The sequence below is a fragment of the Dermacentor silvarum genome, chromosome 10 (assembly GCF_013339745.2).
Source record: "Dermacentor silvarum isolate Dsil-2018 chromosome 10, BIME_Dsil_1.4, whole genome shotgun sequence".
Lineage (NCBI taxonomy): Eukaryota > Metazoa > Arthropoda > Arachnida > Ixodida > Ixodidae > Dermacentor > Dermacentor silvarum.
In genome coordinates, this window is record NC_051163.1 from 89,127,475 (window position 1) to 89,199,563 (window position 72,089).

At 47.5% G+C, this 72,089-nt stretch overlaps 1 protein-coding gene across 1 annotated transcript; it reads right to left on the reverse strand.

Moving 5' to 3' along the window:
- Positions 1-6,486: 6,486 nt before the first annotated feature.
- Positions 6,487-35,388, reverse strand: LOC119431685 (aminopeptidase Q). Its single transcript, XM_049657988.1, has 10 exons — positions 35,225-35,388; positions 33,732-33,924; positions 30,172-30,332; positions 29,707-29,826; positions 28,109-28,392; positions 25,590-25,837; positions 24,865-24,971; positions 23,036-23,168; positions 15,057-15,200; positions 6,487-6,555 (listed from the first exon to the last, which is right to left on the reverse strand). The coding sequence occupies exons 1-10, from the start codon at positions 35,386-35,388 to the stop codon at positions 6,487-6,489; spliced, it is 1,623 nt and encodes a 540-aa protein (XP_049513945.1).
- Positions 35,389-72,089: the final 36,701 nt, after the last annotated feature.

Below are 72,089 nucleotides of genomic sequence, written 5' to 3' on the forward strand. Positions count from 1 at the left end.
CGGGTGCCGGGAGAAGGAGGGGTCCATAGAGATGTCCAAGAGATCAGAAAAGGGTTTTTATACATATGTACATGATATTTAACACGACGGGCTCCAAGGTCTTTCAATGTCCGGGCGTTTACATCTCCGAGCTTCCACACAACACTAAAGCGCCGCTTTTTATCAGTTCATTTACCCCTTTCACTCGTCGAAGGAATTTACTGTGGTTCTTCTCGGCCAATCACAGTCGTCGACCGTTCGAAAAATCCTGCCCATGATGTGGCACTGTTCCGCCGGGCTCCGCCTCTGGTGTCCAAGGTTCAACCCGCCTTCGATGCAATAGTGATGCAATTTCATGTGGAACTGGGGTCGAAGCTGTTCTTCCCACGCAGTCGGTCGGCGTAGGCTCTTTGCAGAAATTAGGAGCCTGCGCCTGGCCGATGACTAGTTTACAGATTGAGGTCCCAGAGCTCATCTCGTTTGTCAGCTCCGGGTTGTTGAAAAATTGGTAGGACGCTTAAGCTTCGCTTTTAAGAGTGGAACGCGATAGCATTCAAAAATCCCTGACTGCGTCTCACGCTTCCCGACAACTGCAGCTTAAGCAACCGTAGATTGAAAAGTGTGCCGTAAAATAGTTAATTAAAGAGTTAATTAGCGTAATTATGTTAAATATTCAATTAGGCGTTCTGACCATCCATTAGGCCATCCATGTCAGCATTAGCTTGGAACTGCGTAAAACAATTAGCCTCCTTAGATCGTCGTCGCATTAATGCGAACACACGAAATCCTGAGATATGGTCAATTCCATACTTCAGAACATTTATAAGCATCAGTCGTTAATACATAACCTACCCATTCACTTTGAACAGATACAAAAATGTCGATAATTTAAGGAAGAAAGAACTGAGCTCATACTTTGGTCGCTTGTAATGTATCTTATGTGATTATTTTCTACCTTTGTGTATGGTTATGAGTATATGTTGTACATCATGTTTCGTTTTCCTTAGCAAATGTTAATCTTGTAAAATTCAGTCTCATGCTATGTTGTATAGCAGGTGTTGCGTTGTTTTGTATAGCTAGGTATTGCTATCGTAGTGTTGTTTAAAATGCATTCTGTTAAAACTTTTTCCAAATCTGTTAACTTGCCGTGACGGAAATATTCTTTGTCTTGCCGTTCATAGCTATTAATTTCGTCTATGAGGAATTGCAGCAACAGCTGGAAATATATGTGAATTATTGTGCATGTGCGCACACTGTTTGCGTTTGGGTCACGTCAAGCTACATAGGTCGTTTTTAGCCCAAAATGACCGTCCAGCATGTAAACTGGAGAATAAATTGATTTGATTTGATTGATTTTGTTGGACACTTTGAAAATTATTATCTCGAAACTGGTTTAGTCCTGAGAATTCGTTTCAAGTGGATACGCCTTGTGAACTTGGCGGCTATAGTTCGTAGATCGAAAGATGTGCCGTAAAATAATTAATTAAAAAGGTAATTAGCATAATTATGTTAATTCTTCAATTAGGCGTTTTGATTTCTCGTGGGAGTAATGGCCGCCTCATCAAGTAGTTTAGATCAAGGATTATAATTGTGCTATCTGCCACAGGCAATCTTTAAAAATTTGGTTCAGCTAAAATGAAACACTCTGTATATTTGCATACTAAATGACATCGTAGAACCATATAGTACAAATCAAGGTAAGTATTTTTCCGCAGGTGCGAAAAATAGCAGCACAGTAAATGGCCGGATTACTGATGTTCTCGTGGGAGAAACAGATTTCGGCCTTTTATTGATTATATACTGCAGCTGATTAAACCTCGAGAAGGTGAGGCTGACAAATACAGTACAATCTGTAAGTAAAATAAAAAAAATTTTTCTTAAGCCCAGACCACACGTACGCTTGCAGACGGTGCGGCATGGCTCGTACGCGTCGAAACGCGGCGCGATCTCAGTGAGCAGCTCTTCTCTGGTATTTGCGCGCTTGGGCTTACCACGCGCCGGCGCGCCTGGCTACGCAGCTACGGCGCGGTACATTCAACTATCAGTTAAGCAGATTTATACCGCGCAAGAAAGTGCTTCTTCTTCACTTTTTGTGCTGATCTAACAGCTCTAAAAATATAACAATTAAGTTTATAGATATCGAAGCATTTTGAAACACTGTCAACAACGAAGTACGAAGTGGTCTCTGCCAAGGCGTCAACGAGTGAGGCCAGTGAGTGCGCCATGGAGCGTGCGCCGTCGCGCTATAGTGCCTAGAATATACTAGTCGCGCGTATTTGTGGATGCAAACCGCATTCCTCGCTAGGCGCGGCTGGCGCAAGGCGCGTAGACGCGAGCTTACGCGCGTCCGCAAGCGTACGTGTGGTCTGGGCTTTACAGGCCGGGCCTTGTCATGCACACGCGGGCCCTAGCTAAGCTAGAATGAATTTCTCCCGCAAAGTTCGGGAATTAATATCTAGAAACTGGTGTCATCCTGAGAATTCGTTCCAAGTGGATCCGCCTTGCGAACTCCACGGCTACAATTTGTAAATTGCAACATGGGCCATCATGTAATTAGTTAAAAAGTTCATTGGTGAATTTTTTAATTAGTCAATTATGCATTTCAATTTCTTGTGCAAGTAATGACAGCCTCTTCAAGTAGACCAGCTCACGAACTGGAATGTGCTATCTGCCACAGGCAACCTTTAAGAATTTTTGAAAGTGTTCGCTGAAACACCCTGTATAACCGCCGTGCGAGAATCAGGAGTTGGGAGTTCAGTCCGCACCGATGAAGTGATTTAACGTGAAGACCTGAGCGTCTGGGGAAGAAAGGGATTCCCCGGCAAGCTAGTCGACGCGTTCATCGAGCGTCTGCATTTCCGGAAGAAGTTCCTTTTTCTAGATTTGCCCCGAGCTACGCCGAGATCGTCTGACAAGATCAACACGGGTGAATACGATTGGACACTTAGTGTTCCTATTCGTTTTGTAATTTACGTGCTGGACTCTTAGTGCTTGTCGTGAATTATTTTCTTGTGTTTCTTAATACCCATCTGAATTGTATTGTGTTGCGTCTAGCCTAAGTGTGCACGTGTGTGTGTAACTGCCTTGTGTGAATATATTTTGTTGTGTTTGACAACTCTGGGCTCTGACTCGGTCTTTGGACAGCAACTGGCGTTCGCTGGCGCACCAGAGGGCCCATTCCTAATTGTCCTTGCTTTCGTGGGATTATTTTCGGAAGCTGATAAGTCGGCTTTGGAATTCGGTCTGGCGTCTGCGCCTCGTTCGCGGAGTCTGTGACACAAGCATATGCTGTAGTCCCTATTTCGCAGCATTTGGAAAGACACCGGTGCTCCCTGCTGATCAGCTGCTTGGTATTGCGGACCGCCTGCAATTGTGCGAGAAGCGGAAAACTGCAGAAGCATACCAACGATACCGCGAAGATACTGAAGAGACATTTCGATCGCCGCCACAACACGCGGATACCCCGTATACAGCTGAACGATTTAGTACTCGTCAGAAAAGGTTTTCCGGGTACGAAGCAAGTGTACATGGGACCGTATCGCGTGGTGAAAACTCCAGTGCAAAAAGGTGTTCTCAAGAAAGTGGGTACGTCAACGATGACGGCGTGCTCGAGTTTGCAACCATCGGGAACGTATTTATGCATTATCCAGGAGGGATGAGTCTTCAAAGAGGGCGAGTGTACGTGGACGTTGTGAAGAAGAAGTTACAGGGTGTCTTAACGAAGACGGCGAAGTGACGAGGTGTTCGGAATAAATAAGATGGCTGACATCAAACCGATTTCATTGTTAAGCATATTATTCCATTTCTCATTACCTTATTGCCCTCTTGTACTTGTATCTATATATTTTATATATTTATTGTCTACTGAATCGTCTTAGAATTTATTCGCTTTAGTATATTTGCCAAAATTTTACATTTTCTAAATTTATTCACTTAGCACGTATATAAAATCTGCCCTACTCTTGGTAGATCCCCGTGAATGGGTATGCGCCAAAGATTTTAAGGTCATCATCATCATCATCATCATCATCATAGCCTAGCCCTACTGTGTATTATTACACCCGCGATGCCAGCGTGGCCCTGTATCCAGATGATGGTTTGGGTGGTGATGTCGTAGGTTTCTTTTTTTCAGTGGAGCAATTGTTGTGTTTTATATAGCAAGCGTGGCTGTATAGCCTAATGGTTACGACGCTCGCCTTGGGGCCGTGGTTACGCTGGTTCGAATCCCGCCTCGACAAGAAAATTTATTTTCTTATAGTTTCTTGATCGGAACCATAACCACAAATTACGGCTGGCTTAAACGGAAGCGGAAGATGCCGGCAGTATATTATACAGGATATGGCCGCAAGATGCAAAGATTGCACCGGTATCCTCAGCAGGAAATACAGAGAATGATTACATTAGAAGCAGCATAACAGGTAATAATGAATATAAATGAACAAAAAAATAAAACCAGACAGTAATAAGAACTCTGAAACATAGATAGAAACACATAATACATTATATAACACTGAATATAAAAAAGATATCTTTGCATTTATTGTGAAGTAAATGACTCTAAATGAGGATTTAAGAGCTGCGGATGATGATACTTTTGAAGAGTTAGATAAATTATTTCATTGCTTTATTGCTGTGTATGCTGAAATCATTTTGTCCATAATTAGTGCGTGCTCTGGGGAGTAAAAAAATGTTTAAAGCAAATCGCGTAGGACTATTGTTATAGCCTGTGAACAGCGATAAAGTTACATTGTAGCTGATTTGTTACTAACCTACAGAAAAAAGAAAGCTTGATAAAACAAAACAATTGCTCCACTGAAAAAAAGAAACCTTGTGGTCACAGCGTAGTACTCTGCACTCGATCGTGTAGTTAGAAGTGTTAGTGGTGATGCGGATGGCTTGATTTTGAACGTGCTTAATGGGGGAAAGGTGACATTTGTACGTGTTTCCCTAAGCAACAATCCCACAGTTGATGTTACTGTGAATAAAGGCAAAATAGAACGAAAAAGAAACATGAATGACGCTTAAGCTTCGCCTTTAAGAATGGAACGCGATAGCATTAAAAGATCCCTGACTGCTTCTCACGCTTCCCGACAACTGGAGCTTAAGCAACCGTAATGGTTACCGGGAAACACTGGCGGCGAACGCTATGCACGAAGGCGAGCTTTCTGGTAGAAACACGGCCTCTTGCTTGCGGTGATCCCGGAGATACTGCACAGCCGTGCCAAAAAATTGCATAACTTTTCAGGTTTCCGTTTTTGTTTCGTAGTTTTAATATTTCAGTCTGAGAAGATGTAACATAAAAGGCATGCGCTGTGGCTGTTTTGTTTTATGACATTTGTTTGTGGATTGTGATTCTCAAAATTCAGAGGAATAGCTTTACCAAGAATGCAAGATAAGGTATGAGCAACATTAATGATAGAATGGTGTGGCCCGGCACCGCATTTTCTGCGACGCGGGGCCCTTAACGCTATCGAGTTATTAGACAGTTTTAGTTTAACGTTAGCGTAATAGCGGGGTTAAGAGAAATAACGTCACCGTTCCGCAAACGAACTTTGCAGAAAGAGAGTTTTAGTATAGCGTGATAGCGTAGTTTACGTGCGGGACGCTATTCCATTACGCTTTGAATTTCGCATACATAGGGCACCTAAGATATGTGTGTGTGCGTCCGGAAAGTGTGAGAGGCAGCGCAATGGAAGCCAGGAGCGCGTTGTATTTTTATTTGCCATGTCCGCCGATCTGCAGCGAAACATAAAAGCGGCACACCGCCACCTCCGAAGAATACCCCCTGAGGAAGGAGCCGAATTGGTTCCGAAACGTCGGGCTAGTAAATTTCCTTATTTGGTTGGAGTCAATCTCTAAGTCTTAAACAGACAAGCAGTACAAGCTGTCTACCATAGCAACCGAAATGTTTCGATCTCAGAGGCCATATGCCGTCGCCACGCCTATCTCCCGACTTTACCAACAGGTGGCGCTCGCATCTCGGAGAAAATTTCTCTCGTTAGGCTTAGGCGCGTTCGAAACGAGAAGCGATCACGAAAATTCCTCAAGATTAGCCATAACACTCTCTCGTCGAAACAGCATGAGACTAAGCAAAAGCCGTTTACGCAGTCATTTGCTACGAACGAAGTGAATTCTACAAAAACAACGCCAAATTCAGTTCGAAGCGGGTGACCGGGACCGCCGCCATGTTTTACGTGAACTACGCGTTAAATCTGAGAAATAGCGTGCGCACGGTAAACGGTATGGGTCGTTTAGCGCTCAGCGCATGGCATTGCATAGGCAAAATATCAGACTATGCTTACAGCATAATATCGAAAGGTTGCATAGACAGAGGGATCACCATAACCTGGGCCCCCACTCACCGCAACATAACAGGAAACGAAGCCGCCAACGCCCTCGCCCGAGCGCTCATTATGCGGGGGGGGGGGGGGGGGGGGACGGCGGCCTCAACCTAACTTTAAGGTCGAGATGCTCGTGACCTACCACGAGATCACAGAGCACTACAGATTAGGACGCCGGAAATATCCACTCCCGGATAGGTCCCTCACGTCCGCAGAGGCGGTCACCTGGCGCCGCCTGCAAGCCAAGAACCACATGTCTCCCAGATGGAGATACCTCACGCAAACGGGAAATCCGGAGGACCAATTCTGCAGATTCTGCGATAAGATAGGAACTTTAAGGCATATCCTATGGGAGTGCAGCTACTCCCCGGGACATAATTTATTCACGGATGAACAAGCATGGGAGACCGCGCTTCATAGCGAAGACCCGGCGGCACAGGCCAACATTGTCCGTCTGGCAGCTGAAGCGGCAAGCCGCTTCGTCTACTAACCGCTGCCCCTTGGGGTGACATCGGGCTCCCTGGACGCCTACGAGCGGTACCAGGAGCTCCGGTGTCACCCCTTACGAACAATAAAAGTTTACTCACTCACTCACATGGCATTTCGATCCCGCTATTCCGGTACGCCCGCTATTCCGGTAACCACGCTAAACTAAAACTGTCTATTATAGCGAGAACAGCAAAACATACGCGAACCCGCATACAGAACTAACGAGGGGACAGGCTACGATCTGGAGACAAATCCAAACCAATTTTATTCCTAGCCCCCATCGGCTATCCAAAATCTACCCGGATGAAATCCAACCAAACTGCCAACATTGCAAGTGCATGAAGGCTACCCAAAATCGAATTCTTTGGGAATGCGAGGGAAATCCTCCTCCTCAGTGAATACTGTCAACTCCCTCCCACGAAACATAGGAGTCACTCCTGGCGACGACTGACTACCAGATTCAGGCAGAAGTAACTAACTGGGCCGAAACGGTCGTGGCAAGCAATTCGCCACCACCCTTCGGACCACCGGCAAGCTAATTTAATGACCTCGTTATGCCGTAAATAAAGTTTGTTTCTCTCTCTCTCTTAAAATGGTGGGTTGAGAAAAAAATGGCCTGGCCTTGAAGAGTGCTCTGATGCCAAATGCAGTCTTCCATTTTACTTGATGAATATGGCTATTAAACTTAATGTGGCTATCTATTTGAACACCAAGAAATGCTACAGATTGAGTGAAATTGATATGGTGCTGATCCAAGAATTACAGATGGAGTGTTATCTGTCTCTTTCTGTGGGGATCTGCAAACCATAAACTTAGTCTTAGATGGGTTAAGGACAAATTTACTAGCAGAACACCAGCCAACAATTTGTCGTAAAGCAGTATTTAGTTTCAGAGTTAAAGAAGCAATACAAGTAGCAGATGGTGAAACAGCAATGTCGTCAGCATTTAAAACAACATGAGTATCCATTAGTAGTTTAGGCAGGTCAATTACACATATTATGAAGAGTAGCCGACCTAAAATAGAGCTCTGATGAACGCCTTGGTTAAATGTTTTTTTAAATATTTTGTACCAGAAAAACACCCGCCACAGCTAACAATTTGTTACGTGTTCAGTAATTATGATTTTAAAAATTTTAATAGAGGACTAGTAGCAACGTAAGCTTCAAGTTTGTTACGGAGGATATTACAGTTAACAGCATCAAAAGCCTTACCAAAATTTTAAAGATACAGAACCAACTAGATATGCAGAAACAAAATCGTTTTTAATAAAATCTGTTAAAGAAAGAATTGTCAGGCTTGTTGAGCATCCGGAACATAATCCGAATTGAGAGTTGTTTAATATATAAACTTATTTAGATAATTTTTAGACATACCCCAAAATGTTCTATAATTTTACTGATGACTGAAGTACTAGAAATAGGACGGTAATTAGATATGACATACCTGTCACCTTCTTAAAAGCAGTAATCACTTTTGCTTTCTTTAGAAGCCTACGAAAGGCACCGTTTCTGAAAATTGGATTTATGATGTAGCTTACTGTGTCACAGACAAGATAACTAATTCAGGATGTGGACGAGAGGATAACTTATCTAATCTAGGGCCAGTTTTCTTGAGGTTACGGATTACAGCGAGCATTTCGTGTGGTGTGTCAGGAAATAGACCGTTTATCAATAATAAGGAGAAATTTATGTATAAGGCAGCAGAGTGGACCTAGAACTTCATGAGAAAATTGGCTGTGGCCTAACTCAGTTATGCCTGGGTGTGCGTAGCGAGAGGTACGGTTAATGTTATTGTTTAGCTTGGTGTTTCATTCATTCGTTGATCCGGGGCCATGGCACGAGATGCCGAACTAAACGACGAACCATCCTCATCTGAATGCACTCGCCTGGCCGCTTCGTACTTACGGCGCTTCTCGAGGCGTGCGGCTTGTTCTTCCTGCGTCTCCTCGGCTCGCTGCCTCCTCTTGGATTCGTACCGACGATGAAGCCTGGCTTCTTTCAGTCTCTCCGTCTCACTTTCCACATCTGCCGAGGAGGAGGAGGAGGAGGAAAAAACTTTATTCTGACAGGGCATTTGGGACCTCCCAGGTCCCCTGGGTCCCCGCGCGACCCCACCGCACTCAAACGTTCATGTTTAACATGTCCATGACGCTAGCAGCCCGGATGGCGGCGATCTTCTGCCTTGCCGGGTCCGTGGAGCGCAGTGAGGTCTCCCAGTCCTCCCAGGTTTGGAGTGGTGTCGGGCCGCCAGGGGGAGGAGAAGCCGGACAGGCCAGGAGTATGTGGGTGAGGTTTGCTTTCGGCGCATTGCACAGAGGGCAGGAAGGTGGGATGGGTCTGTAGTGGGAGAGGAGGGATGGGGTAGGTAGGGTGCGCGTTTGCAGACGGCGCCACAGGTGTTGCTCCCTGGTAGTGAGGGAAGAGTGGGGCGGTGGGTATATTTGCCTCTCGGCGCGAGCATTCGCGATGAGCTCAGCGAAGGTACACGCACGCTCCCTCGAGAAACCCCCCATGAGGTCCGCCTGTGCCCGGTTTCTCGACCCTCGGGCTAAAGAATCGGCGGCCTCATTGCCGGGGTTTCCCGAGTGCGCGGGCACCCAGATGAGCTCAGCGCTGCGGGAGAAGGGGGGGTTCTGGGTCAGTATGTGGAAGGTGGCAGGGTGAACTCTGCCCCTAGCATAATTTAGCAGTGCAGTTTTAGAGTCACTCAGGATGTAGGTAGCACTGGAGCTGCCGAGCGCTAGCGCTATAGCGATCTCTTCCGCTTCCTCTGGGTCCGTTCCCTGGGGTAGTTCCTTTATTAATGGAGGTGTGTTCAGTGTGTAAGCAACCGCTGTGGCTCCGTGCTGATCGCATGCAGCATCTACCCATATTGCGTTCTGTTCATCGCCGTACCGTTTATGAAGGGCTGCTGCTCTGGCTTTCCGCCGCTCGCGGTTTTGGTCGGGGTGCATGTTACGAGGGAGCGGTCGAATGCGTAGCGTTTGACGAATTTCCGTAGGAAGGGCTTTTAGGGAGTCATGATTAGCAGGGATGCGAATTTCGAGTTTGGAAAGTATATGCCTCCCGGTAGAGGTACTGGCTAGTCGGAGATATTGTGCCTGTAGGTGTGCTTCGGTTAGTTCTTGTATGGTGTTATGCATGCCTAACTCCGCCAGTCGTTCGTTACTGGTGCTTTTGGGCAGGCGGAGCGCAGCCTTGGTAGCTTGTCTGATTATAGAATTTATTGTTTGGGTTTCGGTTATATTGAGGTTGAGGTAGGGGGTAGAGTACAGTACTCTACTCATGGTATACGCTTGTACTACTCGCAGAGTATCTTCTTCCCGCAGGCCGTGAGCTTTATTTGTTACTCTGCGTATTAGCTGCGTGGTAGCTGCTAGCGTGCTCTTTAGGCGTTTGATGGTTTCGGTATTTCTCCCATCTTGTTGCAGGTAGAGGCCAAGGATTCGAATGGTGTGGACCTGTGGGACCACCCTATCCTGTAGGTAGATTCTAATAGGAGTATGATACGTTCTACCCTTTGGCGGGATCAACAAAAGTTCAGATTTTTCCGGTGAGCAGGTGAGGCCTACCTTGGTGACCTCTTCCTGTATTACCATTGCGGCTGTTTGCAGTGTTTCTTCGATTTGCGCGTCCGATCCATATGTAGTCCACAGGGTGATATCATCCGCGTACAGGGTATGGTCAAGATGGGGAATTTGCTGTAGCTTCCGCGCGAGCGGAATAAGTACTGCGTTAAAAAGGAATGGGGACAGCACTGAGCCTTGCGGTGTGCCTACGTTCGCTAGTGTGTAGCGGCGTGTACGAAGGTTGTCTACGCACATGCTGGCCGTTCGGTTTTGCAGGAAAGCCTTTATGTAGTTGTATGTTCGTTGGCCAACTCCTAGGTCTATCATGGCCTTTAGGATGGCCTCGTGCGTGACGTTGTCGAAAGCCTTCTTGAGGTCAATCGCCAGTACCGCTTTAGTGTGCGCAGGTATGAGGGGGTCCAGAATAGCTGTTGTGAGTTGCAGCATGGCATCTTGCGTGGATAAGCCCGATCGGAAACCAATCATTGAGTGTGGGTATTGACCAGTGTCTTCCATGTGACCGTGCAATCTAGCTAGGATGACTTGCTCAAAGAGTTTGCCTAGGCTGGAGGTAAGGGAGATGGGGCGCATATTTTCTGGGGTAACTGGTTTGTTAGGTTTCGGTATTAGTATGACCCTTCCATGTGTCCACTCCTCTGGCAGTGTGCCGCTCTGCCAATGCTTGTTGAAGATACCGGTAAGTTCTTGCAGGGAATTGTCGTCTAGGTTTCTAAGAGCGGCGTTTGTTATGCGATCTTCGCCTGGCGTGGTGTTGCTGAGTCTATGAAGTGCTGCTCGGACTTCTTGTATAGTTATGTCCCTGTCTAGTTCATTATTTGGTGGGCCGGCGAAATCCGGCAGTGGAGTGGAAGTGCCCGGCGAGGTGTGTAGGCTCTTAAGTTTCTGTAGTAGCGCCTGCGTGTCGTATTTATGGTTGTGTGTTAGTCGAGCGACAAGATTTCTAGTGTGTTGTTTACTTTTCATGGGATCAATTAGATGTTTTAAAAGATGCCACGCTCGAGCGGTACTGAGATTGCCTCTGAGACCCTCACATATCTGCTGCCAATTCTGTCTACAAAGTTGTTGGCTGTAATCCTGAATTTGCTGTGCCAGCTCAGATATCCTGCTTTGGAGCTTCTTGTTGCGTTTTTGCTTAGCATATCTTTTCATGAGACTTTCATGCGCTTCTATCATATGCGCCAATTTTGAGTCCATAACTGGGACTTGCTGTTCTGGGCTATATTCCTTGGTGCACGCCGCTTGGTCCTCGAGGACTTGTGCTGTCCAGGTTAGCGCATCCACCGGCCCTGTTTGTTGGTTTGTTTCCCGCCGTTTTCTAAATTTATCCCAGTTGATTAATTTATGCTCTATTCTTTTTCGAGACGCTTGGGGACCTGAGACTTGAACTTCGATAATATAATGGTCACTGCCTAAAGTATGTGTTGTTCTATTCCATTGAAGGTTGTGGATGCGTCTGCCCATCGTGAGATCCGGACTTGTGTCCATCATTCCTGTTGTACCTTGTCTGGTGGGGCAGTCGAAATCATTGTACACCGTGAGCTGGGACTGTTGAGCTTGTGTCATGAGAACCTCCCCTCTGCCAGAAGTTCTCTGGTATCCCCAATCGATGTGCGCGCAATTAAAGTCTCCGGCCACTATTATTGGTGTTTTATTTGCCGCTGCGGTAATTTGCGCTATTAGGTGAGCGCAGCGCGTTGCTGCCATACTCGGCGGATTATATATATTGGCGATGAGTAAGGAATCCTGTTGAATGTCGAGTGGGATAACTTCAAGGACTACGTTTTGTACTATGTGGGAGAATGAAAGTTGCGTATGCCTTATGAACCGCTTGATAAAGGTGGACACAACCGGAGTAGTATCGTTTGGTGAGTGATAAGCAGTATATCCTGGGAGCGATATGCTTGTTTTAGGGTCCTGTAGCAGAATTAGGTCTGGTGGGTGTTCCTCATTTAGTATGAGTTGAATTAGCGCTTCTCGCTTACGGCGTATGCTGCGACAGTTCCAGTGCCAGAGTTTTAAAAGGGGAGGAGTCTTAGAATTAGATGAATCACCTGCCATTTTGCTGCCCAGAAGTTTGGGAAGTGGAGGGGGGATGAGTGGTATGGGGTAGGGGCACCGCCTGCATTTGGTTGGTTGCCTCCGCCACCATTAGGCCCATCTGTGTCCTGAGCTGGGTACAGAAGGTATCTAGCTTGTTCTCTAAAATTTTGAAGCGTTCGTCAATGAGGCTGTCGATCCGAGCTTCGAGAGTTGGGAATCGAGCCTCGAGTGTTTGCAGGCGCTTGTCTAGGAATTGCTGAAATTCATCGCGCATCTGCTGTTGGAAGTGTGCTAGTTTCGCTGTTAATTTTGCCTCAAGTTTGGCTTCAAACTGAGCCTCCATCTCAGCTGTTTTGTCTGATTGCTCCAGCTCTGTTGTTTTGGCTGATGGCGGAGCAACGTCTTGTGTTTTTTTTTGTAGGTGGGGTGGAGGTTGAGGTTTCTGCGGGAGATGAACTCTGGGTGTCTAGGGGTAAAGGGTGACCAGTGGGTGGGTGTGAGGGTTGGGTGATGGTTTGGGTGACGGGTGATGGGTGGGGTTGGGTGATGGCCTGTCGCAAGCTTCTTACCTCCTCTCGAAGACGGATCATCTCCTCGTCCCGGGGGTCTGGTTTGCGGACGATTCGTTCTGCCCATGTGAGCTCCTCGGGGGCCTTCGGGGGGCTGATGGATTCCATCTTGGAAAATCTTCTGGGTGTAGCTGGCGTCTTCCGGTTGTTTCCCTGTTTACCGGTGGCTTCGTTGTTTGTTGTCGCTTCGTTGCTTTACACCATCCTGTTCCTGTAAGGTGCTCTCCGCCGCACAGAATGCATCGGGGCACGCACTGACGTGTTCTGTCTTCGCCGTGATCTTCGCCGCATCTTGGACATCTCGGTATTTTCGGTTCTGGACACACATCATATCTGTGTCCTGGGGCGCGACAGTTCGTGCAGGCCTCTGGTCGCGCCCTATATGGCGTGCACAGGTGTACTCCCCCATAGTAGATGATTCTACGGGGGATGGGTCCCTGGGCAAAGGTTATAAGGATGGATTTAGACTTGCCCATGCGTCTTGCTAGTAGAATGCCTGCTTCCGGATTTCTCGCTTGTAGATCTTGCAGAAGCTCTTCTTCCGTTTCATCCCAAAAAGCATTCGATATCACGCCTCTTACTGTGTCCGCTGCAGGGACTATGTACGCTGCCACCCCATACGCTTTTGCGTTTAGGGTAATGCTTCTGATTTTAACCAGGTTAAGGGCTGCTTCCTGGTTAGTGGTGGCTACTGTGCACGTGTTGTTCATTGGGTGCACGCGTAGTTGCACTTCTTCTCCCATCGGTATCTTCGCCGTTTCGCAGAGGCAGCGGAGCAGCAGCTGCGGTTGTATGTTGGGTAAGAATAGGCCTCCCTGTGAGCGGAAAACTACCTTAATCGCATGTTGTGGCAGTGGAGCCATTTGGCGACTTTTGCGCTTCACTTGCTGCGTTGCACGCAAGTGCGCCGGGTTCGGGCGGTACGTCGGACGCCACGTCGACGCGGGGAGCGTTTCGGTGCGTTCCTCGGATGCCTTCTGTTTTCCGCGTACCCCGTTTGTATCTTCCATTCGGGCTTTTGACTGGGACTTGCCTTGATAGGTTCCGATGATCTTAGTCCAGTCTGCTGGGTCGTAGTCCTCTTCTCGGAGGGTAGTTCCTTCGACTTGTACTTCCATCATCGTGGGCTGCCGGTGATTCGCCGAGCTAGGACTCGCGCCTGGCATGGCGCGGCCTGTACGGCGTGTCGGTCTTCTCTGTCCAATAAGTCACGTTTGCTGGACGATATGGTCGCCAAACTTGGTGAGTGGCCTCCACTCACCTTCGGGTAGCTACACGGCAAGTTTCTTGAAACGAGATGACAATTTACCAGAAGGGCAGCATCGGTCTCACGGAGCCGATGTTGCATGCGTCCGCACTCGCCCGTTACCTGGACGCGTCTTCGGACCATCGGCCACTTGTGCTAAAGTTTTTCTGCTGCAGTTGTACGTTACAGAATGTATGTACCACTATTCGCGTCGCACGAGCAATCTGATTAGACAACATTAGATCGTTATAGAATGAGTGAATTAACATTCAGTAAAGTCCCGATACGCGTAGGCGCATCTTGCACCAAGCACTAGCTTTGTAACAGTGGTTAACCAAGGAAGAATGGTCACCGAAGAAAAAAAAAAACAAAAAACAAAGAAATTACGTGTGTCAATATATTATACTATCTACGAACGTCAATTGTATATTCAAGTGCCCTAACCGCACGATTGGCTTCTAACGTCACAGTTTCGCATGCTCTACACCGCTTCTGAAGCTTCCAAGTCGATAATGATCCTGTAGACGCAAGCTCAAGAGATAGTACTCTCGTTTTTAATTCAGAACACCCAAAGCTAACGAATCTCCGATCAATCCAGTATCAACAACGTCCTCTTTGGGCTGCCAGATTACTGTCGTCTACTGCGTTTTTTGTGAAAGAAACTTTCGGCTGACTTGACTTTATGTTGCTTCATGGCGACAGTATATTCGATGATGTCGGTTTCGCCAGAACACACATACGCACGCCCGCACACACACACACACGTACATATATTCTGATAAGAGTTGTTGACGTCCCGCTACCTGCACAATGACCACCGGGTGACTCGGCTTGTTGGCCCAGGTGCCGAAATAGTTTTTTTGGTACGTGGACTTGCCCGTCAGGATGTCGACGGCGCTATCCGAATTTGTCGTCGTGAACTTGTACTGGCTGATGAAGTCACGAACCTGCGCGTGGTCGTGAGAAAAGAAACGTTCGCGCCAGAACGCACGTGGAACAAAGAAACACACATCACTCACGGCTGATTTTAACCGACGTTACCACTGAAAGGCGCATTAGTGTCCCGACGCATGATGGGCGTTTTAAGACGTTGCCTAAACCGCGGACTTACGTTGGACCTGATGGGACACCGTACGAAGTGTACAAACAGACTCAGGGACCTACTCTTGACTGGCTTCTTGACAATATATATATATATATATATATATATATATACAGTGTGGAACTGCGGAGAAGTTCCGACATCGTGTAAACACGCGGCTGTTCTGGCCATTCCGGAGCAAGGCAAGCCACCTGGCATTTTCGCGAACTTGCGACTAATTGCCCTTACCGCGACACTATGTGAACTGCTGGAGCGAATGGTGGCGACACGCCTCAGCTGCGGGCTTGAGCGTTTCGGATGGTATCGCCCAGCCCAAATGAGATTTTGACCTCAGCTAGGCACTGAAGACGGCTTAGAATACCTTTCTACTGCGTACTCACTGGTGGTCGCTGCCACCACGTGCGGACGCTGCTTGCAATGGACATACATCGAGCTTATGACAGTGTGAGCCATGATGCTACGCTTGAGATCCTGCAGTGGAATAACTTGCCTTGTCGTGCTTGGGCATTCATACAATAATTTCTTTGTAAGCGCTCGTTTTCCATCCGTCTTCCATCCGTCTTTACGACGAAGCGTGGAGTGCCGCAGGGATCTGTCCTTGCGCCGGTATTGTCTAATGTTGCGCTAGTGCCGATGACGTTGGAGCTGTCAAATATTCCGGACGTACGATTCTTAAATGTATGCTGATGATGAGACGGTATGGACCACCCATCTCCCTTTGAAGCATTAAGAGCGGGCACTGCAGGCAGCACTTGAAACAACACGTGTTTGGTGTACGTCAGTGGGGCTCAAGCTTTCAACTGAAAAGACCTCCTACATAAGCATTGCTAACAGGTGGTGCCGTCGAAAGCTTAACTTAGCCCCTCTTGGACTTACGCTTGTTGGTCGCGCCTTGGCAGAAGTCACCGCAGTTCGAGTGCTTGGAGTGGAATTTTCTGCATGCTGATCGGCATCGCCCTGGCTGCGCTCTAGCCACAGATCTGACGCAGATCCGCTTCTTGCCTGCTTCATCTCTTTTGTCGCATCGCCCAGAGGTCGGGTGGGGCTCGCAATCGTATCATTCGGTGGCTGGTTAGCCCCGTACTCCAGCCTCGCTTGATCTATCAAGCACAGTTTCATCGCCTTACCAAAGCAGAAGCAGCTCGAACGGAAAACCTTAACCGCGAAGCCATGCTTGTGATTACAGACCTTCCAAGGCGCACACCTATCACGACACTTCAGGCCGAAGCTGAGGTGAGCAGATTTCATGAGCTTATTCATCAAAGCCGATAAAACGATAAAATGAAGCAGCGTTCCTACAGCTACCTTGGCGAATTACATGGACCCGACTTTCCCTTTAGTGGATCAATCCTTATGGCCGCTAGCACCATAGGTACAATGCGAGGTGACTAACAACAAGCCACTTGGTTGCATTCGGCAGGAGACTAATCGAAATTCAGGTTCTGTGAGCATCACTGCGCCTGTGCCTTCCTGTTCGGAGTTCCAGGAACTAGACCTAACTGCGCATGTGGATGCCGGGTTGAGTTGGGAAATTCTTTATGCTTCCTTATAGCGCCCTTCCTATCCAGATGTAAACCAAACATGTTATTATGAGTTAGATACAGCCATTACCACGGTACTGGCGGAGCTAGTTGCACTCCGCGATGGCCTGACCGCGATGTTGCCAATCGCGAAGGGGAAATGCCCAAGAAGCGTGATCCTTCACAACATTCTGACGCAAGCGCACTCTGTCGCGTCGATCGTTCAGCTGGCTTAGCGGAGGACTTTCACCGCTTCACTACGACTTATCCATGCCCGGTTCGAGTCTGCTCGATTCGTCGATCAAGTGTTCCCGCTCATGCCGCGGCAGACGCCGCATGTTGTCGCGTCGATCGTTCAGCTGGCTTAGCGGAGGACTTTCACCGCTTCACTACGACTTATCCATGCCCGGTTCGAGTCTGCTCGATTCGTCGATCAAGTGTTCCCGCTCATGCCGCGGCAGGACGCCGCATGTTGCCGCGTCGATCGTTCAGCTGGCTTAGCGGAGGACTTTCACCGCTTCACTACGACTTATCCTTGCCGGTTCGAGTCTGCTCGATTCGTCGATCAAGTGTTCCCGCTCATGCCGCGGCAGGACGCCGCATGTTGTCGCGTCGATCGTTCAGCTGGCTTAGCGGAGGACTTTCACCGCTTCACTACGACTTATCCATGCCCGGTTCGAGTCTGCTCGATTCGTCAATCAAGTGTTCCCGCTCATGCCGCGGCAGACGCCGCATGTTGTCGCGTCGATCGTTCAGCTGGCTTAGCGGAGGACTTTCACCGCTTCACTACGACTTATCCATGCCCGGTTCGAGTCTGCTCGATTCGTCGATCAAGTGTTCCCGCTCATGCCGCGGCAGACGCCGCATGTTGTCGCGTCGATCGTTCAGCTGGCTTAGCGGAGGACTTTCACCGCTTCACTACGAATTATCCATGCCCGGTTCGAGTCTGCTCGATTCGTCGATCAAGTGTTCCCGCTCATGCCGCGGCAGACGCCGCATGTTGTCGCGTCGATCGTTCAGCTGGCTTAGCGGAGGACTTTCACCGCTTCACTACGACTTATCCATGCCCGGTTCGAGTCTGCTCGATTCGTCGATCAAGTGTTCCCGCTCATGCCGCGGCAGACGCCGCATGTTGTCGCGTCGATCGTTCAGCTGGCTTAGCGGAGGACTTTCACCGCTTCACTACGACTTATCCATGCCCGGTTCGAGTCTGCTCGATTCGTCGATCAAGTGTTCCCGCTCATGCCGCGGCAGACGCCGCATGTTGTCGCGTCGATCGTTCAGCTGGCTTAGCGGAGGACTTTCACCGCTTCACTACGACTTATCCATGCCCGGTTCGAGTCTGCTCGATTCGTCGATCAAGTGTTCCCGCTCATGCCGCGGCAGACGCCGCATGTTGTCGCGTCGATCGTTCAGCTGGCTTAGCGGAGGACTTTCACCGCTTCACTACGACTTATCCATGCCCGGTTCGAGTCTGCTCGATTCGTCGATCAAGTGTTCCCGCTCATGCCGCGGCAGACGCCGCATGTTGTCGCGTCGATCGTTCAGCTGGCTTAGCGGAGGACTTTCACCGCTTCACTACGACTTATCCATGCCCGGTTCGAGTCTGCTCGATTCGTCGATCAAGTGTTCCCGCTCATGCCGCGGCAGACGCCGCATGTTGTCGCGTCGATCGTTCAGCTGGCTTAGCGGAGGACTTTCACCGCTTCACTACGACTTATCCATGCCCGGTTCGAGTCTGCTCGATTCGTCGATCAAGTGTTCCCGCTCATGCCGCGGCAGACGCCGCATGTTGTCGCGTCGATCGTTCAGCTGGCTTAGCGGAGGACTTTCACCGCTTCACTACGACTTATCCATGCCCGGTTCGAGTCTGCTCGATTCGTCGATCAAGTGTTCCCGCTCATGCCGCGGCAGACGCCGCATGTCATCTCTTCACCGTCGTGCACCCATTGCCTCTGATCATGCTTCCGCACTCCGAAATAGTGGACATTCAGAAAGAAATCCTTCGGCGCACCACGCGAGCTCTCATACATCCGGGTGGTTCTGGCCTCCCAGGTGGCCTCACTCGTCAAGAGGAGCTATCGTTCCCAGGAGTTCGCGTGACAGCGGCTGTCACACAGTCCATCCGCGCGCAGTGGGGATATATCAACGCCTCTTCTAGATGCCCGTACTGTCATGCACCAGTACGGGAGGCAGACCTACAGGACTTGCTATAGACATGCCCTGGTCTGCAATCGGCTCGTCGACGTCATCTGAGCCGTGTGGGTCTCCACCCTAATCGGCTGCCAGACTTACACAAGTGGATCTTTGGCCCTCATCGCCGCTTCTTTTTGGACTTTATGCAAGAGACAGAATTTCACAATTATATGTAACACTTCATTTTGACGCAGTAAGGTAAATTAACGCAATAATAAAACAACATGTGGCCTAACAATTCCTGTCGTGTTTCTATAGGGGAAATATGTAAGTTGAACAGATCGTTTGTGTCGAGATCTTTCTTAGCGCGAGGCAGATTGCTGTTTAGCAACTAGCGTTTTGCTCGCAGCTTACTGCAAGATTGTGGTGCTCTGTCTAACAGTTCGCAATGTAAGGTGGCGGAATGAGATTTTTCATGCTGCCAGCAGCTGACAGCCCTGCTCATCGTCCATAATAGAGGTCGAAGTTGTCTGCCATTCATTGGAAGAAATGGCTAACACTTCGAACCGTGTAAAAATGAAGAAGTGTTAAGTGAAGCTTTCATGCCGAACACCCTATATATCATATGTACTTCCAAGGGCAAACTTCGTAAACCACTGTGAACGTATTTGTCCATTTAGACAAAATTTAAACAAGAAATTTCTAGTGCCCTTCAAGAGGAAGTAATATTATTTACGTTATCAACTTCTCTAGCACAAAATTCGAAAAATGTAGGGACGCTTCAAAAACTAAGAAGACCCAACTTTGAGTCTCTGCAACTTCATAGCGAAAACAGATCACTATTTCCTAAGTAGCGTCTGTTAGAACATCTATAGTGTACAAAAATTACTGATTGCACATTACCGCAAATATATGTTGCCATTGTCTTGTGAACAATACGTTCATACCTTACGTATACAGTCGAGGTAAGCCTGACACCTGTAAGCGAGCAGGTGTTATCCTGACAATTTCATCAAAAACATCAGCGAGTGCCTATACCACTCTCAAGAACGGACGCTGCGCGGCAACTTCAATCACTTGCTCGCCACATCACACTTCAAAGATGGAATTCACCAGGTTTCAGCAACTCACGCTTGCATTCTCTCGACCCTAAATTGCGACTTCGCCTGCCACCTGGATTCTCCCGTGGTGAAGCAACTTTACTGTGTCGCGTGTGGTTGGGCGTCGCATTTACGAATTCCTATTCATTCCTAATAGGAATGGCTAACACTGCGGCATGCAATTTGTGCGGCTGCGATGAGACGCTAGAGCACATTCTGTGTCATTGCCCAGCTTTTGACGCTCAACGACGGATTATTCAAACTCAACTTAGCATGTTGGATAGCAGAGTGCTGTCAGAGGAAAAGATTCTGGGACCATGGCCTACGCATTCCTGCATGCGAAAGGACACAATAGCTCTTCTTCAGTTCTTGAAGGAGACTGGACTATATGAGCGCTTGTGACAGTGGACCTTCCTCTGCGACTGACTGTGTGAATAACTGACTCTTTATGTGTGTGTTTTTTTTTCGTATTCTCGCTCCTTATCTATTCTTCCCCTTTCCCTCTCCCCAAGCGTAAGGTAGCCAACCGGGCGCGTCCTTGGTTAACTTCCCTACCTTTCCCTTCTCGTTTCTCTCTCTCTCTGACAATTTGTTTCAAGTGGTTATTATATCTCGCGAACTCATGGGCTACAATTATTAAATTCCAATATTTGCCGTAATGTATCTAGTTTAAAACCTAATTACTGAAACTTTGATAATTAGTCAATTATGCGCCGCGATTTCTCGTGCAAGTAACGTACGCCTTTTCGGGTAATCCAGCTCGAAGACTCGAACTGTGCAATCCACGGCAGGCGATGATAATAAAAATTGTTATATTCTAAAAAATATGAACACTAGCACACTATTACGCTTAGTTACTAGGACAAAGTGCCGTTTGCTGCTTTTATTATGATGCTCGTTTTCGTCAAATTTTTGGCGCCCGAATAATCTCTCACGAAGGTCAGAGGCCCCGGTAGCGCTCTGGCGAGTCGGAACCGCTCGTTGTCTACGCCACCATGAGGTCGAAACTGGAGCCCAGCCCCCCTCCAACTCCATCACTTCAGGTTAGTGATGCGGGAAATTGCAAACCCCGGAACCACTCCACTTCAAGGCTCTTCGTTTTCTCTTGACATGCATGAATATTTCTGACGGAATGAACACAACTGCGACTATACTATACACCAAAGCCTAGCCAAAATTACTTCGAGCGGACATCTTTCTTCGAAGCGTTGCAGATTTGCATAAAGTGGCCCTTTTGCTCACCTTCGAGAAGATGGAGTTCATTATGCGACCTGTTTCGGCAGAGGCTTCAGTATTATTAGGAGGAAGCTTTAACTATGACATTCTTAATAAAACGCATTAGAAGAGAAATCGTTTGGTTCACTGCTCCGAATTTTGTTTACATTTCTGGCGTTTGAAACACAGATTAAATCGAGTTACTGTAGTCCATGTCTAAAAGAAAGCCGTGGTGCCGCGCAACCCTCGGGCTGCCCACAGTTGCCTTTCAAGCGAAGCTTGTATTGCCTGACTCGTGCCGTCGGTGTGGCTGTCGTCGTACGCGAAAAAAACCTCCTCACCCACAGCTGGTGGCCGGAAACCCTCCTCACCATCAGCTGGCGTGCCGGATCACCCCACTCTCCCAAGCAATCACCAACGCTCCCTCCCTCCGAAGAAGGGAAAGGAGGGTTCGCTCGCTCAGCGCTCGATGTTTTTCGCCAGTTCTATTCCCACTCTCCCCTCCCCGTGGGCACTGAACCGTGCTCCCTCAAGGGCTGCACAAGATAGCGCCAACCTTTCCGTTTGTCATAACGAACCACTTAGTAACCATTTCAAGGCCAGCTGTGCTAAGGGTAAGCCGCGATCGGTCCGCTCCGCCGACGAGGAGGCAGCCTTCAAGGAACGACAATGGGAGCGGGACCGTGAACGTGCGCGAGCTCGCCGGGCGATTCCACTGTTTCTCATCCACCAACAACCTTAATGTGTTCAAACACTGAAATAACTAACCAACAACTCCCCTAGTGTTGAACAAGCTTCGCGTGCACCCCTGTTCCCGGTCGGGGAGCTGCTTTAAGTTATTTTTAATACTATCGCGGGCTGTTTTTCAAGAACGGAAACAAGAGCTACGCAAACAACTGCAAGTGATGTTTTCAGTTCAGCGCTGCAAACTTCTCATTGGGCATTTGACTAGAAAGCTAAATATTGGATAGTTTGTTTAATAATGAGTACTAGTCACCGTAATACTAAGGCGACTAAACACGCCGACCTCTTCTCCGGAATGTTGGTAAAAGCACAGAGTCAGTTAACATTCAATGAAGTTCACTGAATGATAAAGACACGCTGGGGCCCATATGCTGTGCGGACAACGCAAACACTACACCTGTCAGCTCCATAACGTTAGCAAGTCACTGCACCGCGAGATGAGGCTCGCGTTTCCGGTAGATTAACTGGAGCTCTAATTTGGCAGCGGTCGATATCAGAAAAATACGTTTATGGCATTAATAGAAAAGAAAAAAAAACACGAAAGACATGAAACCGGGGTCTTTCCGTGTCGGTGACTGTAAAATATAGATGTAAATGCTTCAAGTAAATATCACGTAAATAACGTGATATTTCAATATCAAGTAAATAACGACAAATCGCTAGACTGAAATAGATGTAGAAAGACCTGATTAGCACAAACAGGTTATGTTATTACGCATTTTACGCCAAACCGTTTCAAAAGAGATCCTAATAAGGATCATCATCATTTTGGCCTCCACATGCGCGTTTCCTACAAACTTCAACAGCACCAACATGACCTCTAATTATCACGCATATTATCTCGGCGTACCGTCAATTTTACTGAATTCATGAGAACGTCGCGCTTTGCTCGTAGTTTAGCGAGGGAATCGCTTGTTGCGACCTCCGCAGCTTTCTGCCACATGCGGTTTGGCGTTCCACACTACCTGCTCTACGAACTTCTTCCTTCCGAGGAGGCAATCCTTGTAGAGCAGGAAAAGCAGGAAAGCCCTGGAGAGCATTGCAGGGTCCCTGCCTCCGGAGGAGTCGAACGTGTCCGGAGTCAGCTTGTTCATCGCACTGCGGGAACGGATATGGCTCGGTTAGCTCGCTTAAAAACTTGTCGTTTTGTTAAGACGAAAGCTATAGGTGTCTATGTTGACGGTGTCCTTGGCGGCCGATGACCTTGGCAAAACTACGCCGTGGCGAAAAATGGCCGACTCCGTAAACAACGCTAGGATTGGCGTCACATTTCTCAGCGAGGTTCCTGTAAACAAAGTAAATCGGTGGCTTTGAAAAGAAAATTTGAGGCATTTCGTTCTGGGTGGGAGTCGAACCCGGGCGTCCGGGGTGCGATTCGAGCACGCTTCCCAGAAGCCATGGCTTCTCCGCGGTTCTGCCTTCCAAAGGCGTGCCTAGTGCGTGCGTGATTGCACACGTCACGTCGCAGCCATCTCGCCGACTAAAGTGTGGCCTAGTGCGTGCAGTAACATGCTGCACTTTAGTTACTACGTTAAGTGTTCATATGTGGAGTTCAGGCGGCCGCCTTGGTGCCACACACGTGTACTTCCTATTGCGGCTCGTTATGTCTTTAAAGAAGTCCAACCTCGATTGTATAACTTCATGTATTATCAAATGTGCAGCAGGCTTTCGCCTTCTTGTGTTCCAAGATTGTAACACCGGCCGAACTTTTTTTTTTTTTACACGAATAGCTTTCTTTGGTTCTTTCGCCGGTTTCGTGGTCGGTGGTTACCGGTCCTTGTAGAAGGTTGGACTTTCAACGCAGGTACAAAGGCGCCCGGTGTCTAAAGCTAGAGATCTCGCGCAACCAAGTATCCAGGTGCGTTCGCGGCCGAATCGGAATTGCTATACTTATTTAAAACGCGCGCGTGCTGTGCGCCTATACTAGCGCTATACCGATGTGCTAGTATAACGGCTCTATTTCCTGTGAAACTACGCAACAATACAACGCTACCTAAAATATCCCCGATGCAACAAATCGCCTTCGAGACCATCATTTTTTTATTAAAGCAAATAGCTTTCTTGAAAAGTTCGGCCATTCGATTACATTGACAATAGTTGTTGATACCTTCTGCACTTTGCTTTTGCATTTTTCCATCATCACAGATCTTTACTGAAAGGTAAAATGGAGAGGGTGCTTTAAGTGTGTCGTCACTACGATCAGTCTATTCAAATGCGTGTGAAATGCAGCAATTCTTTCATTATATAGGCAATCGCTGAACCTATTGGGAAGAAATTTGTGGCAGTTACGAAGCAAGTTTCAAGTTGCTTTTCACAAAATTGACATAAGGAATACTATTGTGCCGCACACCGTGAAGCGTACTTTAGAGTATATTGCGTTCTAATTGATAATATTTCACGTATCTCTTTGTTTTTTTACATTGTCAAATTTTCCTTTTAACGAGGGAGTGATAGAATTCGTGCCATACTCTGTTTGCTGGTCTTTCCGATACATTTTTCATTGTAGTTTATTTTCTTGCATTTTATTCCGCAACCTTTTATTGTGTGTGGGAGTCCCTGTCCACTGCATGTACGTTATCAAGATCAAGCTTTTACATTGACTGCTTTCACCTTTCCTATTCTATTCTCTTATCTTATTCCTTTTCCTTTCGCCTTGCGTGATGGTTGTGCAAAAACAAACTGGAAGTCTGGTATAAGGAAAGGCCAGTCTCCGTCGTGAACGTAGACATAATAAGCACTAGTTTCAAGGGCCGCATCCAACTGATGGGGGATAATATGCACACATTTGACATACTCCCAGGAATTGAAGGATCGGTGACGGTAGCTGACAAGCCAAGCCTTGTGTTGCCCGAACGACTCTTGAACCTCCATGGAGTCGTACGCTACCGCCGCTGACAAGCCCTGTACGCAGTTTGCAGATCAATATCAGTGGGACACATTAACGTAACGCTCAATCAAGATATTTGTACACCGCTACATAGAACCTTCGGCAGAGGACATGCCGGCCTTCGTCTTGTCTAGTCACGAGCAATATTTCAATGGAATTTCAGTTTCAATTCATTCTGAATCCAAATTTATTTTCCCGTGATAGAAAATATGAGAGGGAACAACTAATCCCGTTTTTTTAAAGCAACGATTAAGGGTGTTTCGGAATCTGACACTTGAATATCTTGCATGTATAGCTCTTCTGTTGAGCATTTATTGCCATCAGATACTTATGTGCGAGATGTGTGTTTTACCAACTACGGCCTCTTGAAAGCTGTTCTGCTGCTCAATTTCATGTATTGCTCAAGAGACTACCTGGAAGCTCTCTTAATGCTCTCAAATGTAATGAACGCGCATTACGCAGCGAGGTCGTGCATGCATTATTTCTCCAGTATTTAACCGCACCACTTATTCGTGCAAACTTTATCTGTTGCAAACGAAAACCAAAATTATGGAAATATGTTTCTCTAATGGTGAGTCAGAATATGATAACGCGATACATAATTTCTGCAAATGCAGGCATGCGGTACGCACTGCGAAGAACCACACGTCATTGGCCCAGCGGGGTGTGACGGTGTGGCCGAAGGTGAAACTGGCCAGGATAGTGGCGACCTGGAACTGGAACCGAAGCCTCCACGCTAGCTTAAGGCGTTCTTCCAGGTGTTCAGTGTTGGCTTCGAAGCGCGACGAGTAGATAATGCCCCAGCAAATCATTGTCTGGTTGAAGTCCGGCAGGTGCACCACGTGAATGCGCTTGGGGATTGTCAGAGACGGGTAGCGGCCTGAATCAGTAAAAAGAAGAATGGCGCAAAGATGAAGGGCTTCGGGGGCGGGACGGTGGAGGAGGTCGTTACAAAGCTGCTTACATCTCGGACTTCCCTCGACTTCCTGAAGAAAATGCCGCCGCAGAGGAAGGTATCTTCGCTAGTAAGAGCATACCACCTGGCGTGCTGCGGGTGATGCTACTTTAAGTTTACACTTTTGTTGTCCGTAATCTAAAGGGTCTAGTCGCCTGGAAGATTAGGCTCGAGTTTGGCCTCACTGCGTGGGCTGTGCTTAATATGCCGAGTAGAGGGGCACCGCCACAGTACGTGATGAGGCCACGATGTCGATTGGCGGAAGCCAGGTACATGGAGGACACGTGAAATGGTTCTCGGTTATAGGCATTCCTCTTTGTAGTGGTAATTTTTTAGCAGACGTGCCTTACCTTGCGACACACACGCACACACACACACACACACACACACCGCCGGCTCGTTAATCATGTCAGTGGCACCACTGCAACATAATGGACTGCGCCGAATTTATTCAAAACTCAGGAAACGCGGCATCAGCAGCTTTTATCTGCAAAGCATATTGCGAGGGCCCTTATCAACCTGATGGTTTTGTCGTACACCAATGTTCTTAGTTCTACCCTTAAGCCTGCGCTTTTATTTCATTTTAATTTCAGAACACGTTTAAGAAAACGCACAAATGTTATGCTAATGAAAACAAACGTTTTACATTGGCTATACGCCCCAGCCGTTCACATCGGCACCATTAACTTTCTCTCTTTTTTTTCGAAGTACGGTAACCTGTTGGAAATCGTGAATACTTGTTCTAGCGCTTGCCAGAGTGACAACCAAGACATCGGAAGGGTGCAAAGACTTCTTGAAATAGCTTCGCTCTCTTCGATGAATGGGATGCTCGGATTTGCCAATACAACCCCGAAGATGTTTTTTTTTATAAGCCTATTTATTTTTTCAGCCCCCTGCGTTTCCTACTCGCTGTATAAGTGTAAAAGAAACACGGTTATCTCATTTACTTCTTATGTAACTTCCAAAGCTTCACTTCGTCTTCCTATTATTAACTATATTATATTCCCGTGGTCCCGTGCTTGTCCGTGCTTTTTGGCGCTGCTTAAGAATAATGTTCGATTAGTGCTTCACTGGCAATGCATAATGCGGTCGCTTTGTCCCTTACCGTAAGTCTTATTATCATTTCTCAGTCCATCATTGCTTGAACTGTTTGTTGTTTCCCCCAGAGCTATTTCTCTTTCTTTTAGTAAGCGTCCGAAGTACTACCTTTGGGTTAATATTGGTGGAACAATATATGTACGAGTATATAGACCTCTCTTTCGAATCAATTTTGATTACTGGTGCCTGGTGTTCTGTAACGTTAATAAGATAAGAACCGCGCAACGAGTGACGGAGCGAAATATGATACAGCCCAAACGGGGGTAACCTATTATTCTAGTTGATATTAAGAGCGAGAAAAAAATGCGTTAGGTCAGGCTATGCAATACGTAGGGCAGATAGCTGGTTTTCTTACAAAGCTTTAGAATGAGTGCTAAGGCAAACGAAACACAGTGGAGGAGGGCATAGGATGATGTCAGTTGACGTAAGACATGTATAATTGGAGATCGCTAGCGAGACTTTCGTCTGACAGTGGAGATAACATTGATAATGATGATTATGGGGATGATGACGATCATAACAATGTAACTTGCGCCAAACGCACGTTATAGAGTTGCCTTTCCATTCCGCGTGATACAAATGACGCCACTGAGTTTTGGAATTGAACCCCTGATACCGCGATCAACAACAGAACGTCATAGTACGTCAACAGAACGTCAACGCCTTCATGGAGGGACAATAAGCCGCAGTTTAAACATTCGTCGGACGCATCATGTTGAACCTATTTTATGTCCAATGCAGGACGAAGGCCTCTTCCTGCGATCTCCAATTACCCCTGTTTTGCGCTAACTGATTCCAACTTGCGCCTGCAAATTTCCTGACTTGATCAGCTCACCTGATTTTCTGCCGTCCTCGACTGCGTTTCCCTTCTATTGGTGCCCATTCTGTAAATCTAATGGTCTACCGGTTATCTATCCTACGCATTACATGGCCTGCCCAGCTCCATTTCTTTCTCCTAATGTCAATCGGAATACCGGCTATACCCGTTTGCTTTCTGATCCATACCGCTCTCTTCCTGTCTCTTAACGTTAGGCCTAACATTTTTCGTTCCATCGTTCTTTGTGCGGCCACATACGCGCCGGAAAAGGGCACACTCACGGGTCACTGCTGCCAGCGACGTCTCGAAAACTTTCAGCGGCTCGGTCATCAAACTCAGGCGTTCCTCGGTGTTCCACATGACGACGTCCGAGCCCAGGGCGCTGTTGGCGAGGTTGGTCTGGAACCAGCTGAGCCGGTCGCTCGTGATGGCGTCGATGGTTCGGAAGCGCACGCGGAACACGTCCCTCGGGCCGCCGCGGTCTTCGACCAGCTCGTCGTCCTGGTCTTTGATGGGACGCTGGCTGCTGCATAGCACCATGCCACGCCGCACGAGGCCGTCCAGTCTGCGAGAGACAGAGAATGGATGCATAGAAAGGCAGGTAGCTTAACCAGAGGTGGTTCCAGTTGGCTACCCTGCATGGGGGAAAGGAGTAGGGGGATAAAAACAGAAAGAGAGTGGAAGGATGAGAGAGAGAAAGAGAGACGAGCACAAACAAACCGCGTACAATATAAAGCGGTAGGGGGCGGCGTTCCTAAAGCCTGTGGTGAAGCCCCGTAGACCGCAGGAACCTTAGTCCGTAACCAGGTGACCTGTTCCAGTCGAATGTTGGCGCTCCGGCCTTAGTAGCGCCAGTAAGACCTTCAGTGCGGATGTTCTTTGGGAGCACTGACCTAAAGCTTTTACTTCTGATAGTGGGCGATTGATACTACGTAGTTCCATGGGGGCAAAACGAAATGGGCTGAAACGAAAAGGGAGTTGCGCGCTTGAGTCAATTTCCATTTTCCATTTCCTTCATTTCTTACTGTTACGTCAGGAATGAGGATTGCCTAAAAGCTTCTAAATTAAGTAGCTCAGTCAGACAGATTTACAGAACCGAACGTCGCTTACAGTGTGGATTTGTGAGTCAATGGAATAGAATGGTCGATTAGCCGAGACAAGAGAACGAAGTTTAAGATTTTATTCAACAAAAGAGTAGATTTTCTTGCATGCGAAGACTAATGCTAATCTCCTTGGGGACCCACTAGTGCGCTGGCCCCATAGCAATAGCATTCCGCTGCCGTGAACGACGCGATGGTTACAGCAAAATAATTAGTTAAGACGATTTTGTTGACTCAATTAATCAAGTTTCGAGAATGCCGCTAGTCGCAGCGAACAGGTTCTCCTACACACTGTTCGAAACGTGTCTGGATAGTTGTAATTACACCGCAAACACACTTGTCACGCGACCAAATAATATACTGCGTCATGAATACGCGATTGAGCCTGTCAGCGACTGTATGCAGGTGTCTTTGAATCGTTTGCTGAACTGGCGTTGTCAAAGGTATGGAAACAGCAGTTAATGTATTGATAAACTGACAGTACTAGTACCGGCCGTGTTAGGCCAGTGTCTATGGCGTTCGTTCTGCTCAGGTAAAGGCCATGTGTTCGATTCCTGCCGCGGCGGCCACATTTCAATATGGGCAAAATGCAAAAACGACCCTGTATTTAGAATTACGTGCATGTTAAAGGCCCCCAGGTGGTCAAAATTAACTCGGAGGCCCCCACTACGGTGCGGCTCATTGTCACATTGTGGTTTTCGCACGTAAAACTCCGACATTAAATTTAATTTTTTCGACAGCTTCGCTGAATTCTGAAAAACAAGTGAGCTCAGACTCACTTAAAGCCGGCGCGGGAGCTGTGCCTGTTGAACGAGGGAAACACTCGGCGCGCGGCCCGACCTTCGTTGAGGAACATGATGCTCTCGTAACCGCCAGGTTGCTGTAGCCACACCAGACCACTGCAGGATACGTGACAAAATGTCAGAGTGTGCTTGCGCCACAACGCCAGTGTTCTGCATAGATGTTGTACCGCAGGCTACCGACTGGAGGCCTACAGCTTTCTGCAATTAAGAAGCGGAACGCAGCTTATGTGCCATCGAGTGCATTCAAAAAACCTATATTCAGTACCCAGACGCTCGCATTCCGTAACCCAAAGTTCACATGCCTGTTCACTTGTGGCTCTAGCAGTATGTCTAGCGCTACAACAATGACGTAAAATTCCCACGTGGTAAGCCCAAAGTCACACGTTACACAAATCTCACAGTGCAAGCGTCAGAGACTGGCGCTTCGCAGCGCCTACGCACGTTTTATGTTCGGGATAGCGCAGCGTCTTTCCCTCGAAGGATATCGCCACCATGTAAGTTCGCGCTGGTATGAACTGCCTGCCCGTAGTCTTGACGATGAGCATGTCGTTGCTGCGTAGGCGGTCGAACACCTTCACCGTGAAGTTTGGCTCCGTGCGATCCTGCGAGAATATGGGTGAAAAGGAAAAGGGTTTCATGAATGGCATAGTCTTACGACACGAATTCCAATGCATATCTGGCTATTCATTTCCTTTCCCTGTCCGTTTCCTTCCTCATACCTTAGTGCGTAGCAGCAGGCCAGAGTTATGTCCGTCTGGCTGACCTCGCTAGCCTTTGCTTTCCATTCAAGCTTTACAAAAGCTTTCATAATCTCTTTTCTCTCTCTTGCTCTCTTATTCAGTCTAAAATTAAACTCGCACTTTTGAAAGATTTTTGTGTGCAGCATACGTGTTGCGCGCAGTCCTCCTTGGTAATACTAACGAAGGTTCAGTTCAGCAAACACATTATCGAACTCAATGCTTAATTAAAACATCAGGAGCCTTGATCGGAAATAAGTCTTGATGGAGCCGGTTCTGCATTTCGGTAAATTGACGCGTATCTACTCACTAAAAGTGCGAGTGCGTATCTTGTGGCGTTCTAACGGTCGTTTGGGGACTGGTTTTCATAACGCTCATATTCACCTCATTCATTTGTAATGTTCTACTGAGTTGTAACTTTTGGGTTTCATGGTAATTTCTTGAGAAGGCATCCAATGTCAATGCTTCTAAATTCGTGAAAAATGTTGTGAACGCTAAACAAACTGTACTCGCTAGATCAGCGGGAAGCGATTTGGATGTTCCCGATGGGAAGTCCCGCGACGGACCTGTGCAATTGTGTATGCGTGACTGCGCCTTTACGTAAGCGCTCCCCTCTCGGCAAAAACATCCACCGTGTTTGCACTTCGTTTGCGTTGCCGATCTCCACGCCTGGGTACTCCAGAACGCGTCCCTTTCGTCATCGACGACTAAGCTGAAATCACTTACATCCGTACTTCGCATTCATTACGCAACAGGCAGAAAACTATGTTTGATCCTAATGAGAATTCGTGTTTATCGTGCCTTCAACATTGCGCTTGCTCAATCCTGTGCATGACACCTCTGCAGCACTGTAGAAGTGTGCGCATACTCCGAATTTTCATGTTAACTGGTTCCGCGTAGTCCTAGTACGACTTCTCTCAACACGCGCTTGCTGAGAACGGATTGAAAGATCGATATATTTTCCCATTGTGCGATTGGAAGCTTTTTGTTTAATATCAGTCTTTACTGTCAAGCAAATCAGACCAAGTCGAGTGAATGAAAATGGTGGTACTTGCTATGCACAGCACAAAATTAGGATATAGCACCTTGGCCAGCATTGGCTGCAAAGGCGTCGACTCCAAATTGTGTCTACAATGGTTTCTAAGACATGCAGATGCCTTTGTGCTTTACACTTCGAAAGTGTTGTCGGCTTCTAAAGTGAAACAAAAAAAGACACGCTGTAGTTAATGACACGTTAGTTTCCTAGATGAAAGCATGAAGATTTCTGCAATAGCCACTATTACTGGTTGTTTGATGGGACTACAAGTAAGGAAATCAGTTGTCCACAATCCCTCAAGGGGGAGGAAGTATCATGAAAGGTAAAAAAAATTGTCATCCACCCGAAAGTAGCACAAACTAAAAAGGAAACCCGCACGCGTTTCCTTTGTAGCCTCCTGGTATACTTTCGGGTGGATGCCAATTTTTTTTCCTTTTAGGACTACAGGTAATCTTGTATTTTAATTTTTTCAATTTTATTCTGGGTTGTACGCCCCAACTCCACCATATGATTGTGATGCACACCGTAGTGCAGGATTCGGGATTAATTTTGGCCATCTCGGTTGCGTTAACGTGCTCTTAAATCTGAGCGCACCAACGTTTTTGTATTTTACTCCCTCGTAATGCGGCCTCCACGGCCAGGATAGAACCAATGACATCGAGCTTAGTAGTGCCACGGCCGCTGGAAAATGCCTCAGGAACGCGCTTGGAACGCTGTCGCCCGTGGAAGCCGACGCGTCCCATCCCCGTCAGCTAGCGCCGTTCGGCCCAGCCTGGCGGCCGAGAATGAAGTACGGCTGTGACGTTCGCTGTCGTTGCAGCCCGCCTGACGAGGCAGGCAGCACTTTTTAAGCGAAGCTTTCGAGGTTTGACACCACCACCACCGCTGAAACTTTACAAGTGAAAGCGGTGGTGGTGGTGTCACGCGGAAAAGTGCGCCAATCCTGACGATAGTGCAGAAAGGGTGGCACATACCAGGGACAAAAAAGAGAGAGAGAGAGAGAAAGGAAGAAAGAGAGAAAGACAGACAGAAAGAAAGAGAGAGATAGAGAAAGAAAGAAATTGAGAGAAAGAGAAAGAAAAACACCACGAAGGTCAGGTACACACACGACAAGCCTCGCTTACCCCCATTTTTTGACAAAGGAAGGTCTGGTGATTTTTTTTCCCTCCAGCGGCCGTGGCGGTACAACGCCATAGCCACTGGTTTACCGCTGCGGGTACAAAACTAACGGTCATCATCATCATCAGCCTATATTTATGTCCACTGCATGACAAAGGCCCCTCCCTGTGATCTCCAATTACCCCTATCTTGCGCTAGCTGATTCCTACTTGCGCCTGAAAATTTCCTAACTCCATCACCCCATCTAGATTTCTGCTGTCCTCGACTGCACTTCCCTTCTCTTGGTATCCATTCTGTAACCCTACTGGTCCACCGGTTATCCATCCTACGCATTACATGGCCTACCCAGCTCCATTTCGTCCAGTTAATGTCCACTAGAATATTGGCTACCTCCATTTGTTCTCTGATCCACGCCGCTCTCTTCCTGTCTCTTAACGTTACGCCTAACATTTTTCGTTCCATCGCTCTTTCTGCAGTCCTCTTGAGCGCTCTTTTTGCGGTCCAACTCACGTTACATTGACATAAATTGTAGCCAAACATCAAAGAGGCTTGAAATTGTCCGGCTTTGAAGCGTTGCTTGAATTTCCCTAGCCTGTAACTTAGCCCGTTTGCCCGAAATTGGGGCGCGATTGGAGAACTTTGTTCGTTTGATGTTGCAGTTGCCGTTGATGTTGCAGTGGCTGTGTGCGAAATTTGTGCCAGAGGGAGGGAGAGAGCAGCCAATCGGCAAGCGGCGAACTCTCGTCCGTGGAGTTCGTCGTTTTGGTTAGGCCAGAATGACGACACGCTCCTGTGATTACGAGCACGTCGTCTGCTAGGAGCAGAACGCGACGAGAGATGTGAAGTTCGAACTATCATTCGCTCGCTACGAGACCGGCTTCGCATGGCACGTTCCGTGGATTGGATTGGATCCAAACGGCAGCTGCGGCAATGACATGGTTTACCGCGTGATGATTGGCTGCTCTCTCCCTCCCGTCCTCAAAAAAATGTTCCACACTGCCACTTTGTGACGTCGCAGCAACTGAACAGAACGCGAAACGAACAAACATCTTTGATCGCGCCCTAGTCAGCCAATACGGCGCTGTCGAGACAAATCCGGAGACACTGACCTCGACTTGGACAGACGAGATTTGCAGGCTGGGAGCCGCGTGCAGCAGGAGGTACGAGGTGTTTCTCTTACAGATGACCTTGATGGTGATGTTCCCGCTGAAAGTGACGTTGGTGGCGTTGATCGAGAGGGTGTACATGTCGGGCACGAGGTCATTTGGAAGCCTGTCAGGTACGAAGGGGTCCTGCTCGAACCTGCGAACGGCCATGTGCGTAGTCACGTGGCCAGCAAAGGTTGCAAAACAAAGGTTGCGACCTGCCTTTGTCTTCAAAATAAATTCTACTATGCGCAACTCCTCACCTTTCATCGGTACTTGTGGCTCTCTGGGGCAATTCACTTTTTTTTTGGTGTTTGACCAATCGGTTTTTAATTTTCCTTGTGAGCGCCTTTGTTCAGACAACCCTCTCTTTCTTTTAGCTCTCTGTTCTAAACTTTTTTTGTCCTTCTCCTTGTGCAGGCTAGCCAACCGAACGCTTTTCCGCTTAACCTTTATTTATAATGCTTTCACCTGCCCCTTGTGTCTTCGCAACCTTTTAGAATTCTGCACGCTAACGATTTGAAGCTAAAGCCCGTTCAGACCTGCAAATCTTATAGCCTTCTCTGCGGGAGCTCGCAGAAAGGAACCGATGTTGCTCGCTGATGTTATTGCTTTGGGATTTCAGTGGTTTTTAAAGTGCGTGTTTGTCACGGGTAGCAGACAGCTTAAGTTTGCATGTCTATCATCGATCCAAGGCGTCTTTTTCATTACTGATCTCTTAAAATGCTGCTAGTAAAATTACGGTGACATAGCGACTTGCTGAGGTCAGAACGGTGCGGTGCGTCATCAGCATTTATTGTGAATGCCTATGTTTTGTAACAAGTTAACACTAATTTATAAAATGAGCCAGTAAAAATACGACGGTTAGGACTTGCGCTGCTGAGCACGAGGTCGCGGGATTGAATCCCGGCCGCGGCGGCCACATTTAGATGGAGGCGAAATGCAAAAACACCCGTGTGCTTGCGTTGTTCGGGCACGTTAAAGAACACCAGGTGGTCAAAATTATTCGCAGCCCTCCACTACGGCGCGCCTCATAATCAGTGCTCGTTTCGGCACATAAAACTCCACAAAGAAGAAGAGGACCCTGAGGACAGCTCTCCCTCCGGCTTTACACCATAGCCGCAAAATACAACGAAAGAACTTGAGCTCACAGTATTCTAATACAGGCAGCGACAGCTGCGAGCCGTTAACGGATATTTAGGAATTACCCCGCATAGCGCTCCTTTAATCACCTCGTGATTAACATGCGCAGACCTTGTGACCCCACTGCGCCTGCGCACTAGCATGAGCGGCGTACACGGGAGCACCGCCTAGTTTTGCGCATGGGGCAGCTATTTTTTCAGGAATTTAGCGACGTCATCGACTAACGCCACAGTCATCATTCCCATTGAGGTCAATAAGCACGCAGGAGCTATCGCCGTAACGTAAATGCTTTCTGAGATGAAGCCCAGGCTCACCATCCGGACAGCTCTCGTTCCTTGATCTCACCGTGCGGGAACGCTATGCGGTACAGCTTGAAGCCAACGATGACAGTCGTAAACAGGGAGGTCGCCGCCAGAAGCAATCGGGTGACACGCGTGTTAAGCGGATGCGTCTGGACCTTTATCTTCATTCGGTACATCGTGCACAGCCCGCAGACCTGGTGTCTGGTAACCTGATGCAAATGACGACTGCCGCGGGCAGCCTGCGTAAGTTGGAGCATGTTCTATCGGAATGTGAATATGTCTGCCCAGCGGTCGATGTAGGTACATCTGGCCTCCTTGAAGCCCTTGGGCTCAGCGAGAGCAGGTGGAAAGTAAACATGTCCACAATGGAGATTAGTAGGAGGCGATTGGAAGATTGGTGGAAGAAAAGCAGGGAAACGACAAACAACGTTCAAAAACAAATTTCCCTATAGGGGTACAGAAAGTTTAGTGATGAAAGTTCTTCGTGTTTTCTTTTTGTTTTGTTTTTAATGACAGGGAGGACATTAGGCAATATAAGAACGAGGTTGGTGGCGCTACATACCGCCCCGTTCCAAAGGGGACGCTCCTAGCATCCATCCATATCCATCCACATTGTCACGTTTCTCGGTACGTGAGCATAAACCAGTCGCACACGACGAGCTGGTCTCCTGCCCGGTATACTGATTGCCTTACACTGATCATCGCGCACATCGGAAGTGTCCCATTGTTTGTTTCCCACTTGTTTTAAGAGTATTTACCTTTGCAAACTAGCAGGGATCAACCCGATTGTCTGTATACCGACAACATCTATTCGTCTATGAAAGCTCGTCAGTTCAAATCCCGTGGCAACTGGTTACCCACTACTAATAACGTGGACAGGCACTCCTGGCCAGGCATTCGATCCCTTATTTCTGGTTGGTGTTCAAGCCCCCTTTGAAACCCCGACGACAATCACCAAAGAACATCAAAAGAACAGGGCTTTACTCCTGTCTTGCGTTAAGACGAACCATACCTCAAGTTGCTGATTATTTAATTTTATCACCGCTTTTACTTGTATGCAGCGCTCCACCATTTTTATCTATTTAATACAATACCAACTTTACGTTGTGCTGCGTGAGTTTACAAACTTCACTTACTGCCATTTTCATTGATAATATCCTTCTGTGTTTGTATCTAAACCAGAGTGACATCTTGCTATCGCTTAACGTCACTCCTCTTGTGTTTCCTTGCAACGCGGGCGTTTCATCGCAACTGGAGATGTGCACCACTAAGCACATGGCACTGGTCGTTACCGCAATCAATTCGATTCTTAGCTGTATAAGTTTGACAGACTTGATCAGAAAGACATTTTCTGGTCCAATGGCAACCGGCCTCTGATAACACATCGGCTGCACGTTCTGGAATGAGCTGCTGTTTCTATATTTTCAACGTAAGCCATCTACAATCGTACTAGCTGCGTCACAGGCTCAATGATTATGATTTCAAGAGTAAGACTGAATCTTGTGCAGCTAAGTGGAATCGTAGCCAGAAAGGTAAAGGCGATGTCGACCATATGAATCAACAAAACCAGAAACGTTTCAGATCCCCTGTGTGAGTATTTTTCTGGGATTTCAGCATGCGGCTCTGTCTCAGTCACTCCGACACACTGTTGAAACCCTTGCCCACCTTCGCTTGAATGAGTAAGGTTCCGCTTATGGGAGCCCAAGCGTATTTGGGCATTTTTTATATGCTGTCGGCGTTTCATTATTACTTGAAAAACTAACTGTTCGTGGTACACAGTGTACTTCGAAGTTTAGGATAAAGTGCGAGTGAATAAATAAGAGCGAAGGGTAAAGCTTGACAAGAGACCTATCACGGAGCGCCAACTGTGTTGGGCGTTGCCTTCGCTTAATCGAACAAAACCCCAACCCCAATTTCAGCGTGTCATTGCACGTCTTTCTCTTGCTTACCTGATGACGCAGCTAATAGTCGATGGCACGTATTCAGATTTCGCAAAGGTTTCCGGTGAACCACTGCAGGGCCGCAAAAAAGCTTCACCGCCGCGTGGTTAAGACGGTGCCGGTCACCTAAGACAAGAATGCGGATACATCACATCCTTTTCTCGCTTTGTTGGCCAAGAAACAGCAATAAGAACAGTGACAGGGTAAAGGCGTGCACTATTTCACAGTGCGCGAAAGTCAAGGACCAGAAAACGATATATACACAAACGCGTCCTTGTGTTAGCGCTTTCTTGTCTCGCTGTTGTTTACGACGCTGTCCCCAGTACCACAATTAACAGGAGTCCCTGTGGAGAGTGCACGCGAAAAAAATATACTCTGCAAGCAGTTAACCGCACCAGATAAGATTCATGAATTATGCAAATACAGCAGGCTGAAACAAGTGGCAACCGAATTTCGTGCGTACGATGAAGCAGTCAAACTAACACAATATTAAGGATGCTTCGCTAACCGATTGCATTTTTATTTACAGAGAGTCAGATCCCTTTCTACGTCTCGCCGCGGAGCTGTTCAAAAATAAAAAATTAACGGAATGTGGAAGATGAGGCTTCAGATGGCGTTAGATCTGATTACAGTGGTGGAAGTTAATTACAAGATTGTTGCTTCATTTCACATACCGAAATGTATATTTAAGAATCGGAGGAGCTGGAACCTCTTACCTTGCGCAATATGACCTGGGTGCGCTTCTTCTCCTTCTTCTTCTTCTGTTCCGCATCATGCAAGGAAAGCTCTTCCTTGGCTTGGCAGATATCCACTAGCACGCCACGGAAATTTTCCACCGCTAGAGTTATCTAAATTAACCCAAAATAAAGATCTGGTCAAGAAGGTTAACTATGTACAATTTGTTATCTCGCACTTTTCTACGCATGAACACAAGCTAGGAGCAAGAATTTTGTACATGTTTCCCGGTCTCTGACATGAAAACGACATTAGAGGTGTCGAAAGGTAATAGAGTAGTCGCCATTCATTAGCGAGCGTTGTACTCTATGAAGCGATGGTGAGTGAAGCCAAAAAAATAGACAAAAAAGTGAGAGCCGGCAAAGGGCAAGTGGTAGGAAAACCTGAAGTTACGCTTAACGTCCAACCTAATATAACTCTCCTTCGGGGCCCCTGTTTTGAGTTTTCGCCCCACGGACGTGTCTCAGGCAGTGAGGGATCTTTTTTTCAAAGAAACAATGCGTATACCATGCTAATTTCTACTTTCCTTACTATTCCTAATATATATATATATATATATATATATATATATATATATATATATATATCTCAATGTATGTTCGACCCGATCCCACCAACTGGGGCGCCATTCTGCCTTTCGTGACGTTTGCGTATAATACTGCCGTCCAACGTACAACCTTTTTCCTTGTGTACGGTCTTGCGCCGTCTTTCGTCTTGGACACTACACTCTTTTCCGCACCTACTGCTCCATCCGCGTCTCTTCCTGAAGAATTTGCTGCTCGCATCGCCCGCTGCCGTGAAATTGCCCGCGCCAACACCGCTACCATTCAGGACAAAAGGAAAGTTCGTTATGATGCGACGCGTCGCGTTGCTTCGTTCAGCCCAGGCGACGAAGTTCTTTTGTGGACACCTGTTCGCGCACCGGGGCTCTGTGAAAAATTTCTTCAGCAGATACTCGGCCCCTACACCGTTTTGCAAAGAACTTCGGCCGTTAACTACCGCGTCACTCCTGTCAGCTCAGCTAGTGACCGCCGCCGCCGCACTACGGAAATCGTTCACGTATCTCGCCTGAAACCCTACATTCGCCGTACCTACCCTTTCTAGCTTGCGGTCTTGCTGACCGCTTTCCTGAAGGGAGGGAAGTTAGTGTGAGCACATTTTTGGCATATCGTCGTCGTCATCTGTACATACAACTCATCATCTTGTGTGAGCGCTATTCGTGCATATCGTCGTCGTCATCTGTACATACGACTCATCATCATCTTTTCTCTCGTGCGGTGCTTCGTCTCTGCCTCGGGCGGCTGCTCGGAAATAAAGGCATCGTATCGGTCGAAGTCTCACAATATATATATATATATATTCAAAATTCCTTCCATTGTGAAGTGTCCAATAAATCTTTTTATTTTGTTGTAAATTTCACCGTCTAGTCATCTGGCGAGACTTCGCAAGTACAATCGCAGTTCTACCCTGTAAAATTCATTTTTTATAGTTAATAACTGTGCGTGTGATTACCCGATTCCATAGCATGATTCCTCATTGTGCGTATGCGCCAGTTTTAAAGGAGTATCAGCATCATCAACATGTTCAACATTGTGAGAGCGATACCAAGCACAAAATTGGAAGTGTACTACGATATTCACAAGCTTTCAGTCAGTATTAGTTGCAAAAAGATTTGACTAGGAGCCGGCAAGCAATCGTTTTTTTTTTTTGGAACCTCGAAATTAGCTCTCCACTCCATTTTCTATCGCTTTTTCCTTGTGCCATGTAGTCTGAATACGTATTGTACGAACTGTGCGCGTAATAACACGTGTGTTCCCGTTCATTTAAGAGACTTGCAACTTTTGTAACAGCGCGAAAAATCAGGAAGGGATGGCGATAGAGACAGTGTGAAAAGAGTGCCGACTTCCGTATATTCTACTGGCGATGTTAGGCATATGTACTCATAGGCTGTACAGCGCTATCTTGTTTGTAGCTATCTTGCTATAACTATCTTGTCTGTAATGACAACTGTTCAGTGCTGTTACCGCATTTCCCAACGCTGATAATCAAGTCGCCCAGCTTTAAGCAGTAGTAGCGTAATTACGCGCATTAGCCAACTACAGTTTCAATTAAGAATTAAATGAACCCAATGCGCGGTTGTCCCATGAAACGGCACGTACGTACCATGGCTCGCCAAAATCCTGCGGACTGTAAAGGACGGCTGACCTTTCAGGTATCGTCAAGGGCAACGCATAAGTGGTTAAAATTGCTCGAGGTTCCCTCATATGAAGTGCATGTTGCAGCGAGATATCTACAGCCAAGCAAGCAATTCCTTTAAATACGAACACAACGCAGACATGTGTTTGAGGACACGATTTCATTGCATTTAAGTATGATGTTTGGCTGCTCCAAGCAGCCCAGGTCACGACAGTTCTGAAAGCACTATCTTTCGCGTGTCTACGACTCAACAATACAAAGACGCTTTTCACCGAAAGCCACGTCACACGACAAGGAAAGCAGCAGAAGCTAGTGACTCAGAAATGACGTCACATCTTTTATCACATGGATTAACCATCCAAAATGCTGAGTAGCTAGCCCGAAGAAACGACGCTACTAGTCCCCGAGTGCCACCTTGACTCGGCCGCAGCCTTCCGTGCTCACCGCGTTCGAGTCAGCTGCCACGTCTTTTCAAGAAAAGTCTCGCTGGCCGGCACGACTACTGACAAGTCTTGGCGCGTTGTCTCCCCGTCGATAAAGTTATCTGGCGGTTGGAGGTGACCCGCTCACATGGCTGAAGCTTTGCCGTCTGATCCTGGTCCGGCGGGTTGAACTTGACATCAGACGCCGAGATGCCAGTCAAGCCTCGCAACCCGCTGGTGTGCCTCTCAGCAGATGAACAGCAGAGCTAGGCCTAGCGACAAGTCTCTCGGCCTTGCTGATGCCATGCCTGGTGCAAGTGGCGTGGTTGTACCACGTGTCATGCCTCGCTGAGGCAGCGTCGCGCTTGCGTGCGCGGGCGTCGGGCGAGATGAGATTCCGGGCGCTACCTGCTCGGTGGATGGTCGGACGTGGCGAAGACGTGCGTATCGTTGGTTGGGCCCGCGGTGGAGGATGGCTGGTGGTCGGGGATGGGGCGCCGCGTTCTTCGGCTTAGCAGCCGGAGCGCTGTCTGCGGAAGCCCGACGAGCTGCCGGGCTTGGCGGCGAGCCGACCGAAGCCGCACTTGCGGCGTCGCAGCGAGTCGAGGACGACGGTCGCCGGGTTCCAGGGGTTGGCGCCCGTGTTTGTGGGCCCGCGGTCCTCGCGCAGGCGCGCCTTGAAGTCGCCCAGCTTCCTGTCCAGCTTGTAGCCGAACAGCGTCAGCACCCGGTCCACCGAAGACATGGCGCTCGTTCTTTGGGGCCAGGCTCGCGCGCCTTGTTCAGCCCGAGGCGCAGCCGCTCGGGAGAACGCGCTGCTGGAGCGAGACGCTTTCCCCTTCTTCCTTTTCGTCATCCGTTCCGCGTGTTTTTAATGATTACTTATTACTAACCTTAAGCATAATTTCTCATCAAATATATTTATTTTCTCGCAATTTGCTCTCCCAACATTTGTTGTCCGTAGCCAACCATACCGTTTTGTCTTTTTCTGTGGTAATTACCCTCGAGGTTACACGTGCCATGTATCAAGGGTCTAGCGTTTACATCAACAGTATAGGCGGTGTCTTAACCAACGTTCTCAAGAAGCACAAAAGTGGCTTCACCGCTTTATGGGCAGACGAGCAATGGGGACGGTGTTCCAGCAGCACCTGCACGGAAAGCGTCCCATTGTCCAGTTTTTTTAGCGCGTTAGCAAGTTCTTGTCCTTCTTGGGCATATCGTGGACAGTGGCACAGCAGGTGGTCAATAGTTTCGTCGGTGCCGCAGACCTCGGACGACGGGCTTGTGTCAACGTCTGTGACTATTGGTGCACTAACACACGCGTCAGCGAAATAACCGCTCCATTCCCTTCTTTCCTTCCCTCCTCTCTCTCTCTCTGTCATTTTTGTGTTCCCTCTTCCCATTCCCCCGGTGCAGGGTAGCCAACCGGACGTTATTCTGGTTAACCTCCCTGCCTTGTGCCTTTCTCTTGCTTCCTTCCGTCCTAACCAACGTTACTATAAGGGGCTGGTTCTATATAGTTACGTTGGTCCAAACTGCGCTTTCAGGGCAACGGCTCACTCCTCACATTAATGAAAGCCAGCGGCACGTAACATAGAAAAGATACCCAAATATGCGTGGCAGCTTCACGATACGCCAAGCCTTCCCCGTGGCAATATAGCAGGCGATGAAGTGATATGGAAGCGTTCTGTTTCTTGTTTAACGCACAGTGACTTCGTAACACTGCGATAGGCCACGCGTGCGCAACATTTTCGCGATGCCTCCGAAATACCCGGCATTCCGCTTTGGCCGGAGCAAAGCGGCCCACGATATCGAATGTCATAGTTCTGTCATAGTTCGATGCTGCTTCTTATCATCAGACAATCGGTGACGGCGCAGTTAAATTTAGAGCGCCGGCATTGTGAAGGGTTGAAACAGCGTTTAAGACACCCGTTGAGATTAGCTAAATGAAGCAAGGCCAGGCGACGGCGGGTCTCCGATATTTGCGGCAGGATGCCCTGTCCCTTTCAAAACACCGTGTAAACGTGAAAAAGAAAAATGGCGAAAAGGGGGATAAGTTCAAATGGTACCGAAAACTGTTGAACCTTGTGCAACAGTTTCACAGCGGCTTCATTATCATCCCCCATGAACGCTTGCTACCATCATCAGTAAAGAGTTCTGGTTTTAGTTGGACACCTTCTGTACGCGTGACTTCCGTTCTCATCACGAATATCAGCGATTCAGTGTACCATGTGCTCAGACGCAAACGTTAGGGAGCCTGCAACTAAAGAAGTATTCTTCAACCGTCTACAAATTATAGAAGGTCGAGTCACCACTATCACGGCTGAAGTAGCAAATCACGAGGATGAGAACGAGATCTTATAGTGTTCTTATGTTAGGTGTATCCCATTTATTTGTGATTATTATCCTCATTTTCGAAGAACACTTGGACATACAGTAGTCGCCTTGGCCTCCCTCCCTCATTTATGGGCATTTCGACATTACTTGATATTGTCAGCCGCCTTTTGCTTTCATTCGTCATTGGCTTCTTCCCAATATTAGAAAGTATTATTGTACATACAGAAGAAATTGATTTTGAAGGGGATGGTGTTTCCGTGCTAGGATTAGAAATCTTTCGTCACAGAAATCTAGAAAAGTACACAGCAGGATAAGTTCCCAACCTTGTCGCCGCTGACGTTAAGGACAGATTCGCCAAATAATGTCGTCAGAGCAACGTGTTTTCAGTAGTTCCTCCGTTCGCCAAAGATAAATTGTTGACGCCGTGTTGCTCCATTTCGTCGTCACTCGTGAGCGAATTCTTTTCGATATTATTTTTCGTTCATGCTGATGCGACTTAATGCTTACAACTTGCGCCCGCAAGTGGTGTGCCCTAACCTTTAATTATGAAATCAGAAACACTGGTGCGTGTGCAGGTGCAACCTGCGCGAAGCAACACGCGTTTACAGCGCCCCCTGGGGCTGAAGAAAACCTTTCCACTGATCGCGATACATTGGTTGTGCTTTCCGGCGCCGTCTTACTTCGGTACGTCAGTTCACACAGTGCTTTCAACAGACAAGAAGGTTCTGAATTTATGTTTTGACTTCTCCCCTTTCGACGCGGCATTTTCAAAATGAGGTCAGAAGAAGTTTAGAGTGATTGACCTGTCGACTAATTAGTCTCGTGGACGCCCAGTTCATGTCTCTAAATGGGGGAGGCGTGAAACTAAAAATTGTCATTCAACCGATTGTACCGCGAAGCTACAGATAAAACCCGTACGGCTTTCACAGAAGCAATCACCAGCCCTTCCCCTGTCAAGAAAATGGGGGTAAGCGAAGCATGCCGTGTGTATACCTGACCTACTACTTTTTCTTCCCTTTCGTACAACTTTTCCTTTCGTTGCGTTGCACGATTCTCTGCTCGTCGCTGTTGTCGGTTGCGTTCGATGTCTCGAGTTGGCTCGGCGGTGTGGTTAGCAGCATTCGCCCGCCATTGCCGCTTGTGATTCTCTGAAATTCTGTTGCTTCAAAATAAAGCTGTCCGTCAGGTAAGACAATGAGTGGCTCGTACCCCCGTAAACGCGGCCTCCCCATTAAGACGGCAGAAGAGAAGTGAAATTGTACGCTGGGATGATGAGCGGCGACGGAGCCAGCTGGTGGTGGAAGACGACGACGACCAGGAACGCGGGAGCAGTGGCACGAGCGCGTGCCGAGCACGAGCGCAACCCGAGGGGCGCCAACGAGCCAGCTGCGGAAGAAGACGACGACGCTCGAGTCAATGCTGATGATTATAGTTTTCCGCGTACACCGACCCCGACACAAGTGAGCCAATAAAGCTTCGCTTAAAAACAACTTCGAAATTGAAGAAAAAATTCGTCCATGTTCGGGAATCGAACTGTGGGCTATTGTTTGTCGAGGCGGTCGCGCTACCTTCTAAGCTAACCAGGAGGCTAGCAAAACCACAGAGTGAGGCCGAATTAATCGGCAACGCCAAGCACAGAAACACTCAGTTCTGTGGAAGCCGACGTGGTGAAGGAAAGCTCAAAAAAGGGAAATGTTCATCCACTCTATACTATATAGAGTGGATGAACATGCCTGCTCCACCATATATATATAGGATGGAGCAGGCACAGCTAACGTCGGCTTCAACCAACGCAAAGTAAGAAAAGGCTGTCGTTTCGGTCCATACACTATCTCACTGATTAAAATCTCGTGAATGGTCTATTCGTCGTGGTCGTGTTTCATCTCTAACAAATGTGTTTCAATCAAACTTTGGGTATTATCCTAAACGTGGAACACCGACAAAAAAAAGAATCATTGAGATTTCTTTATTATTTACAGTGCGTCTGGCTAAACTTGAGACGGCAGACCTCCGCCACCCTATATACCGTTAGGTTTTTGAGGTATTTGTATCGGGAGTAAAAGTTATCTGTCTAATCAAGAAAGATTTTCATGGCAGCAGTCTTTCGTGCCGTTGCAGCTTTCTTTCAAATGCTGCAGTGTGCTCCCGGCCCAATCCGTGATTACCAGCGTCCAATCCCGAAAATTTCGGTCTTGTTCCATTCTTTCCCGTTGCGCTCTCGTCGGGCCCCTCTGAGCTTCGGAGCACCGTTTTCGTCAATTGCGTGCAGTACTACTAAGGCCACAGGAAAAACGCTATGATACGAGGGCATTCAATTTGAGCTTCGGGCGAGCCTCTCTATAGTACTTGCATCAGACATTCCGGCAGGGGGACTTTGCACCTTCGAAACAACAGGCACGAGAAAAGTGCATTATCTCTGCACGGGCACTTCTACCCTGGATGCTGAGATGGTTTCACTTTCACTACGCAACTCCACACTGTTTGAGGTAAATCTGCAGAATCGGTGTTGGGGACGCTATGCACGGAGCTACGGCTGCTTCTTTCGCTTCGCGACAGTGCACGCAACTGGCCCGACCTTTCTCTGGCTCATACCATATCGTTGCGCCTGAGACCTGTCTACTTTTCCCCGAGATTGAGATTGCCTGTCATATAGAAGCGGGATCGGTCCACTTTTACTGGCATAAGCTTGCCAGCTACACGTGTCGTTTCTGCCCGCCCGATATAAAGGTCGTCCTAAGCTCGCTCCCGCATAGTCCCTTTTTCTTCTCGTTTCTAAACCGGGTTCACCTTTCCAACTGTAATGTAGGCTTGGTTTCTGTAGTTAACCTGACAAGTCGCTCAGTCCCTCCAGCTAACTGCAACGATATGAAACTTAATAAAGGGACGGATAGAGTGATTCCCAAGTGGCTTGGCTCTCTCCGTTAACTTTAAACCATACTTACTTTGGGGAATCGCATGGTCTGCCTTGTTCCGCCGAGGCCGTATCTTTGGGAACATTGTGCGCTGCATATCCTTAACAGCCATGAACGCCGAAATACCGGTTCGAGTCGGTTCTTAAGCGCTTTTTTCTTCTCTTTCCTATATAGCAGACCAAAACGAATAATGGCAAAACGTTTCTTTTTTTTCAGTCAGGGTTGTTGCTATTTGTAGAACATGTCTAGACTTAAAGAATACCTACCCTTTGTGTGTGTGAGAGATAGAGTAGATTTTAATGAAGAGAAGGGAGGAGAGGTCGGCCTCGAGAGCGTGTCTCTAGCCTGCTACTCCTCACTGGGGTAAGGGGAAGTGGGGGATACAGAGAGAGGTAGGTGGCAGGTGATTATGATATCGTACAATGAGCTACTATTTACACACGCTGTCCAATATGCGGTTGTGCACTTTTCACACACCACACGCAGGAGTAGTGTTGTCCACACAGAACGTCATCGCACAAACACATTTCGCGCACTGCAAACTGCACAGGTCCTAGAGACGACCGTCTAAGCCCGTCTCACACATAAAGTTCAAAAGTGATCTTATGGTGCGCTGGGCATGATCAACGCTTCTCCATGCGCCTAAAACCTTGGCTTCCGAAAAGGGGCGGGAGTCCAAACAGTCAACACTACGCTTTAGTGTCCTTCGCTCGGCCGCATGTTGAGGGCACACGCAAAGTATGTGTTCTATTGTCTCGGGAGTGTGACAGACGCTACAATCAGGGTCCCGTTCTCGTCCAATCTTGTGAAGGTATTTGCGAGTGTACACGCCACCCCAAGCCGTAATCGATGGATTAGTGTTTCCTGGCCTCTCCGCATTCGAAGTGGAAGTCGGAATCGCAAACCGGCGTCAAGTCTATAGAGGCGCTCTCGCCGATGTTCGGGGTGGTCCCATTGTCGCTCCATAGACGTTTTGATGGAGTTGTGTAGCAAGGCGTTGATGTCATAACGACAAAAGGGAAGTTTTATAATCTTCCCGTCAGTGTGCGCCTTTTTTGCTTCCGCGTCAACCTGCTCATTTCCGGCTATTCCACAGTGGCAGGGAATCCACTGCAGTGCAATGGTATGTCCGGATTGAGACGCTTCAGTAAGCAGAGCCACGATGTCGTAGATTAGAGGGCTATATGCGCTTCTGAGATTCATATAATTGCTTATGAGTTGCAGCGCCGGTCTTGAGTCGCAGAACACTGTCCAGTTAGCGAGGTTTTGTTGTAGTATGCAGCGGACTGCTTCTCGAATGCCGGTCACAAAGGTTACCCTTTGTGTGGTTCGTTGTTCGAAAAATGTAAGACTAATCTTTGAGATTGCTAAAAATATCCGCGTGGATGAATACGCACTAAGACGGTAGGTTCAGCAGAGGGTTCAGAAGACACAGAAGCGTGTCTTGTCTTGGCGAGGAGCGGAGCGCGCACACAAGACACGTTACGCTCAACAAACCAAATCGGTAAGCATCCGACTACGCTATCTATCGTGGCATGCCGCATTTCGATGGAGGCGAGATACAAAAACGCCCGTGTGCTTGCGTTGTAGTGCACGTTAAAGAACCCCAGGTGGTCAAAATTCATCCGGAGCCCTCCACTACGGCGAGCCTCATAATGAGAACTGGTTTTGGCACTTAAAACCCCAGAAAGAAAGAAGGCATGCAGCACAGTAGAGGAAAAGAAGGAGGGAGTAGGTATCTGTTTTTGGTCTGTTGCATTACTGCTTTGTGCTCGTTCTTCTGCGTATGTTTTCGTGAATATGCCGTACTGAATTCTATACCTGCCATATGTTCGATACCTGCCTTTAGTATGTTGCTTCTTCTCATATGAAGCATATACCTATATATAATGCCGTAACCGTAAAGGCGTGAAGCACCATCCTAGTATATTCTTTCTTGATTTCTTTGCTCTTTCTTTGTAAATGAGAGGGTAATTCATGAGGGGCGTTTTGAGTGCATGGTAATATACTTGGCTGTATAATACGAAGTGCCGCAAACACCCTTGCATTACGCACTTGGAGCTGCAAATTATTGCACAGAAGATTATAAGTAAGCTTGGCTAATGTTTTTACCTCCATGAGCAGGTGGATCAGTGCCCTTTTTTTTTGTTCTTTTATTCAATGATTTTAATGCACTCATCCCAAGCGTTGAAGCGTGCATCCGACGTTCGCATCGTGCGTTAGGCTTAGAGCAGCCGCAGACACGTCCGTCGTAATCATACTCGGCCCCGGGGCGAAGCTTAGCCGTGGAAAGCGTCGCATTAGCCGCCTCGTTCGCCTAACTTACGACCTCGCTTCCTCATTCGCTCGAGTGTAAACAGCGCCGTCGCAATGTGATAACCCCTGCGCCCGGAAGCGCTCACTTTCTGCTTGTCCGGCTTCTCCGTAAACCGTGTCTTCGAGTAATTCTACACGCGTCGGGGCGTCTCGCCACGGAGTAAAACTTGCATGTCCTTACCACGTGTCGAGTTCTTACCGTGTGTCGAGTCCGTAGTGTGTGTCGTGTCCTTACTGTGTGCGTGTAACATCCATTAATGCGTAACGAGATTCCTGCTGTCCCCTCATTCGCTGTCACCTCAAGTCATATTCGAACCTACATTTTGCCATCTGCTGCTGCATACGTATTCGCTGTGTTTGCGACTCGTCATACGTCTTCGACTTCTCAAGTGCACAGCGCGAAGTGCGGTGTCCGTACAATGGGCATCACTGGCATCTCGTAAGAGTACCGTAACTACATACGGTTTGCCATGCAAAGATTCGATCGATTTCGCAGAGAACCACAACGATGATGGTTATATAAAGTCTGAATCCTTATCATGGGGTTTCCGCTTTCTGTATATTTGTTGATTTGACAATATAGAGCACTGCACGGGTTCGGGCTTACCCGAAAGCCCGGGCCCGGATCGGCCCGGATCGGCCCGGCCCACTGGCCGAGCCGGGCCGGGTAGAGCAGTTTTTTCATGGGCTCGGGCCGGGCTTGGGCACGGCGTGTGCTTTTTGACCCGGGCCCGGGCCGGGCTCGTGCTATTTGGTGGTGCGCATGTAATGTGCAGCGCGCTATTCTCGGGCGTCTCAACTCTGAAAAACATGTATTTTTCGGTCTCGGGCCGGGTACGGGCCGGGTACGGGCCGGTTTGGAGCCGGGCTCCGGTCGGGCTCGGGCCTAAGGTAAAGGGGTGGCGGGCCGGGCCGGGCGGGTAACGTAGACTATTTGCAGGCCGGGGCCGGGGCTGGGCCCGGGTCTCGCCATAAATGTTTTGATCGGGCTCGGGCGGGCAGCCCAACGTAAAAACGGGCCCGGGCCCGGGCCGGGCCCGGGCTGAAAAATTCGGATTGTGCAGTGCTCTATGACAATACATCATTGTGAAGATGCCGAGGAAAACGGTAACAGTAAGTCACCTGCGTAAGCTCCTAGCACCGTATGACAGGAGTAGTCAAGAAATTGCAATAGTTTACAACACATTCGCATATAACGCACAAAAGGCACTTTTTGTACATTTCAAATAGAGATCATTTCTGACTTCAGACGGCATATTTAACCATGAAGTAAGTTATCCTACATAACTTCACAACATTGCTAACAATAGGTATTGTAAAATAAAGGAAGCTGGCGATTGTCCTCAGGAATTCCAATTGCCAATGAATCTTGTTTAAGCCTAATCCATGCTTAAATTTTCAGGCCCAATGTGCCGATTTCAGCTAGGAGAGTCGGTATGCTTATGGCGCATTCTAAATGCCCGTGCCAACACCGCGCGAGGCGCCACGCCACGACTAAAATCCGCCATAGACACACAACCACATAACGCTAACCGACCATGAAGCCAAGGAAAGCATCGGTGAAATAAAATGTGGTTGAAATTGGAATGTAGAAAATAATGAAGAAAAGGGAAACGAAACTGGACGAAAAGATAACTTCTCGCTGGCGGGTGCCGAACCCGCAACCTCCGCATTACGGGTGATTAGCACTACCAATTGTGCCAAGGCCACGGCCATCAATTCGTCCACTAACTTCGCCCTCTAACCACACTTAATTTCACCGATGCTTTCCTTGGCTTCATTATCTGTTGGCTTTATGTGGTTATAATTAACAAAATTGAGCCCCTCGGTTCCCCTAATTCTTTCGTTTAACCATAGATACACGTTCCACGTGCTTTCTCTAGCGCGGAGCACAGCTGGTTTTGTTGCTGTCCTTATTTCAGTTCGTTTTCCTGCCTAACTTCTGGCTCTCAAGGTGAGTTAAGATTTCTGATAATTCGCGCAAATGTTGAACAGAACGTAAAGTCATTTTATATAACGAAAATAAAATGCCACTGAGTTACTGTATTAGAATGTGCGAATAATGAAACACATAATTTGTTAGAGAAAATGGCCGAGAATGGAGAATGACAAGGTGTCCAGATTTCGTAGCTGTGTTAAGCTCTGAAGTACGAAGTTTCCTTTCTCTTTTTTTTTCCACTGCACTCGTGGCCCATTGACGCGAGTACACAGAGTAAGGAGCTGACAGCCTTGTAATGTACGGATCTAACACGCTTGATAAAGTACGCACTATGCGTATACTAAAAGAGTGGCGCATGGAACCAGCGTCTCCTTTAACAAAGTAAACGTTTATTTCCGAACGCACACGACGCTGACCTCACCAAGTCAGGCAGCGTTCGTTCACCAGGCAGACAGTATTCTGCGTCGGCACAACACGTTACGCATGTACTCAATGCAGTGAGCGCAGTGCTGGAATTCCTATAGTAGAGGAGCGCTTCACAAGCTAACATCCTTTCGTGGGGAGAAGTTGGCATCACAAAAGCGACTCAACGCAGTAGATGGTGTGCACTATTCGAGTAGTGGGCCTGTAAGGACGACTACAACCCTTCAGCGCGTTTTTTTTTTTTTCAAGACATTGTCTCTTCCTTGACCGGTTACCACCATTTTTACTCATCAGGTATGTCCGTTTCTAACCTGTCTCTAGCCTGTTTTGGCGTGCGGGCTCAAAACGGCTGAAGTAGACAAGCATTAAAAAGTCACATACCTGCGCGGCACACTCAGCACGGTCCCAGCGTAAGCTGGAGGAGTGGCTCCGTAAGGGCGCTGTTTTCGGCAACACGTACTAGAGGTTCTTTGCGGCTAACGTATGAATGTTTCGATTCTTTTTGCAGTGACGTGACTTACTGTTTAGTTGGGGATACTGTGCAAGCCCTAAACAACCATAGGTGTAAGATGGTAGATTTGATCGACAAGAGATTAGCAGGGGTGATCTGACCCCATGCGCAGGATAAAGCATTTGGCCAGAGTGGCTGCGGCATTGTACCTGCAAGCATCTACGAGATAACTCGTTAGCGCGCGTGCTTATACCCTCTTCACGCCTCAGTTGTCAACGCTAGATGATGAGACGGTGTCAGACGCCCGTCAACGCATTCATGAAAGCTCTATGCGGTCGGGCTACGTTGACTATACACCTTCAAACGGCAAATGCGAGGTCGTTTCCTGTTGCAGACACTGTAACCTCTCTCGCTCTAGAAGTGCACTGTAGCCATGGGCTCAAATATCCGACGGCTTGCCGGCGCGCGCCGCCCGATCTTAGGCATGCACCATGCTGCAACTGCATCGCTGCAGGTAGAAATATCTTTTTTCTGGGGTTTTACGTGCCAAAACCACTTCTGATTATGAAGCACGCCGTAGTGGAGGGCTCCGGAATAATTTTGACCACCTATCATCACTCGATGCTCCCAAGTTGTCTTCCGCTCAACTATAGTATGAAAAATCGGAACTCTGATTAGCCTTGGCAACCTGTCGAACACCATCGTATGCAACATGACACGATCGATAGCCACATGCATTTGTCGTGCAATATCCGAACATCCACATGTGCAACGCCTAAAGCCTGCAGGACGCGCACTGTCTCAAGTTCCGCATTTAACATGTCACCTCCACTACAGTAATCTCATTCGTAACCTACTTGGTCTCGGCGCTCCTATGGTACCCGTATTTCGTCGCCCACTGCTTCGAATTGGGCGCCTCCTTTCTGTGCTTGCATCTCGTTCGTGTTTTCTAGGTGTAGTTGTTGTTGTTGCAGCTTTCTTCTCGGTAATAGAACGAGTGGCGGGAGCAGACTGCGGATTTTTCTGAACCCGTGGCTTCCGCATAGAGGCCGTTCCAATTCCGCCTCAATTCTCCCGGGGGTCGTTGTCGTGCCTAGGGGGCGCACATTCAACGAGCTCCAATGAGGGCGATGAACTCTCTCTGCTCAATAACGCTTGCGGACAAAGTGGGCCGGGCGGTTGTCGTGCCAGACGGTTTCGTTGATGTCCCGGAGTAAACACAAGTCAGAAGCGCAGTTATTTTCTGCTGCCGGAATAGAAGCAATACAAATGCCGCACGGCAGTGCTCAACTGAACACACGCAAAATATGGAATGTGATGCAGGCAGTGGTTCGCTTTTCTGGGTCATTTTTATGAGCAATCAAAGCCTGCGTGAAGGCTTAAATTTTTACTCTGAAAGTTCGTTGAGAGGATGCCGATGTTTGCAGCCGTTCACGGCCGGTAATCAATTATTTCATTTCACTTTTTCTTATGACGAGGGGTGACGATAGAATAACAGACACACATGAAGATGCTCAAGGAAATTCTGTACTCGCTATTGTATTTGATAACAGTGACATACGCCGCAGTGCTCATGTAACGATTTCGTTTGGTGATCAACGTCAGGCCTTCTGTTAATAACTTATTTTTTAACTCAACTGAAATGCTGCAAATCCGGGCTCCAGCAGCGTTTACTTATTTATTTTATTTTATTCTCTTCTTATCTCAAAGTTCTGAGGCCATTACATGAGGGGAGAGTATTACAATGGTGGTAAACACGAGACATCAGTCAGTATCGTCATTAACGATGGAGCCTTTGAAGATAATATCTTTTCTTTGCCGACTAGTGGCGAAACAGCCGCAATAATAAGGCTTAAAAGTGCGTACATTGCACACACAGTGGCGTTGCATACGCGCGAGGGCTACGTTTACCGCAGTGCGCATGCGCAGAACGTTAGAAGGATGGTACGTCGCGCGACTGCATGGCCAGCACATACACTCTTGGGATGATTCTCACGCGCGAGAAAGTATATATGGAGCATCTCGTGTGACTCTCGTAGTTCTCATCTTGTTCGGGGAAAAAATTAATGATGGAGTTTTGCATTCCAAAAGCACGATCTGATTATCATTCACGCTGTAGTGAGGGACTCCAGAATAACTTGGACCACCTGGGGCTCTTTAACATGCACCTCAATCTAATTACGCGTGTGTTTTCGCAATTTCGGCCCCATCGAAATCCGGCCGCAGTGGCCGGGATTTCATCCCGCGACCTCGTGCTTAGCAGCCCAACACCATAACCACTAAGCCACCACGGCGGGTCTTGTTCGGCAGAGCTCTAGACACCCGATTTTCACAAAATGGCCGCCTAGAAGCCGACCTAGAAGGCGACCAGTGGCGTAGAGCAGCCTGTCAAAATTTGGAACAACTCTGGCGCCGTGATTGTTCAGCTATCAATGGAATGATGGGGAAATGCATGCATTCGTTCAATTTTCCTCCGCCCGGCTTCAGGTGTTCCTGTGACCTTAATTACTGCCCATTATTCTTGCAAGTTTTGTAGCAACAGTAGGTTCATCTTTTTTTTTTCGCACGGCAAGGCCACGCACATGCATAATCATTACAAATTGCTGCGTATATAAGTCAATAGCTTGTTTAAAACGATCCATTTGTGGAGTTACAAAGACGTCTGAAGCAAGGAGTACAAAGTTAAGGGAAATATATGCGCTAACCATCGCGCCCATGGTTGCTGACGTGATAGGCTTGCCGCTTCCATGGACGCTACAGTTGGCTCTATGACCAGCACGATACGACTGTGCAGTTACATGGCTTGTAATCGAATTAGGTGCGCGGGCAGGGCTCAACTGAACACCGTGTGCTAAAATGTGCTGTCTTGACACAGTCCAACGACGTTCTGCAATACGCTTGCGTGCAGCGTACGCGGCGTCATGGATGCAGTTTTAAAGCTGTTTTATATTAGGTCCAAACTCACAGGATCAATTACAAGCGGAAATTCGAGCCCTTTTGACGTAGCTGACGAAAAGCTGTTCCTCGCAATGCGGTGTATAATTACCCAACCGGACACTTAATCTGGTTAACCTCTCTGCCTTTCACCTCTTGTTTTCTCTCGCACCAGAGAAACTTGGATGATCTGCCGCCTTTGATCACACGTGTTAAGCTACTATAAGTAGCTACGTAGGGTGTTATGATGATTACGAATGCTTTTCAACGCGCGAGAAGAGGGAGAACGCAAACAAGACAAACATGCCCATCGCAGACACATTCTCCGCAGCCTACGAAAGTTGTAGTGCCATGTGGCTTAACGCTCCACGTTGATGCAGTTTTCACGATAATCTCTTTGAACGGCTCAAGTAAGAACGACTGACAGATAGAGCGCCCTAGTCAATGACGTGTCATTCCTTGCCTTTTAAAGAGTGGACTAAAGGAACCCCCGTGTATATCGCATAGCCTGGGCGTGACTTTGGTACGTGAAGCCTCACAGTTATTTAAATAATGACTTTGTGTGTCCTGTAACCACTAGCCACTCGGAGCTGTACCTGCCCGGCCCGTGTTTTCACGCATATTTATTGAATACGGTTTTGAGCAGCATGCGTAAGGAAGCAAGTTGTGTTTTTACTGGACGTTCGGGATACAGAAAGCGCACTGTAAAACGTCGTACGGCAGCAATATTGATTCCGACAAGCTGATCTATATAACTTCGACCCATCTACGAGCTTCGTTTTATTACGGTCATATGGTTCGCAAGCCCCGTATTCCTAGTACTGACTAAACTGGGCGTTATTATCGCTGCAATCGTATACGCTGCTGTCGTTCACATTGCCTACGTTACGCGTAATACGGACAGCGCATCAAAATACGAGCTGGTCAATTGACGTTTGCACAGTGAGGAGGGTCACACAGACAACGACAAATGGAAGCTCCGAAGCCACGCAGCCATGTAAACACATCACAACCAGCAGCCCATGCATCGTCTATGCTGGCCAGCCTATAAACAGGGATGCAGAAAATCCCGTAATTGAAAAAGGAATACGAATACTACGGCGCTCATATAATGGCGCCTTCGTAGCAGTCGTTTCAGGATGAGACGTATAAAAGCTGGGGTCTCTAAACAAACACGCTTACGTGTTTTGAGGATGTTGTGCTCTTCACGCTGTATAGGGCGTATGCAGTGCGAACAAATCAGTTGCGTTCGTAGCGCTTGCGCATCTTGTGAAATACGTGCGCGGTGGTCGCGCAGCCTGAACGTAGCCTTATTCGCAGCACATAGAACCGAAGAGCAGAGTTACAGTTAATTATTGGCAAGCAGACATTAGATATTCCACGAAGAAGTGTTGCCATTATCGTACGTACATAATTATTTTGCTAGAAATAATCAGTTTACCTAATTATTAGTATTTAGATTGCTCCCATGTCCGTACTTCTCATTGTTGCTTGCTCTCTTTGTATAATTATCCTATTTATGCAATCACAGGAGGTCTTTCGTCAGTTTTGTTTTTCTAAGCTGTGGGACCTCCTTCTGTAAGGTTTCTTTAAAATAGAACTCCCGCATGACTTGTGAAATGAACCTGACACTTTAAAAAAAACGCCTACTTTCCCATAAAGCAAACGCATTGGGATCTGAGATTCCACTCTGCTTTTCGGAGAGGCACAACCTGCATGATCGCCGCATCTCTACAGTGTCGCTTCAGAACGCGTGCAGCAATATTGTCCTGGACAAATAATTTCGCTCGACGAACCACGGAAGAAATGAACGAATGAATGAATGAACGAACTAATGACTGAATGCATGAACCAACGAAAAACATTCTTGAACAAATGAAAAAAAAATCAATTTCTCACTCCGAAAATGTTAAAAAGCCATGTTCTCAAAGAATTTCTTTAACACTTTGCTTGACAGGCAGCTAGCAACACTGCATTGACCATGTAGTCACTCACTGCGTCCGTTTCAATAGCGACCGAATACGGGAATCTAATATTCCAGAGGGACACTAGATGTACGGGGCCCATATGGGAGATTTTTAATTTCATTTCTTGCCTTCTGGCATTCGAAGAGCGAGGACCTGCGAGAAATAAAACGCGTCTGTTCTTCTGATTCTGAGCTGGATTTACCTTGCGATGCTTCGCATCAGCTGGAAAGTACAGGAATTCGCCCCTACCTCGGCGACCGTTAATATGTTGAAAGCGAGGAGGCTGCTACGGTAAAAAGCTCGCCTTCGGTATGCCGCCTCATTAAATTGGGGCGCCCGAAATCATTGTACGCTTACACTCAAGAGCAACTGCAGCTTTGTTCGAGAAGACCCCAATTAACAAACCGGCCTTAATGAACACCGAGCAAACACGCTTTCTACTCGTAACCACTTCCTCTCTCTCTCTCGTTTTTTTCCCCTCCAAGGAGCAGCGAAATTGGATCTTGCAAGAAAGCGTTGTTCTTTATGATAGTAGCTCCGTGCCCAGGCTCTAATTACTGGCGCTCACCAATTTATACTCTATTTGCACTTTGGGCGCTTGCAAATTAAGACAGAGAGCAAACTAGTCTGTTCATATGGCAAGATAGCGAAACCACCTAAAATCTAGGAGGTGCGCTATAGCCTCTGCATACGCTAGCACTCTGCAAACACTGTCTGTCCCGGGCAATGCAGGCGATGACAGCGACGCCCGTTTATTTTTTGTAAATTTTTGTCACTGATGTCTTGTTTTTCTGATAACCGGAAGCTTTTATCTAAGTTCGCATCGAATATACACGATGTCTCAATTTTCTCTCTTATCTTATGATAACCGCCGTGTATTGCGAAATTTACGTTGTTCATTTGTATGAATCGTATATTAAATGCACATCTTATTATCTGAGCATAAGAACGCTAATATTGACCGTAATGCTCTTTCATCGCATCATCTATGTGTCCGTTTAACAATATTTGTGTCCATGTCTTGCATAAAACTGATCTTTCCGAAGCTCTTTTTTAGAGGCACACAAGGAAAATCACTAGATTTGTTTACACTCGTACAGCATTTTTTCAAAGTGCTATAATAATTTCTTCTAAGAAATAACATATTGGGACTAGCGCAGAAAGTGAATAACAGATTTCTTGTACTTCGCGTCTACATAAGCGCCGGTACATTGTCGTGTACCGCCTTATTTCGTAACTTGTCCTTCGTATATTCAAGCCGTTAGGTGTTTAGCATGATTCAACGCCACCCACCACCATGATCAAGCATACTTCAAGATATTCGTTATTATTTACGCTATGTTAGAGCAAAAGAAAATAAATATTAACAACTAGGTTGAATGCTTGGTTCATTTAGAATGTCATGCGTTCCCTTTTTGATTGACAAACAATCAACTATACAAGACAAGGAGGTGCGAGAAATCAATGACGCCATGGGTAGCTAGTCTGACAACTTGACAAGGGCTTTGCTAAGTGTCCTTTGTTTCTGCTAATTTTCCAGTATACACTGTTAACTATTGACCCTTAAGGGTCCCTTAAGTTCCAAATTAGTCTATAAAGCATACCCCTGCGCCAGTAATGATGTAAGTTATAGCCAGGAAGCATCGTCAAGGGTGCAAATCGATTTACAGTGTGCCACGCCTCCGCTGACTGTAAAGGCAGCCTCGTGTCTTTTATTGCGATAGCAATTATATGGACACTCAAAAGCAGATTTCTGCCGTCGGCGTCGCCGTCGCCGTCGCCGTGAGGTTCCGTATGACGTAAATGGAGATGAAATCGTCGCCGCGCGCCGAACGCTGTATGTGCGAGTGAAAGGGCACGAGGGACGCGCGCTTTCACGGGGAGTGAACGCACGGCGGAGAACAAACGCGCGTTCAGCGCTGTGCTCCCTTAAGGGCTGCAGAAGTAGGCGTCTCTTTCCTCCTCTACAATCACCATATATGTAGAGCAAACGTGCCTTCTTCCGATGCACGAAAGGCCGTGGGGGAGAGGGGGAGGGAAGGGAGGCGACGTTTAGCTGCGGCACCAAGTGCCTATATCAGAGGCTCCGGCAACAGTCACCAACGCCGCACGCATTTTGAGAGAACGCGGGCAAAACGCCGACGGCGTCAACAACAGTTCTGCGTGTTGCCGGTGCTGCTGCATGTCCAAGTTTATACAGCTGATAAAGCTGCTATCATTACTCCGTATAGCTCTCTTCAAATTTGCTATCGCAATTGATGCTTCGCCTTTCAGGTGAAACTGCGACAACTTTTTTGTTACGCAGCATTCTCACTGTGCGAAAAGAATGAGCGGTTTGCGTTGAGTAGCTACATGCACCAGTTTTATTCAATTATATGGACATTCTAAAGCGGATTTCTGCCGTCGTCGTCGCCGTCGCCGTGAGGTTCCGTATACCGTCAACGGTGATGAAATCGTCGCCGCGCTCCGGACGCTGTATGTGCGAGTGAAAGGGCGCGAGGGACGCGAGCTTCGCACGACGCACGTCTTACGCACGTCGGAGAGCAAACGCGCGTTCTGCGCCGTGCTCCCTGAAGGGCTGCAGAATTAAGCGTCTCTTTCCTCCTTTACAATCACCATATATAGAGAGCAAACGCGACTTCTTCCGTCGCGCGAAACGCCGTTGGGGGACCGGAGGGAGGGGAGGCGACGTTTAGCTGCGGCACCAAATGCGTATTTATATAAAAGTTTGTCACAGTTTCACCCAAACGGCGAAGCATCAATTGCGATAGCAAATTAGTAGAGATCTATACGGAGTAAGGATAGTAGTTTTACCAGTTGTATAAGCTTGGACATGCAGCAGCACCAGCAACGCGCAGAACTGTTGTCGACGCCGCCGTCGGCGTTTTGCCCGCGTTCGCACCGAACGCGCGCGGCCTTGGTGACTGTTGCTGGTGCCTCTGGGGGCGGCACGGAGGTTTTCGTCGAGATCCGAATACATGGGACACTCGTCGAGCAGCGTCGGAAATCTTACCCACCTTCTCGCCTCGCAACGTTTTTATATAAATACGCATTTGGTGCCGCAGCTAAACGTCGCCTCCCCTTCCTCCCTCCCGTCCCTCCTCGGCCTTTCGCGCAACGGAAGTTGTCGCGTTTGCTCTCTATATATGGTGATTGTAAAGGAGGAAAGAGACGCTTAATTCTGCGGCCCTTCAGGGGGCACGGCACAGAACGCGCGTTTGCTCTCCGACGTGCGTTCGCTCCCAGTGAAAGTGCGCGCCCCTCGCACCATTTCACTCGCACATACAGCGTCCGGCGCGCGGTGACGATTTCATCACCGTTGACGTTATACGCAACCTCACGGCGAGGGCGACGACGACGCTGACGGCAGAAATCCGCTTTGGAGTGTCCATATAATTGTTATCGCAATAAAACGTTGCGAGGCGAGAAGGTGGGTAAGATTTCCGACTGCTCGACGAGTGTCCCATTCTGATCTCGTCGAAAACCTCCGAGTCGCCCCCAGAGGCACCGTGCGCGTTCGGTGCGAACGCGGGCACAACGCCGACGGCGTCGACAACAGTTCTGCGCGTTGCTGGTGCTGCTGCATGTGCAAGTTTATACAGCTGATAAAACAACTATCCTTACTCCGTATAGCTCTCTAATAATTTGCTATCGCAATTGATGCTTCGCCTTTCGGGTGAAACTGCGACAATTTTTTTTCATGTCAGAATCATTTAACCTTACCTAACCGTCAATGTTATTAAGCGAAGCTTTATAAGCTCACAAGTTTCGGCGGTGGAGGTGGTGGTGGAGGGGACAGTGTCACGGTGAAACGTGCGCCGAAACGAGAGAGAAAGAGAGAAAGAAAATCACCACGAAGGTCACTTACACACACGACAAGCTTCGCTTACCCCCATTTTCTCGACATGGGAAGGGCTGGTGATTTTTTTTCTAAATCAAAAGTTTTCGGGAGAGTCACACAATATCAGGGGTTTCTAACCCCTGCATCTGTCCCGTGCATACGCCCACTGGGTATCTAAAACTAGCTCAAATATTTGAAACAATGCCGAAATATTGCCGAAATATTGCCGAAACTTTGCACACCCATAATGTAGAACGTGGAACAACCGTAGGTTATTTCAGAAAAGAGCTGTGGTAATTGGTACGAGCAAAGATAATTGCTGAGGTAATCAGCATACCCCAATGAGCCAGCTGCATGACATCCTGGTTTGCGGCTTGCAAACGATAACGGCAGTTAAATGATTAAAGCTGCGTCGCCGAAGATGTATATATATATATATATATATATATATATATATATATATATATACGCACTTACCTGTGTAAGCTCCTGTACCTTGTGGTGCGGGTCTGGGAGAGTGCATTGCGCAGTTAGATAAAGGAGGTGACAGGACAAACTTGGTCTCAAGGAGGTGGCGACAAATGATGGTAGATTTGGCTGTAAAGTGGCTTTTGTTGGCTTGTTGTTGTTATTGCGACGTTTGTTTGTCAGTCAGGCGCTGATGGATGGAGTTGTAACGTCGCCGAACGAATGATTGGTGTGTCATAACGGACGTTGGAATAACACACGAAGTGAAATGTATGCTTACTTAAGATGCACATGCTTATATGCTAGCGCACATTCACAAGCTTTACGTGCGAACGCACATACATCGCTGCAGTAGCTAGCCTATGGTTTGTCATGGATGGCGCTGCCAGAGATTATACACCACGGTAGGCAATCTAGAACGCTCACAGCCTCGTCCACACCGCACATGTTGACAGACCTATGCGAAACACAACACATCAGGAGCAGCGATTGATTTGCATGTTCGCCATCACAGACCGCGAACTCTTGTGTCCTTGTCTGGCGTGGTATGGAAAATGTTTGTCTACTTTAGATGAATACGAAGGAGGCAGCGGCGTCTGTGTCCCTTTATATTTTCCTTGCTTAAATAAGAATTTTGAGGCATCAAAACAGCGTACACTGTGAACCAATTTACACTTCTATTTATTTATGTAGTTTTTTATTTAAAATTTATGAATGTTTATATAATTTACCTTTATATATTTTTATATATAACTTTTTTATATTATTAATTTGCATTTCTAAGAGCCCTTATGGGTCTAAATTGGCTTACAATGTTGCATATAATAATACCTTGGACATTACAGGGTTAATTACCAAGGCGCAATAGCAGCCGGCTCGAAAAAGCGCTAAAGATAAAATCGCAGGTATTTCCCTAGAGTGTTGGCAACGCTATTGGTCTATGTCTCCTTTGTCGTTGGTGTCTGACAGTTACGCGAGCTGTGTTAGTTCCCACCTTGAGAATGCCTTTTGAGGCGCATGCGTCCACAAATTCTTGCATTCAGCTAGAAGTATTCATGTGAAACGAAAAGTCCAACTCGCACCTGATGCACCTGGCGCTACCGTTCGTTGATCTGCAGAGGAGGAATGTTTCCTCGTGTCCGTCTGCGGGCTTATTGCCAGTTTATTTTCCCCGACTGAGAGTGGAGACACGGTTAAATAGTGACGACAAGGGTACGTAATGCATGCCACGCGTGTGATAGTTATGGTGAGTTTTGGCCGTCCTACCACTTTATCCTGCAGTGCCCTGTTGCATAGGCACGCGCGGCGCTTCATCCTCCCCCCCCCCCCCCCCTCATCTCCCCATTAGAGGGGCGAAACTATCTTGCAGCGCCCTATGCCCAATCACCAATTCAGCTTTATTTCTTTAAAACAGCTGTACACTCGGCTATGTTTTCGCCCTTTCCCTGAACGGTCGTCTCTGGTGGCCTTTCAAACGAAACGTATCTTCCGCAGGTCTAACTTGCGGTTTATCCGCGTCATACGCCTTGACACTAAAATAAATACCCCCACCTGGAGGTAGATGAGGCTGCTATCCCAGCTCCTGCAGCAATAACAGTCTATGTCATAAACTTTCGCACTACGATTCCATGATGCAAGTAAGTCCCTGTGACAGTACGCGTCGCAGAATTTCTTCCTAGAAACTCATGAGTGGGCACTAGAATAACGCCTCCCCCCTTCTCCCCAACGGAGGCGATGGATGCTATTGTCCTCTTGCCACTCCAACCGTTCTCACGCTTTTGTTCTGTGGAACAGCACACTCATATATCTGTTCAAGTTGGCCATCAAAACCTGCCATGGCCCACACCTTTTGTTTTGACATTCTTTCGGAAACTGTGTTCGCAAACTTTCAGTAACTCGTTAGCGGCTGTTCTGCAGACAAGATAACTGATGGTCTAACACAGTAAAACAATGGGTGTCGACGGAATGCAAACGCAGGGGGGGGGGGGAAATGTGTTATGAAATTAGCAGTAGATCGCTGACGAAGAACAGGTGCAGTTGAGGACTACTGAGAGGGGCAGTCGCCCTACCGAGAAAAGAAATTGGTTCGGTACAATGATGATGACCGCTGATGGTGATGGTGAGATGGAGGGCGATCTTATATCCAGTTTTTTTAGTGCATTCTTTGAACACCAAGGCATAGAAAGTTGACTTTACTGGTACGTTGGACAGGTTTGCCGGTATTTGCGACGATCTACTTAAGTGTCACAACTTTGTGCGTAAAGCGTGTCTACGATACCAACTCTTAAATTGCTTTCCAGTACGCGCCTTCTGAATACACAACGAGTTCACATCATTATATGCCCCAACACTTTCCGTCTCGTACACCCTTTTCGCAGAGAAGTATTGCAGTAGGTATGATCGTGGCACCGTGCCTCTGGTTAAGGTATCTGCGCCGACGCTCACATTACCCTCTGTTCACATAGCGGCCGTCACAGAAACCTAGACGACAGAAATAACATATAGATTAAAATTTCTTCAGTAGTTTCGTCCCTATTAACTATGTTCGGGTGAAATGTAGTCCTATTTTAGCGTCAGCGGTGGATGTTCAACCAGTCGATCTCGCTTAACTTTCATCGTGCGCGATATGAGGCTGCACGAAACTTTCGTTGCTTATGCATACTACTTCCGTTTTGGTTAGCGCCGGAGCTCCAGGCATAGGCATGAATTGATTTCCGAGGCAGTGATTAATGAACGTTGCGGCTATTCCAGCGGCCGTCGGCCCAGCTGCTCCATTAAGATGGCCCGCGTGTAGATATAGAGACCGGAAGGGGGCCATCAAAAAGAAGGGAACTCATACCTGCGAGCGGCAGCGAGATATTACGCTCTACACATTACAGAGAAAGATGAAGTTTCCCTGCAGATCTCGAAGACGCGGCGGCCACGCGTATAGAAGGCCTCTGCGACCAACTGCTCCTTTTGGGTCTGAGGAAGTTGGAAGGGGGGGGGGAGGGGAGATGGAGACGTTGGAATGACAGATGACGACACCATAGGCGGGAGGTACGCGCATACGTCCACACCGATTCTAGGGAATTGGTGAGACGAGCCCACCGTGTCTGTCGATGCCGACGACGTCTGGTTCGCGCGGGCCGTATCGTCTTGCCTTTGCGGTGAGCGAAGATTTCCGTTCCTGCGGATGCAGTCACGTGGTCGCTGAACGGATCGTTTTCTGATAGCGTTGCGAGAGAGCCGCGACACAACGGCCGTCGGAGCTCTGGGAGGATCATTTCCTGGCCACTTTCTCACGAGTGCAAAAAAAAAAAAAACGTTCACGTGAGCACGTAGGTGTAAGTGATAGGAATATGACGGATGGGAAGAGGGAGTTGTACGAGGAGTTGGTTCCGAAGGAATGCTTAGGCGCCGCCCCTTTTGGTGTAGAACATGTATGTCTCGGTTGTTGTTATTGTTTTTGTTATTTTATTCTGGTGCTTTTCGCGTATGATCGCAAATATAATTGATAGCGTACAATCGTATATTTCTCGTGTATTTTATTTTGTTTGTGCGGCTGAGTGTTGGCTGCCAGTCTTTCTTTGTCGCATGCGCCGTCGTATATATGTTTGCGACTATTTGTAGACGCTGTATCCTTGTTTCGTTTCGTGCAACGATTATTGTTATTGTAGTGATTGTACAACATGTCGCGCTAATGTTCGATATCAGAACTTGTCTACTTTTTGTGTTAATAATTGGATAAACAGCGCAAAATTTGCAGAAACGCGAAACAGCAGAAAGACCTGACGAGCAGCGAGTTCATATTGATGTCGACAAGGCTAGCGATGGGGGCTTGTTGGTATTCATGAGGAACACTTTTGATGCAGCGCGAAACGTAACATGCATACAAGAAAGTACAAGTAAAAAGACAACACACAGCGTTGTGTGTTGTCTTTTTACCTGTATGCCTCCTCGGGTCCATGTTACGTTTCGCGCTGCATCAAAAGTGTTCTTCAGAATGAGGTTGCTTGCAAAACAAAAGGAGTCTAAACCACTTTGAAAACTCCCCCCCCCCCTCATACACACACAAAAAGAACACACAAAGGCACAGCAACCAAAAGCGTGACAGCTCACATGAAGGCATTTTAAGATATCAAGGAAACTAATGAAACAGTTTTTCAAGAAAAACAACTGCGCTGTTTAACAACGTTATGGTGATGGTCGGCTAATTAACAAAACTGCCACTGTTTTCGTATTGTCAAAAGACTAACTATTTCTTAATCCTTGTCTTTCCCGATGTTTAAATATAACAATGCCGTGTCGCAAAATGTACACCGCATTCCTCTTTTCTGCACTTTTTTTTTTGTTTATGTGAACGCAGCTTCATTGGCCAGGGAGGTTGCTCTTCAAGAATGAGGTTCTGGTATTCTTTTATTGAACCCATTGCCCGTGTTTCTTTGTGCTACAATGGCATCAATTCGTATCAGCCAACTCGCCCCATGAAGTCTTACTGAATGTATCCTCTTGCTCGCGCTTTGCGTTACACTATCGCGAATGCGGCGTATCAGACACTATTGCACGACACCGATGATATGAGACGAGAAGACTATCTTGAGATATAGCAGCAGTGTTCCACATTAAAGTAAAGATTGTTCAACATGTTAGCCATCCATGATTAGTTGGTTAAAGAACCAAATGGGGTCTTCCCATAAGAAATCATTCGTCTTATCACCGTGCGTGTATTTCCTTTGTGCCGGTGTACATGCTGTGGTGCACCAGCAGCGGCACCAGAAGATGCATCTTATCTATCTAGCACCCATACACCTCTGGGGCACGCAAATGCGCTTACGCAAATACAAAAAATAAGGAAAAAGGAGAGGGGGGGGGGGCAGAGGAGTAGTCTATCGTGATTATCGGACAACTCGCTGAACGGTCTCAGATCCCCGAAAGAAATAGAGAGCTCGTCGACTATCAGTGAGTATAAGGGCTCTAAAAGCTATCTGCAGGGTTTTGTACACCGGCCAACAACCTGAGCCCCTAATTATCAGACATACTGAGATATGATCCGGGTGTTTGCTGTAGCGACGAGCGTATATCCATCCTGATGCATATATATACACACACAGAGATTCCTTTAGCACCGACGCTGCAAACTATGGGAAAAAGTTGTGCAACGTGGATGGGCTTCAGAGTTTTACGAAAAAAGTTCACGGACTTTCGCAGAAACTAAGATCTCTCCTCTCAGCGCCGTCGTATAATCCAATAGATGACACCAATCTTGGAACGCCGACGCTGCCTTGCCACATCTGCGCTCTGCGCACGCTCCGTGGATGCCGTCGCGCCTCCAAACCGTAGCTTACCTCAGCAGCAACGGTGGAGGCCGCCGTCGTACACAAAAATGTGAATCCCGACACTCCTAGATCCTCAAATTTTCGGCTCTGTCGCATTTCTATTTTTTTTCGTATCTTGTCTGTTTGTTATGGTTTAGGATTTCCCGGTCGTCTCCTTTGGTGCTGTACGGGCAGCGTCCACGTTTGTGTTTCTTCCCCTTCCACGCTGCCTTCGGCTTCACCGCAAGTGGTTTCCTCCGTGCTTATGCCACCCCACCGTTCCAAGTGGGCTTTCGGGGGCTTAAATATTTCACGAGTTGTGGCACCTGCAAAATATACGGGCCTGGGCTGTGGTTTTCTTTTTTCTTCCGCACTTGCGCCCTCTGCTGCACTTGTCGAAGTACATGGGTACACGCCAGAAGTGTGTTGCAAAGAAGGCAAAAAAAAAAAAACGTATGTGACACAGATACACACACACAAAAAAAAGGTAAGAAATCTTCGCAATGTGCTGTGGGCCTCAATGTTTTCCTTTCGTAATAAAAAACAAAAAAAATGTCCTGTTCCTCCGGCTGTCTTCTAGGCCGTCTGTCACGTCGGCGCTCCTCCTTCGCTTCGTACGTTGTGTTGGTACTTGAGAATTTGTGCGAAGCTGCAGTAATCCTCTAAGCTTTCGGCGCTGACACTCACTGGGTTGTACACAATACTTTTTTCCTGAACTCGTGCACGTCACGAGCTGCAAAAAAAGAAAACTCAAAAACACTCTTGTGCGCCGCAGTTTCAGTTCGAAGGCCTCTTTAAGGCGTCAAGTTTTGACAAAAAACGAAATATGCAGGAAGCCGGTGAAACGGAATAGTGGAGACGAAATATGATTTCGTTCTCAAGAACGAATACGAGCGCTGCGATTTATGCCCACGATTTGTTCCATGGAATTGCGTTCGTTCGACTTTTAATCATTGCCAAAAACTGAAAAGGCGCAACGCAAGGCCATGTGATGTTATTACCAAAGATGCGCACATTGGAATACCTTACAATGAAACAATCTTTTTTTTTCATTTTCATTTCTATTAAACGAACTGCACCAGACAGCTTCGCGCGACCATCTCTAACCCCTTAGTGCCCCGAAATATTATCAGTTCAAGTACATATTTTTAGCGTTTGGTGGCGCTGTGGCATGGCACGGTAACACATCAAGTTGGTGCATCAACTGAGGCCTTTTCAAACTATGCTTACTCTCATTGCAAATATTTCTGCCTATTTGTTTTCTGAAATAGAAATGCAGACTATGATGGCTTTATACGTTTGTTGATTTGTCAAACACGTACTAAGTGCCACGCTCATTCGCGTTCGAATCGGAGTTTTAGAAATGTCCAACAATGCCGCTTGCTAGGTAACAATAGATACAAAGTAATGACAGCGTATTGTCTTGGGTAAACGTAGTGTAAAAGCATAGTGGGTGCTTGATCTAAGCCATATAGGCTTGTATTGTGATAGGCCGGCTTCGTCTTTTCTGTCATTATCGCTAGATGCATGGTGCAGTGTATGCCGTTAAGTCACGAATTATGATCGACCGTCGATACATGCGTGAAACATGCATAATTTTATGCCATGTTGCTTGAGACTCCACTTAAAGCAAGTCAATGGGGTAGAATGACTCTGTGCATTTTATGATGGGTCATTACAATTAGAGAGTAATTAAATATTTGAATACTGTAAAATCAGTCATGCTGCGCTTCTTCAAAAAAATTGATTGAATCGCCCGCTCGATCTATATGCACAAGTTATTTATCGGCTGCAAGCATTACTAGAAGGGAAAAAAACATTTAGAGGTTGCAACCTTCATGCCCCATGACAAAGGTCACGTAAAACGCGGTAATGCCTACACCAAAGTGGTACTCTCTAACGATACATATCACTCCGAAGTAAAATGGAAGTAATTTAGGTGAGAAGAATGTTCAATTTACTTTAAGCTTAATGTTTGAGCTCTATTGCTTTCACTATTCATTCCTACCGCTGCGCAGAAATGGCAAAAATGGGTCCCGCCCACAAATATGGACGCCGGGACTGAAGAGGCAAATATAGCCCTTATTTAGTTACATTGAAAAATACGCCATATCACCTTGGTTCCTTTACCGAGATGACACGTGAAAAAGAGTTCGAAAGTATGCGTGTCAGTGTCGGGCGGTACACATGGGGCATCAGCCGGGAGCGCTCACGGTCTGCCGGGAAAGGTTACCGCTTCGCAGATTATGTACCTCCCACGGCAGAGGTTTCGAAGCATAGGATTCGCGAAAAAGAATGCTGCTTATAACGTATACTCCACAGAAGTGAAAGTGTTAGTATGACACAACTCTATGCGAATATCATGCCAAGCCTGTGTAAATAATAACGCAACAGCGAATAAACATCAAATTTAGGCCTTTTTGAGATTTATAGACTCCCAAAACATTTTCTGTCGGCTGCAATCCGCTCATCTTCTCATCCACCGAACGTCGTTACTCTACGTGGTTAATTTCACACGAAGCACTACCGGAGTCTACATAAGTGTGCATAATTGGGCAACCCGCCTTAGCAGATTATTTTTTTTTTATTGAATAGGTTCAGCTCACACCACATGTTGAGTCTATTAACTTCTTGTTGGAACACTCTTTTTCTGTTACTTCCTCACTTTCTTTCCCAGAATGAGACATCTGCCTGTTCTGCCTATCAGCAGAACAGGCCGCTGATAGGCAGATAGGGGCTTTCACTTTGTGGCACCCCATCTGCGATGGTTATGCGCATTTACACCTCTAGTATCTCTGCCACTTTTTATTCACCAATGTCATACACGTTACAGAAGCGTGGAAAGCCTTGCTGATCACACGTGTACCATGGCTTATGTGCGTGTATGTCAGCGAAGTGTAGAGTGCGACGTGAATCGCTTTCTACCTAAACTTGAAGCAATTAGAAAAAAAGTACACAAAAATGAAACGATTTTTAATGGCGTTTTACGCGCTTATTGCACGGGATTGTTAATATCTGCATGGTCCCCCTAGACAGGCTTCTATGAACGGCAACCGCTGTTTAACACGCAACATAACTGTTGCATGTATTAGGTAAAACTGGGGTTGCGTAAGCTTGCAGGCGTTGCAAGCACTCTGCGTACATCGCGTCGCTCCCCCGCTCGGGTCGGTAATCGTTCGTTTATAACTGTTTTTTCTTGTGTGTTTTTTTTACGCGGATTCACTACTTATCCTAACGTTGCAGTGTTCAGCGGAAGCACTTTACAGCGCGTCTGCGCTTTTAAAGTTCCCAGAACGCGCCCGCACTGCAATATCTAAGCTTTCGAAAGTTTTCATCCTGGTGACGCAACATGCCTTCGTGCATGTGTTCGTCATCTGATGAGCTTAGCACGGTCAGTTGAAGTGACTAGCAAAATGTGTTACACTTGACAGTACCTCGGGGGAAATAAAGCTGATAAAACGCAGAGTGTGAAAGGTTAAGGCAACGTGTTTTCGGAAAACGTTTATTCTGCGCTGGCGCAACCCACATTTAAGAAATACTGCTTTCAAGAACTGCCTGCTAGGTTGCAGCATGAGGCTCTTATCTGGGTTCTACGTTCCTTCAAATTGGCAAGTAGAAGCTTGCTCAATATCGCTGCAGGAAAGCATGCGAAGGAATATCAAAATTAACAACTTTAGAGGGACAATAGTGAGAACTACAAAATTGGTTCAAACTAGTGAAATATTTCTGCACAGTTTATATACTCTGGCGTTTTTTTTTTTTTATTGCGCAGGAAGAGTAACGCGAAACAGCTTGGTAAAGTTCGATGCAGCGTACCCACTCCTCTTTCAATCTTGCGCGGTTTCTTCCTTATCAAGATTTTACGAATACCAGAAGCGTTATCCCCGGATTCATCTTAATAGTTTGTTTTATTGTTAAATGAAACATTTTGCATATGACTTCCCTTGCACTGCTTCGAAGTACTTGGCTCGCATAGAGTTATTTTCTTTTTTTTTTTTCAGCCACCAGAAAGCGACCTGTCGCAGGTAATTAGTTCTGGAGCTCTTGGTGTAGTTCGTGAAAGCCAAAATACAGCCTGTACCTCGTGGAGGGATTGTGCTCTGCGCTTTGCGCAGCTGCTATTTCGGCGATGTGGAATTCGCATTGCCGTTTCACGTGCGTTCGTTGCAGCGGTTGCGATTTGCGAGGTACTAGTAAGAATCAAGTATTCCTAATTTGAATTAAACGAAGTTAGATTAGATGAAAAGGAAGAAAAAATGCGCCAGAACCCATCTCACGATGTCTGTCGGCGGTAATGCGTTATTATTTATTCAATACAGCGACACAACGTTTTGCCACCGCTGAAATCAGTTGTGTATATGAGGCTTTCGCGCTTCCCTCAGAGCACTTAGCGCCATCTAGCGCTGCCGCCGCGAAGACTGAGCGTGGCCTCCGAAATGCATGGCGCGCCCGTGCGTGCGAACCCTGAGAAACGCGTCATGGGGCGACCAGGCTCCTCTCTTACGCTTCTTTCTACCAGCTTTACAAAACTACCCTAAAAATAGGAATACAGGGGTCAAACACACATATATCCAAATTGACATATGAAATAAGTAAAACTGTTGGCTGTCTCTACAAAAAGTAGCTAATCTGGTACCTGTGTGGCTAAGACTGCAGATCTATTATGCACTTATATACTCTAAGTTAATCTACTGTGTTCTAGTATGGGGAACCACTACTTCTACTATCAGAAACTACGAATACTTCAGAAGAGAGCCCTGCGGTACATCCATGGTAACTATGGCAGACCAAAAGATTTGTCCACGTTGCCGTTATTTTGCAGGTATGATCTGCTTAAAGCGAATCAGGTCTACCCTTTTCGTCTGCTGCAATATATCAAAAATAGTAAATTACACATACAAAACTATCCTATGTCTAGTGACGCATACTATTTTCGTACACAAATCCACCAGGTTCCTAAAACACGTACTAACAATGGCAAACAAAAATTTCATTTTCAGGTAATTTCAACTATTAATAAGGTGTCAACAAATGTTAATTTTGGTGTTTCTTTGAGCATATTTAAAAAACAAACCAAACAATATTTAATTGATTCTGACTTGTGTTTTGTATAGCGCCACTTTATTGATGTGTGCTTGTTATTTGCTTCTTTGTAATAACTGTATGTTCATCTGAGATTCTGTGTTTACATTGTTACATTTTCAGTTATGCGTTATATGATGTCAAACTGCACCGGGGAGCCGAGGCCTTCGTCAGGCCTTCCAGCCTTTAGCCCCGGCTAACGATCTTTGGCTCAGTTTCACTTGTCGTCTGGCCACTATAGGCCAGAAAAAGAAAGAAAGAAAAGAAAACGAGGATGATGTCGCCGATTTGGTTGTTGCCGTCGCGGACTCGCGAACTTTGCAATGAATGTGCAATCTTGCTTTACTGCTGTCTCGGGGTGCAAAACTAGGTCGGCTTGATTCTACTACTGCATTTGAAAACGATGCGCTAGCATACGAGGGAGTGAACAGGAGCAGAGCGGAGCCGCGACATCTGGCTTCCGCGAAGAGAAAGTGAAACGATGCAACCGTGAACTTTCACTGCAAACAATTCGTTCCGCGACCGCTTACGCAGTTCACACGGAACTTTAAGGCATCGTGGTGGAATTAATCGCGATCATCGTGCGTAAGAACCCGCCAAACCAAATCGGCGGCGCGGAATAGAGGTCTCTTGGGCCAGCGCTGTCTGCTAACACGGTGCGAAAACTCCGAAGCTGCTATCGACCGGATCTCAACCATCAAAACGAGTGAATGGCGGGTAGTCACGCGAACACGCCTTGAGTCAGCTTCAGTGATCGCCAGCGTGGGCCTTGAGTGTCGAGTGCGTGCCGCTCATTGCCCGATGCCGAGTACTGCATAACAAATGCCCTGGACGCCACCGATGATGTACTGCAGGATCTCATTAGTGACCAGTGGCCGTCCCCGGAAGAGAATCCTAACAGGTATTGCGCGGTCGTCCTCTTTGACGATGAATAATGATTGAGTATGTTCTGTAGTTGACTGCGCTGCAGAATTGTTTTAACAGCGGAGCTGTTTAAGCTCTTGGTTAGGCCGCGTAACGTGAACAAAAACTGTGGGCCGATCCTGGAGGTGCTTGTATAGCAGAAAGGGTCCAGGCGCAATGGCACATACCCCTGTGAACTAGCGAAGTTGTTTAAAATCGAAGATCGTCCGTAGAATGTACGCCGCAAAACCTCTGCCTGGCGACGACGTCACCACGCGTCGCCTAGCAACGCTTCGCCCCAGCTGCGTGAACCATGACATCATCGCGCGCGGCGCATCGCTTCACCTTAGCTTTGCCGAGTCATGACGTCACCGCGCCGTGCGGAGTGGTTGCCGCGGCTGCGCAGACACGGATCTAAGCTGCGACGTCATCTGCGCTGACCCACAGGATATATAGCCGCGGCGAGACCAAAGCCCCGCCATCTCCGCGCCGAGGCACATCGCCGTGAAGATCGGCCTGCCGAAGAAGCGCGTCACTCCCGAAGAAGAGGAAATGGCGCGAAAGCCGCCGCGCCGCTACTCGAGAGCATGTGAGAAGACTTCGGTCCGATCCCGAGTATTGCGCCGCCGAAATGGCGGCGAAACGTCGGCGATTCGCAGACGATCCGGAGTTACGAGCCCGCGAAACCGAGGTAAAGCGTTTGAGCGTCCAGAA

Excerpts from the sequence above, each read along its gene's own strand:
- LOC119431685 (XM_049657988.1), bottom strand. The coding sequence starts at position 35,388 with ATGTACCGAATGAAGATAAAGGTCCAGACGCATCCGCTTAACACGCGT. Across the intron at positions 25,838-28,108 it reads GTCGCTGGCAGCAGTGACCC|GCCGCTACCCGTCTCTGACA; the intron begins GTGAGTGTGCCC and ends TTACTGATTCAG. Across the intron at positions 23,169-24,864 it reads CGATCCTTCAATTCCTGGGA|TGCGATGAACAAGCTGACTC; the intron begins GTATGTCAAATG and ends CCGTTCCCGCAG.